This window comes from Amblyomma mixtum, chromosome 2, assembly GCF_055824585.1.
Source record: "Amblyomma mixtum isolate Tamu chromosome 2, ASM5582458v1, whole genome shotgun sequence".
Lineage (NCBI taxonomy): Eukaryota > Metazoa > Arthropoda > Arachnida > Ixodida > Ixodidae > Amblyomma > Amblyomma mixtum.
In genome coordinates, this window is record NC_143013.1 from 56,826,241 (window position 1) to 56,898,329 (window position 72,089).

The 72,089-nt window shown below is 48.1% G+C and overlaps 1 long non-coding RNA gene and 3 pseudogenes across 1 annotated transcript; 2 read left to right on the forward strand and 2 right to left on the reverse strand.

Annotated features, from left to right (window-relative positions):
- Positions 1-9,822: 9,822 nt before the first annotated feature.
- LOC149359410 (uncharacterized) lies at positions 9,823-49,206 on the reverse strand (annotated as a pseudogene).
- LOC149359411 (uncharacterized) lies at positions 36,077-39,728 on the reverse strand. The gene is made up of 3 exons (XR_016288272.1): positions 39,654-39,728; positions 36,271-36,713; positions 36,077-36,223 (listed from the first exon to the last, which is right to left on the reverse strand). It is a non-coding gene; the product is annotated as an uncharacterized LOC149359411 (long non-coding RNA).
- Positions 47,303-48,549, forward strand: LOC149359412 (uncharacterized; annotated as a pseudogene).
- Positions 49,207-50,863: 1,657 nt separating the features above from the next.
- On the forward strand, positions 50,864-51,849 carry LOC149359413 (uncharacterized; annotated as a pseudogene).
- The last annotated feature ends 20,240 nt before the right edge of the window (positions 51,850-72,089 follow it).

A 72,089-nucleotide genomic window follows, 5' to 3' on the forward strand; every position in this document is an offset into this window, starting at 1 on the left:
ATGATCCTTCTAACGCGCGTCGGCTGCGTGTCGCCCGGGGAAAGACGGGCGCAATGGACTTTCAGTCGGCGACGCGTTCATGTGATTGCGGCGCAGTCGAGGCATTGGAGTTCCTTCTCCTGCGCTGTGCCGCTTTTGCAGACCCGCGTCGCGAGATGCTCGTGGCGTACAGGGCGCTGGACATTATCCCGGGCAGTTTCAGACGCCCTTGCGGGCGTGCGGCAGTGTGCGCACCCGTCAGCCTGTGTGGCTTAGTGCTGTGAGCCTCTGTTCATTCATCAAGCAGGCAGGCTTGACATCCGGCTTGCTCATCGCTAGGTACTGAGCGCGTGACGTGAACGCTCCGTTTCTTGTACTTCGGACGATATGCAGCCGGGCATCCCACTTCGGCTTCTCGTACTGTGTGCCACACGCGCGATTATTTAGCGACTGGACGCTACGGCCGTGCAGCTTTGTAGTGCTAGAGGGATTCGCCACTAGTGGCGAATCCTTGCCCTTGCTGAAGAAATGCAAACGGAAGCAAATCAGAACTAAAATGCGCGCGCAGAGGCGCCAAGAGGGAGGACTCTGCGTAGACCTTTGCCGCTGCTTCTGCAAAGCCATCCATGCGATCCGGCAACGTTCACCACCTAGGTGCAAATTGAGTTGACGACTCCACTTTCGCAGCTTTCTCTTCTGACGTTGCTAAAGTTTAACGCTCAATCACTTCAATTTAACTTGTCGCGCGCACTAACACCGCGAACGGCTTTGGGGCGACGACGCCGTGAGAAGCCGAAGACGAGCGCCTCCGTGGCCATAGCAATACAGCGCATGCACAGAGAGCAGAGGGATTGAGATCGAGTGCTAAAAGTGTCATATCTGATATTCTTATCAGACGGAAACAAGTAAAATAAAGTGCCTAATAAGAAAGCTTTTTTTCTGAACAGGATCATTTCTCTTCTTTAATTAATCTATTGAAGCTAGCTAGTTATTTCGGAGTGTATTGCGTCCAGAGAGAAATAGAACAGTTGCACTGTACATCAAACGTGCTGAGCTTGTTTCGCAAAGAGGACACAAACTCAAGTTTCTGGGCATTCATCCGTGCTCTAATAGGCGCGCACTTCACTCCCCGCTGTCTTGTGTGCAAGCAAAATAAAATATCAAGTAACCTTTTCTTTCCTAAACATTTTGCAGGTATATGACACCTTTTCAAGTGGAGCTAGACAAAAAGCGCCCTGTGATGACCGTGAAAACGGGTAAAATTCTGTTCCTCTTTCACCTCGTACCGTAGTGTGCACAGTGCCATCATCCACCAAAGCAATTTGATATTAAAAACTATTGATCATCGATTCCGATAGTTAGAACTCCTTTCTTTATATTTCAATAGCGGCCATTCTCAGAATAGCAAAATGGATTTTTCTTATGCAGAACGTTCTAGCAAGATGAAAATAAACAGAATGCTTCTTGCTCGCGAACTCGCCACGTTTCTATATTTGGGGTGAATCTATCAAAACTATATTTTTCGACTTCGCGGATAACAGAACTCTGGAAATAATATATTGAAGCTGCGAAAAAATAGAGTCAGTTGCCATGAATAGCTCATATTTTAAGGACCCTGAATTTCTCAAGGTGTCGGCATTGTAGTTGAACAACCATCCCTTAAAGCGACTGCCAGAGTCGAGCATCGGCTGTTACTTTATTACCCTTTTTATTAGACGTCACGTATACGTAGTACATGCTATGAGAGTGTTGCTCGCTTCTGAAAATGACGCGAATAGCTCTTTCATGCTCATTGTTACCGATACTGAAAATGGTAGTACTCATACTTAGCCGAGTGACAGCAAACAAAACCATACTAGGGTTTCCCTCCGGATTATTGTCCTATTGGCTGTTCAAAAGCCTGTCTTCTACGATAGTCCTTGTTGCATAGTACTGACACTTGTCACCACTGAGACCTCTTCACCGCTCATCGCTGCTTCCATGGCCTCTCAAGAGACCGCATGCAATACAATGCGTTGTAGCTTAATGAAGCTCCTTAAAACGGGCTTGGCCGCCACCTCTCTCAGAAACGAAGTCATATGACACGCGTTCATTATTCGACGCATATACCTATAACGTATGGAAGAAATGATCCGAATGCCTAAAGTTAGAGCCCTTGCTTAATTTCTCCTGTAAGATGATAAGAACATCTTCAAAGAGACGACAAAGGTCTGTGCACTAAAGCAACGTAATATTCCACCGTGCCCGTGACCCCACGGCTGTTATATACCGTATATACTCGAATAAGGACATTGCCCGTGCATGGGCCGCTGTCGCCGATTTTGGAGCCGATAATATTGAAAAACTGCAAAGGGCAACTGTACTCCTCTCCGCATACAGACCACTGGTGGTGGTGGAAAGCATTTATTTGGTATATGCACAAAGAAGTGCTCGGGGAGAGGCTCCTAGTGGGTCTCGCCCCTTACAATACTTTTCAGAGTCCCTCATTCCGGTATCACGTTGGTCATGACCGCTACCAAGTCGGCCTAACCATGACCTCTTGTGCCTTTTATTGTAAACTCTCAAGAAATAAAATAAAATAAACAAAAATTGGAGAGGAAGCCCGCACCCAACCATAGGTTATAGTTCCGATAGTTCCTGGCAGCCGAGCAGGGCCGCCTCCCTATCCGTACGGGCAGGGGAAGGAGTGATAAGGAAAGAGAAGCTTTTTGCCCGCATTCGCAAACTATGTGGAAAATGCCGGCTATCTCCCAACAGAATGAGCGGCGGCCGTCAAAAGAAGAAAGCAAAACCACTTGAAAACCGCTGGGCACAGGAGGGTGTTCGTAAAGAGCCTGAGGAGAGTTCGTTCGCGCTTTACCCAGTCCCTTCATAGGAATCGGCTGGCGCCGCTTTTCAGCACTACAGACCTTTGCGCGATGCATTTCCAGGGGAACTTCCTGAAGACGGCTGTCTACTTATAGCTTTATTATTCCTTTGTAGAATTCATCGCTGTGCCATTCTGAGCCGGTTAAGATAAAATTCACATGACTGCCTGCATTACGACGGCCCAGTACACAACTCCGACAGAACGACTAAGAGCCTGCTCTGAGCTTCACTACATGCCGATTTTGAAGTTGTGACGTGCGGTGATCTAGATGTTCTTATTAAAAGATTGAAGTTACGAAAACTTTTAATGTAATAGATGAAATCGAGAGTTGCTTCTGTTACGAGGGTGGTAAAGTGCCAGGCCAAAGTGGGATAGACACGCAGAGCCATGAGCATTACACGTATCCGCGGTGGCGCGCCAAATATAACGACAGGCATCGTGGTATTCTTGTTCCCACTGAATATACACAAAATGAAAATGCACTGAAATATGCTGATTTCGCTTAAAAGCCGCACCCCACCAAAATAGCAAGAAAAAAGATTTAGGGGCCTTTTTGACCACTTACTTAAAGAAGAGAATGCAATAGGCTGTAGTCTAATGTTCTCTAGTACACAAAGAGAGTCAAATGATCTTTCTGCGATTTTCCTACCGAAATTCTCATTGGAACTGTTTCGATTGCCTCTATATGGTATGCATGAGTCGTCATCTTCTAAAGCGTTCGAGTACCTTTCATTCGATTATTATATGAAATTGTAATAGCCCAACACACTAATCCACCTTCATCTATTTCCTGTGGAAGGTCTACTTCCAAAACTTTGGGGGTCCTTAAAAATTTTGGTGGGTGAGCCAACTTCCAAACTTTGGAGGTCCTCACTCTTTCAAAGTTGCCGGTGCACTACGATTGGTCCACTAGCGGTCACGCGGTGTCGATGACGCCATGATCCTTTCAATCGCATACACAGAATGTGTGGAGTACTCATTTCCCTCTTGGTGCAGTAGTGCAGAGGTTAAGCTATGCACTACTGCCCCAACGGGTGGCTGTTTCGAACACAGCCACCGCAACGGCGGGGCTTATGAGAGCCAGGTTGCTGTTCTCGAGCTCCCGTAAAGAGCGTGCGGTGCGCCGCGGCGAGAAGGTAGCCAAAGCATTGAATTTGGCAACAGCGGGCAGTTTGCTCGCAGTTCGGTGAGCAGGTTGCCACGACTCACGGTGCGCAGGTAGTGGTGAAGTCACAAAGTCACGTTACCTCTCAACCAATCACAAAAGTTCTGGATTCAAAATTTTGAAATTTCGAAATTCAAATTTTGCGATCTTCTCTGATTGGTGAATTGCGCTCATGTGACCCTTATAACTTCATCAGAGAATCGGAGTATTTCATCACTGAGAAACCAGAAAATTTTTGTGAGACGATAGCCTAAATGATGCCGCATTAAAAGTGCGGTCCTTAGCCGCGTGTATACGGCATAGCCGCATAAAGTTTATGATGTTTTGACCTACAGAAGTCAAATCTGAAACATTTCGATGAGGAAGTTTTTTCTCGAACCACACTTTCTATAATTTCCGTTCGCCGGTAAGCCTCAGAGCACCGCGGCAGCGGGAGGGATTTCTTAGATTATTTTGCATCGCTTCTGTCACAGTGTCAGTCCTCCTCAACTACCTACTACAGTCCCTATCATTCACTTTGTTTCAGCTCAGCTAAGAAAAGAAAATATGAACGCAGGTTTTCCCTTCCTATGTTCTCGCTTTCTGCATCTGTAAATTAAACGAACAGCTCTGTCCTTCCGGACAAAAAGCATGGAGACCAGTTGGATACAGCAAGCTTCGACGACTTGAGCACAATACGCGTATGTAGGTATACCTGAAAAATAGTTTTCGTTCTTCCGGGGCTGTGTGCCTTGTAGTTCCCGTTACATGCGAGTGCGAAATCTGATGGAGATGGTATCGTATGGTATGGTATGGTATGGTATGGTATGGTATGGTATGGTATGGTATGGTATGGTATGGTATGGTATGGTATGGTATGGTACGGTATGGTACGGTATGGTACGGTATGATATGATATGGTATGGTATGGTATGGTATGGTATGCTATACCATGTCATGGTGTGGTGTGTATGGTATACTATGGTATGGTATGTTAAGTAACGTTCGAAAGCTGCGATTTGAAGCCCTGCTAGCCAGCTGGAACCCTGATGACCAACTTCTGCTGGTGGGCCGGATCCGCAGAACGGCAAAGGCACCAGGAGCCCCCCTACCCAACGTAGTGGCTCAGTGGTTAGAGCTCTCAGCTACTGAGCCGGAGTTCTCGGTTTCGAACCCTGCCATGGGCGCAGCGTTACGATGGAGGTGATATTCAAAGGCGCCCGTCTGCTGTGCGATTTACATGCACGTTAAAGATCCCCTGGCGACAAAAATTATTCTGAAGCTCTCCGCTACACCTTTTTTTTCTGCTTTTACTCCCAACTGCCTCCTTTCACTTTCAGTACGGTTCCGGTGACCGTCAAGATGTGAGACAATTACTGCGTCATTTCCTTTCTCCAAAAAAATAATTTTTATACTGAAGCTCTATACTTAGGGCCTCACTCTTCAGCGGCGGACCAGCTACCTCTTCAAGTCAATCAGGTTTCTTCCACTCCCACTCCCACTATAAAGCCTCTCAACATTGCAAAATAACTCTTTTAACCTCTCCTCCTGCACAATCGCTCACCCTCCGCTTTCGAACGAGGCTCCACCTACGCTGGGCTGAACAAGCAGACCCGCTCCCAAAAGCATAAGCCATTGTTGAGAAGGGGCTGCGCTATAAACAGCACAAAAGAGCCTCTAGATGTCATGAGTGCATGCGCCGTTCGTTATGTTTGGCAGGACATGCAAAAAAAAGTGAGCAAAAAAAATTGTGATGGCGTTAGGCTAATGAGAGGTTCGAACGTCGAGTAATACGCCGGGAAGAAGGCGGGCAGCATGCTCAAAGGTTTGCGTTACTTTTTGCTCACTGTGGGGCTTTTCCTACCGTGACGCTTCACGTCCTCCTTTTATTCTCCTTATGCCTTTCCTTCCTTTTTAGAATGTTTTGATTTCATTGATTTTTGTTTGCTTTTTCACTGCTTAGTGCACCGTAGAAAGAATATTTTAAGGCTGTTCTCGCCTTCTTATTGTTGCTGTTCTTGAATTCAGTAGACTCCCATTGTTCCGCTTATTCAGTTTTTTCTTATTTTTCTTCTTCTGTTCAATCTACTTATTCCTTGTCATTGTGTTGCGTTTCAATTGCTATATTCATCTGCTCTTTCATTGTTTCATTAATCGCACAAAGAATGCATTGTGGCGGTTCTCGCCTCCTTGTACTTGTTCCTCCTGGTTTTCATTTTTGTACACCATGGAGCGGTTACATTGCGGTAACACGGGATGGTCTCCCTTACATGTCTTCTCGCTATGAAACGTGCTTGATTCCGTCTACATATCATTTTCGACAGTATACAATGTTGCCACACGGAGATATCTTGTTTACATCGTCTTTTTTTCAGACGGACAGAAAATGAAGTATACTACCAAAAAAATTCATGTAAATGAGAACTGCGCTATTTTTAGTTTTACTCGAAATGGTGAGTACTACGATGTTTTCGCACTTTACAGTGATAACTTTAAGAGGGAATGTTTTCACAAAGCTTTGTGTCGTATAGCGGGCCTGCCTTAATTTCTTCCTAAGCCCTAAGGCTCCAGCAAGCTGGGGATGAAGGTTTGCTGCATGTTGTGTATAGTGGCATAGCTTGGAAGCTGGTTGCAATTAGACGCCTGTAGCCAACGTTAGTAATAGCCATATCAGTTTTTAAATTCTGAAACGGCGATTACCCTCGGCACTGCGTCTCGACAAAATTTGGCGATTTTGACTACCTAAGTGGACTCGAAGAATTGCTTTGCCTGCATGCTTTCGAGAGCGCATGTAATTCCACACGATGGAGCCAAATTTTGTCCAGCCATAGCGGCGCGGGTAACAGCGTTTTCGAAACTGAAAACTGATATGGCTATTACAAACGACTGGCTGCAAATTCTTAATCGCTACCAATTGCCTAGCTGAGATAGTTAAAAAGCTAATCACCAGAAATTTTTGAACCGACTAACTAGCTAAATTTATTCACTTCTTGTTTATTGTCCGCCAAAGCAGATATATTGCGCCGCAAAAGCCGCCTTCATACGTTAAAAAGCCTGTCTATAAAAATCCTACTTGACCTTCGTTCTAACACGCGATACATAAATATCAAGGGAAGGGAAAATGAGGCGCTCATTTGACATGCATATGAAAACAGCCAACAGCCACTGAAACGAAGATGCATAGGGGAATGTTTCCATTTGTTTTTAATTTTGTGATGTTGATCAATGGCAGAACACTGCTCCGACCAATTTCTCGCTTAAGTACAATTAAAGACCCACGACCTCCGAATTTCACGTCCGGTGCTCTACCAACCGAGCTACGGCGACGGCGGTCCAATCTTCTGATTTTTAGAGTATTTGGGTTTTGCGCATAACGGAACCTTGAGAGTGTTCACCAGCGCCGCCCTCAATCATAGCAGCGGACCTTTACAAGGCTATGTGGTGACGAAGAGGCGCGGCTACGGCCGCTTATCCGTTTTCTCAGCCAGTGTCCGCTTCGGCGGACGAGGTTGTTCCGACGCGCGTCTTTTCTTTTCTTTCACTCTTTCCTCTGATCTTTTAACTCTCCCCTATCTGCTCGTGGTAACGGTGGTGGCTCGGCTGGAGCCAGTTGGCAGGCCCGTGCACTTTCCTTTTCATTCTTCTCTCACTGTCACAACAACAACAATAACAAGGCTAGGCTACAAGTGCTTTGAGCGCCTCAGGGAACGTGCGCCCTCTTCCTGATTATGGTGCTTTTGCGCGGCGCGTATTTGTATGGCAGGCTTAAAATACTCAACCGGCACGTGGGAAAGAAGGGGCGCCCTTGAACAGCTGTAAGGAATCATTTCCATCAACTGGGGTTCTTTAGTGTTCGCAGTGGGCTTAAGTAAAAAAAAAAAAATTTAGAACACTGACAATAGCCTGCTAACAGTTGGCCCCTTTCTGCAAAGCTTTAGACAGCATAGATCATGATATTCTTTTCAGCAAACTCGTCTCGTATGCACTTCGCTGGACACCATTAACTTCAATTGAAACTTACGTCAAAAACAGATATCAGTGTCGTTCATTAAAAACTAATGCTCGGCTCTTTTATCACTGACATGAGGCGTAGACTCTTGAATCTCCGAGTGGGACTGCAACCAATGGCGGCGCGAAGCGCGAAGCGCGAAGCTTCGTTCGCCTTTGCCTTAGACTGCTCGGCCATCACCGAACTTTGTTGTTATGGTCGTTCCATTGAATAACAGTAACATCCTTAACCCTCCTCGCGTCTCACTCGACCGGGTCGAATTGAGCGATTTCGGCATACGTCCTCACGCCACCATCATTCCATTGCTCTGCGCGCACATCAAAATTCCTGGAGGCGCACAAGTCATGAAACGGCAGTCAGAAGGTTGAACTTGCGCAGCATATACGTCCGGCTCTAAGATTCGCATCCTGGGTATGCCATTCAACTCCAACACTTTCACCTCTGCCATCAATCAGTCCATACGCACATGCCACTCAATAATACACTTACTGCGCCGCGTAGCTTTAAAACATGCCGGCCTCTCCGAGACACACGCCAGCCGCCTTGCTCAAGCGCTGGCTCTGAACAAATTCCTGTACTACATACCTTACTGCCCACTTACAAGTACACAACAAGACAAACTAACCCGGGCCCTCAATACACTATATAAAGCAACACTAGGACTCCCCCCTCAGGCTTCTACAGACACCCTGTACAGAACAGGCCTTTTCCACCCTCTTCAAGCCCTCCTTAACCTGCACCGGGGGAGACAAATCATCCGCCTGTCCAGTACACCAGCTGGGTGGTGGATACTTTCCCAGACTCCCTACGCATCCATCTCTTTCCCAGACCCACCGCAGTCTCCGATCTATCCCCCTAACCTCCGCCTCGCACCCATTCCACGCAAAATTTCCGCACACACACACGCAGGCCGTCGCCAAGCATACGCATACAACCACAAGCCACCTTTGGACGCTGTGGTGGTGGCCTACACAGACGCCTGTCTCACGGAAACCGCGGGCTCCACAGCAGCCTTCTTCCTCCACCATTCCCTCTCTGCAACCAGCACTCACACAACCGGTCCATACACCTCCCCACCCTCCACGCTCGCCCTAGAAATACACGGGATCGCCGATGCCATCACCCACTTTGCCACCCCACCCCCCGCCACCCAATACGTTGTCTGCACAGACTCGCAGGCAGCTCTGCGTGCCTTCCATGAAAGAGCCCTCCATTTCCCTACCCGATCGACCTTAGATGCCGCCCTCTTAGCATTAAGCCCACGACCGGTGACCCTTCGGTGGATTTCTGGTCACATTGGCATCCCCGGCAATGAGCTGGCTCACCAGCTTGCCTGCGAAACTATACACCGGGCGCCGGGAATCCCATGGACGAGCCCACCGACGAAGCAGGCGGTCAGGACTTACAAACGCACTGTCGACGAATACTACGCGCAGCAAAAATTGGATTTAGTTGATCTACCACCACTACACTCATCCTTATCGATCCGTGAAGCTCGCATTCTTCGCCGAATACAGTTTAATCTCCTACATACACCAGCCGTACTTTATCTACACCACTACACTTCCACACCTCAGTGCCCAAATTGTACACACACATATGCAGACTTAGAACACTGCCTCACACAGTGCCACGCAGCCTTCCAGTCCCCCGCCTATCCTTTCCCCCCACCCCCACCGTGGCCCATCTGGCTCGCCTCCCTGGATCTGAGACTGCAACGTGCCGTCTGACTGACTGACTGAAATATATAAAATATGTACAGGGAGTGAGGGGATCGGTCCTGAAGGGGCCGTCCCTAACAAACGCTAGGTGGGCTGCTCATTACAGGAGCCCATTGGCTGTAGCTGCTGCTTGGGCGCGCCCGACCAGAGCCTTTTGGCTCCCCAGGTCAGAGCAGCCGAGCACTGCCACCTCCCAGTCCTCCCGGGTAGGGTTGGGGATAGGGGGAAGGTGCGGGGTTGATTGGCATGCCCACACCATGTGGTAAAGGTCCGAAGACTTTTCCCTACAGTGCGGGCACTCCCCTGTGCACGCAGGGTCGAAATGTTTGATGACTGCCGGGCACAGCAGTGTTTTAGTATAAAGGCGAAGAAGTAAGCGTTCCTCCGCCTTCGTGAGGCCCTTGCAGGGCTTAGGGAAGATTGCATGGCCGAATTGGTAATATTGGATGATTTCCTTGAAGGTAAAAGCCGGATTGGGGTCGGAGTGCGCATCGGGGGGAGGCGAGGGTGATGCCCGGAAAGTGAGCGCGTGGGCAGCGGCGTCGGCCGCTTTGTTGCCCTCGAGACCCGTGTGCGCGGGAGTCCATACTATTGTGTGGGACGCGGGAGCCCGAGATAATTGCTGTTCTGAAGTATTCGGTATGCCAAATAGGGAATAAAGCCCTTTTCGATGTTCCTGCAGGCCCCTCGTGAGTCGGTAATGATGACCCGCGAGTCCTGATCGGCGGCGGCGAGCGCGATTGCCACCTCTTTCGCTGTAGGTGTTTGCAGCGCACACGAAACACGGACGAACAGAAAAGGGAACGAAACACAGCGCTGACTCATCCCAACTGCATTCTGGAAAGCTACAGAGCCAAATTTGTCGATGCTGTTTTCAAGGTATGCAAGTAACTCCTTCTGCGGAAGAGAGTAATACAAGTCCTTAATATCTATAGAACATGCTTGCATGTTCTTGTGATTCTGGCCTTCCAGAAACCCTATGACATCTACCGAGCTCTTAATCTGGAAAGGATCATCAAAAGGGATGGTCTTCAGCTTGTATTGCAGAAATTAGGAAATCGCTTTCTGCCATGAACCTGTTTCTGACACGATTACTCTGAAAGGGCAACCGAGCTTGTGCGTCTTAGCGTAAAATATGAAATGAAGGCTATTGATTTCGGAGCTGTCAATACTTTGGACTAAACGGGTCAGGTTCAGCCTCTCACACAATTTTTTGGCTGCTTGTTTCAATTTTGGTAAGCGTACCTTAGAATCTTCACGGAACACTCCTCTGATGGCGCCAACACTCCTCTGATGGCGTTTTCTGTCCGTCCGTGTTTCGTGTGCGCTGCAAACACCTACAGCATGAAAAACCAACCAGCCCAAGAAAAGACGATTCTGACCTCTTTCGCATGAGTAATGTCTTGTGCTTTGAACGTAAGGCTGTTCACTGCGGTATTTTGGTGGACGACTGCGGCCGTGTACCAACCCCCATGGTGTGGGCCGGTGGCGTCCGCGTAAAATACTCCGCGTTGGTTTCCATAGTAGCGTGCCAAGGCTCCCGCCCGCGCGGGGCGCCGGCCACTATGGTCGTCTCGTGTCATGTTGGCTGGAAGAGGGCGTACGTGCAGGGCGTATCTCCTGATTTCGGGAATGCGCACGCGCTCTTCCGTCAGTGTTGGGTGTTGGATGTGAAGTCGGGCAAGCAGGCGGCGACCCGTTGGCGTCTTTGAGAGTCTTGTGTAGTGGTTTGTCAAGTGTGCTTCTCGGAGCTCCACTAAGGTGTTGACCATCCCCAGACCCAGGAGGCGCTGGTTGGACGTGGTGACCGGGAGGTCGAGGGCACGCTTGTAAACCTTACGGAGAACCACCTCAAGTGCTTTCTCGTCACATTTGCGAAGGTGCAGGTAAGGAGTCGAGTACAAGAATCGACTGGTTACGAATGCGTGCGCCAGCCGCAAGGCATCTTTGCACCGTAACCCCCCGCGGTTATTGGAAACCCGGCGGATCATGCGGCCCACCTGGTCCCCCACCTTGCGCAATTTGGCTAGTGTTGTGTTGACACGGCCCTCGTCGCCTTGGCCCAGGACGTACTGAAAGCCTAATAGAGAGGATGTTCTAATAAAAATGTGTGGGCGATTCCTCTGCGCGGGGGGCGCACAGGCAGTCACTCGAGGCAGGGCTTCGTAAGAAAAGGTTTTATTCTCACATTGCAGAGGGTCGGGCATCGTTGAGCAGCGGGGGTCAGGTGTCGGGAGAGCTGGGCCCAAAGAGAGCGCCAGCCTTGCGGCCGCGCCTTAAGAAGGCTTCCTCCTAGCCTCGCTCCCCCCGCCCCGCAACTCGGGAAGAAGGGGTCGAGGCTACCCGCGGTGAGCGGCGCGGGATTTGAGCTGTCCGCGAGCACACCCTACATCTCCCCCCCCCCTCGAACGTCCGTCCCGGGGTCCGCCAGTAGGCGTTCGATGACCTCCGGGTCCGGGTCGTTATACATGGTGTCGTCGAAGGGGGGAGGGGAGCTCGCCGGGGGGCCGCTCACCGCTAGCTGGATGGGCTCCTCACGAGCCGCCTGGGGGAGCGAGGCGCCTGGCTCCACTGGGGGCCCTGCCGGCAGCGCCCTGCAAAGCTCCCCGGCCGCCGGGGACAGCAGGTCTGGGCGGCTGGACTGGAGGATGCGAAGGGCCGCCTCCTCCGGGCTGACCCTCTGCAGTGGCGCACTAGAGGATGGTGCTGCAGAGCGAGCACAGGCCGGCCCGCTCCTCGTCGTTGCATACGTACGTGTGGCCGATGGCTCCTGGGCCACCTGGGTTGCGGCTGCTCGGCGGCCGAAGCGCCGGCTGGGTGCTGAGGAGGGCCCTGCGCTGGTTGGTCACTATTAGCCCTCTTGCGTTGGCCTGCGCAACTGGGAGGGGCTCTCCAGTGGTTAGGCGCGCTGTTAGACTTGCGGTGGGGGCCACCGCGGCCGTGGAATCTGCGCCACTCGCGTGGCTCCTGCCGCCAGCCGGGTGTCGCGCCGCGATGGCGGCCACCGTTCGACGGTGGTCTGCCTTGCCTCCTGGAGTCCGAGCCACGGGTGCTACCTGACCCTCAGGTCGTAGCGTCGGTTGCGAACCGTACCGCTACCTGCTCGTCCTCCCGGGGGTGAGATCGCCGCATCGCGCTGATTTTCCACCGCTTCGCAGCCATCGTCCTTTCGAAGGTGGAAAGCCTTCAAATCAGCGACATGCACCGGACCGGCGGTTTCGCCGTTTGTCAACAACCGCAGCTGGTAGGTGAGCGGCGTAGTCCGTGCCGTAACTTCGTAAGGCCCAGCCCACTTGTGCGCTAGCGACGCGGCGAAACCGCACGCTGCGTTACTAAGTGGGTGCGTTCTCTTGAGCACTAAGTCGCCCGTGTTGAAAACGACGTGACGGCGACCTTTGTTGTACTGATCCGCCTGCTCCATGCGCGCGACATCGAGGTTTTCGCGGGCAGCGCTCTGCGCTGCCTCCAGGCGCTCCCGGAGCCTTGCCGCGTACTGCGAAAGCGGAGGGGGCGCGGGCCCCGCCACGTCGAGTAGGGCTTTCTCTAGCGGAAAAGCGATCTCTCTCCCAAAATTCAGGTAAGCTGGTGTAATACCCACTGACCTGTTCACGGTTTTCCTTGTAGCGAACACCAGTTCGGACAGCCGCGCGTCCCAATCTCTGTGCTGCTCGGTCGTCGCGATCAGCATGCTCTTCAGATTTCGATTCACCCGCTCGGTTATGTTGCTCTGAGCGTGGTAGGGACTCGTTCTCCTGTGGCGGATTTGAAGCGCCCGACAAGAGTCTACAAAGACTTTGCTTGTGAAATAAGAAGCATTGTCTGTAATCAGGACGGAAGGGAAACCGAAACGAGTGAAAGTCTCCAACAGTTTTTCCCAAATTCGTTCCGACACAAGCTTCCTAAGGGGAAAACCTCAACCCACTTGGAATAGTGGTCCGTTATTTCCCAGGATGAATTGGTTTCCGCGCGCGGACCGAGGGAGGGGTCCCATGATATCGCACGCGACCACTTGCCACGGGTAGTTGCTAACTACTGCATTCATCATGCCAGCGGGCTTGCCCGCCCGAGGCTTGGCTACCTGGCATACTGGGCAGGTACGGGCGTATCCCAGCACATCCTTTCTCATGCCTGGCCAGGTCGCGACACGGCATAACTTGTCGTAAGTCTTACTGCCGCTGCCACGGCCTGCCAGCGCTGAGTCATGTAAGTACTGCAGGAACCGTTTCCGCAACCTTCTCGGGACCACGACTCGGAAAGGGGATGATATCGCCTCTTCCTCGTCAAGTTGGGGAATATAGCGGAGCAGCAAGCCATCATCGCCAAGCAGATACGCGCCGTACTTGCCCTCAGCGTTCCCGGTGCAAGCTGCGCTGCTCGCAAGCTCCTTCAGCACCCGCTGGCAAAGACCGTCTGCTTTCTGGACCTCGATCAGCTCTTCTCTACTGACCGCTACTCCCCAAGACAGATTTCTTTCTGCCTCGCTCCTAGGCAGGCGAGCGGTCGCCGCCACGAGCTGCTGTGTTTCCCTTCCCTCACAGCACCGTGCGGGACCTTTGTCCGTCTCCTCTTCCTCCAAACCGGGCGCGACACTCCCGTCCGCCCTCTCCTCCTCTCTAACAGTGGTGACGCCGCTTTCTACAAAGCTGGGCGGCGCCTCTGAAGCGCTTCCGCCAGCCTTCCACGGTGCGCGCGATAAAGCATCGGCCACTTTGTTCAAGCTGCCCCGGCGGTACTCGATGGCGTAGGCGTAACGTTGCAACGTCAGCGCCCATCTCGCGAGTCTGCCTGCGGGGTTCTTGAGCCTCTTTAACCAAGACAATGCCTGATGATCTGTCTGCACGGTGAAGACCGCTCCGTCTAGGTACATGTCGAACTTCGACAATGCGAACATGATCGCCAGGCATTCCTTTTCGGTCACGGAGTAATTCCGCTCCGCCGATGTGAGCGTGCGGCTAGCGAACGCGACAGGGCGCAGTTTGCCCTCGTGTTCCTGTAACAAAGCAGCTCCAACACCGTAGTCACTAGCGTCTGTCTGCAAGACAAACTGCTTGTTCAGGTCGGGGAGGCGCCGACTAGCGGTATTCGCTATCGCGCGAGCCAAGGCAACAAATGCGTCACTCTGTTTCTTGCCCCAGACCCACTTCGAGCCTTTACGCAACAGCAGGTTCAGCGGCCTTGCAAGCTCCGAACAGCGCGGGATGAATTGCCTGTAGAAGGCAACCATCCCCAAAAACCTCTGCAAGCTTTTCACATCCATGGGGCAGGGGTAGTTCAGAATTGCCTGCAGTTTGTCATCATTCGGTCTCAGTGTGCCCTCATCCATGACAAAGCCCAAGAGGTTCACTCTCTTCGATGCCAACTGCACTTTCTTTGGATTGATGGTTAGACCAGCACGTCTCATTCTATCGAGAACGGAATTCAGGTGAATGAGGTGCTCCTCGAACGACTGCGAGAATATCACAACGTCGTCGAGGTATGCCATGGTGTAGTTGAACCTTGCATCGCCCAGCACGATGTCCATCAGTCGCATGAACGTGCTCGGGGCGTTAGACAAACCAAACGGGAGTCGAGTAAATTCGAAGAGCCCGCGGTGGCAGGTGAATGCGGTTTTCTCAATGTCACCTTCGGCCACCTCAATCTGCAGGTACCCTCTGCTTGCATCTAGGACTATGAAGAACCTCGCGTTCCCTAACGCGTACATCAAAGCCTCGATCGACTGAAAAGGGTACGCAATCGTAGGCGTCAGTGAGTTGAGCTTACGATAATCAACACACAGCCTGACCGATCCATCTTTCTTCGGTGCTAGAACCACTGGTGACGCCCAGGGACCTTGTGAGGGTCTCACCGCACCGGTATCAATCATCTCGTTAAGGGCACAGTCAAGAAGCTGCCTCTTATGCGCACTTAACGGCCTCGGGTTACACCTGAAAGGGCGCGTATCACCCGTCTGAATCTCGTGCTGAAGCAGGTCGGTTCTGCCCGGTTTCTCCGTGAAGCAATCCGAAAACGGGAGTAAAGTTTCCGCGAGCCTTCGGCGCTGACTACTGGGTCCTGAGAAAGACGCAATAATCGCCTCTAACGGGCCACCGTCTCTCAGCATCTCGAGGGAGCTCCCCTGCCTTTCTGTCGCACAGGCGTGGACACCCGCCTTTTGTGCAGGACAGCCGGGCAAGGGTGCGCTTTCGAAGGGAATGAGGGGGGCGAGCGGGCTGTAACGATAGCCATTCTCCCCCATGTCGAGCACAATGCCTTCGCTCGAGAGAAAATCCCTTCCCAGAATTACTGGTATCGACAAGCCAGGCAGATAGACGAAGCGATGTCTCCGCTTTCCGCCGTCAAAGCGCATCGTAAGACGCACTGCTCCCTTTGCCTTTGCCGCCCCAGCGGCTAAGCTTAACGGGGTTTCGGCCGGTCTGACACGGATGTTACCTATCCGGGAGGCCTCATACACCTCGTCACCGACCAGTGACAGCGTTGAGCCCGTGTCTACGACTGCGGAGTAGCATCGACCCGCTAACTGCACTAGCATAAATGGGCTTGAGCGCGGAACAACTCCCTGAGCTCTACAGGCGAGCGGGACAAAGGCCTCCCCGGCGCCGGCGCAGGAGTTCTTTTCCTGACTAGCGCCTTGACAACCATGAAATTCTTCCGCTGACGGTGAAAGGCCGGTGCCGCCAGACATCACCGCCAGCGTCTGGCGTTTCCCTGCATACGCCTAGCTTTGCACTCGCGTGCCATGTGGCCAGGCTGGTTGCAATTCCAGCAAAGCCGGTCGTTCACCCGCCGCGTGGACGGAGGACCCCTCGTTCCACGAAGCGGTTGGGGACGACTCTCCCCTGTCTCCGCGCATTCCTGGCGCTCGCTCGGCGCGCGGCCTCTGAGGCCGGCACGACGCCGCTGCTCGAACGCGTACGGGTCCAGTGCGCAAGGGACAACAGGGGGTTCCGCCTGCCTTTCCACGGCCATTACCTTGGCGCGCCGAGCCCTCGTGACCTTTATTCCGAAAGCCGGCAAACCTATTGATGTGGAGAACCTTCGCCCCATCTCCCTCACGTCTTGTGTCGGCAAGCTGATGGAGACGATGGTGCGCGACAGACTCTCCGATTTTCTAGAAACACAGCACACTTTCGCGGACACCATGTTCGGTTTTCGCCCTCACAAGTCTGCACAGGATATACTTCTGCAGCTTCAACACGACATCTTAGATCCTGTCGAATGTCCCCACAACGACAAGGTGGTCCTGGCCTTGGATCTTAAAGGCGCATTCGACAACGTCAAACACGAAGTAATCCTGGACCACCTCAGTAACACCAACTGTGGCCACAAAACATTCAACTACATAAAACAATTTCTTACAGACCGTCAAGCCTACATACGCATACAAGATGCGGAACACGGGCCATACACCATCGGCTCGAGGGGAACACCTCAAGGCGCGGTCCTGTCTCCCCTCCTCTTCAATTTGGCAATGCTTCATCTTCCCTCCAAATTGTCCTCTTTGCCCGGGATACATCACGCTCTTTATGCGGATGACATTACAATCTGGGCCACGCAAGGTAACCTGGGCCACATGGAATCCTGCCTGCAAGCAGCGGCGACCCTAGTCGACGACTACGCGGCCTACTGCGGACTCCAGTGCGCCCCGTCTAAATCAGAATTTGTGCACATACGTCCCTCCCCTCGGGACACAACTCCGCTTTGCATCAGTCTCCCCTCGGGACCGATCCGGGAGTCCAAGGAGATCCGCGTCCTTGGTCTCTTCATACACCACCAACGCAGAGTCGACACCACCCTAGCCAAACTTCGCACGGTGGGAGACCAGGTGGGCCGCATGGTCCGCCGGGTCTCCAACAAGCGGGGCGGATTACGAAGCAAGGATGCACTGCGGCTTGCCCATGCTTTCGTAACGAGTAGAATCCTCTACTCAACCCCCTACTTGCACCTGCGCAAACATGATGATGACCAACTGGAGGTCATCCACCGGAAAGTCATCAAGCGGGCTCTCGACCTCCCGGTCACCACGTCCAACCAGCGACTTCTGGCCTTGGGCGTGGTGAACACATTTCGGGAGCTTCGAGAGGCCCACTTAGTCAACCAATACACGCGTCTTGCACAGACCACGTCCGGTCGCCGCCTCTTGGACCGGCTACACATCAAACATGACTACCATATTGAGGAAAGGGAGAGAGTGCCAGCACCCTGGAGACGCGCCCTCCGGGTCCGACCCCTTCCCCGCAACATTTCCAGAGAAGACCATAGCGGTCGTCGCCAGGCGCGCGCGGAAGCGTTGGCGCGATACTATGGTAACCAACAACATGTGTATTACGTGGACGTTGCCGGCCCACACCACGGGGTGTGGTACACGGCCGCAGTCGTACACAACACAAACACAGTCAACGGGCTCACTTTCAAAGCCTACAGCGCAAGACACGCGGAGGAGATTGCCATTGCTCTTGCTCTCACTACTCCCAAGTCGAAACACATCATCACCGACTCGCGAGGGGCCTGTCGGAACTACGAGTTGGGTTGGGCTCCCCCGCTTGCCTGGCGCATACTGGAATATAGCTGTCGATCTGAAGATCCAACTCCACGCAACCTGATTTGGGCCCCCGGTCACCAGGGACTCCAGGGAAACGAACAGGCCGATCAGGCCGCCCGCGCACTCTCTCCCCGGGCTATCTCCCTGTCCTTGGAAGGGTACTCCCAATCAGACAATCTGGCCATTACATTCAAACAAATCACCGATTACTACAAGGAGGAGCACCGGCGCTACCCGGCCCCTTGTAAGGGTCTGGATCGCGCTGACGAGCGCCTCCTCATCAAAATTCTTACTAACACTGTACTGTGCCCGGCGGTGCTTAAACATTTCAATACATCCTTTGATGGCGCGTGCCAGTTCTGTGGGGAGGTGGCTGACACCTTCCACATGGTTTGGGCGTGTCAGTCAAACCCATCTATCCCCCCCAACCCCAACCCCACCAGAGAGGACTGGGAGGCGGCCCTGCTCGGCTGCCAGGACCTAAAGACCCAAAAGGCCTTGGTTCACCGGACGCGGGCGGCGTTGCTTGCCAATGGGGCCCCGGAATAGGGGCTCCACCTAGTATTGTTAGGGGAAAGGGCCAATAGGGCCTACCCCAATCACCTCTCTGTAAATATTTATTGCATTATAAATGTTTTTCACCACCACCACCATCCCCATGCGGTAACAACCGTCCTGTTACGCATTTCTCTGTTCACGCAGCACCCTCCCCTTAAGATGGTACGACCGTCTGATTGGTTTCCGTGGCTGCCACCTTTCGGTAGAGCATTGCGCCGCTCTCCCCATACCGTCCTCTTCCATGTTCTCCTTATTCGTAAAAATGCAGTCGGCAAAAATGCTTTTGGCGAACTGCTCACCTTTCATGCAAAACTTGGTGAATCGAAACTGACCGTTTTTATGCGATGGACGGTGTAGCCCAGAATCTCGATTGATGCGAAAAACGTGTCGACGCACTGCAGTTTACTCGCGAAATCTGCCGCTAATGGCGCTGACAACAAAAACGTTGTCAACGCCAGTGCCTATGAACACAATGAACGCCGACGGCCTATGGCTTCAGCGCCGCGTTTCTGGCACAATGTCGTCAATGCCTGCAGCCGACATCTCTGTGTCATCACCCCGTGTATCTATAAGCGTGATTCAGGCGTCCACTGACCCAAGTAGCCAGTTATGCACACTTCCTTTCCTTTAAATGCCACAACGTTGTAAATGCCAACGCAAGCAGTTGTTGTTTGCGACTAAGAGAAGGATGAAAAGTAAAATGCATGGGCCTGCCGACTGCCTCGAGCCGAGTCACTACCGCTGCCACGTGCTGATAGAGGAGTTAAAAGATAAGAAGAAAGAGTGAAAGAAGAGACGCGCTTCGCAACAACCGCGTCCGCCGAAGCGAAGACGCTGGCTTACACAACAGATACCCGAAGCATCTGTAACTACCGCCACGTAGCTTAAAGCACGATTGAGGTGTCCGCTGTTCCAAGAGGGCAGTTATGCGCTTTTCCTTTCCTTTCCAAGTTCCCGCTCCATTGGTTTCGCAGCTTAAAGCGCGACTAAGGTGTCCACTGCTGGTTACAACAGACAACGGCGACCGGCGACGGCCGGCGACACCACGAAACGCAGAAACGGGAGCCAAAGAGCTGCGCTCTAAAAAAGACACACCGTTTATGCCAGCAGTTCTCTCACTACAGTTGAGAGCAATTACAATATTACGGAACAAGAATGTCTTGCCGTTATTTGGTCTGTCCAAAAATTTCGATCCTATCTGTATCGCCGCCACAAGTAAACATTTTGAAACTCTTTTATCAGACTGCCTTAACATGTTTCATTACGATTTGTTTGATTAATTTCGGCTACAATATTGGTTTTTGTGTTTTTCGGGGGCAACTTTTGGCTACTTTTTGAAAATTTAAGCGCCCTGAAGATGTTGCGCCATAGAGGAGAGCTCCACAGTTCTCACCTCTTACCTCCCTCCACTCTTCATCCCCACCACGGTCTCTCTCATTAGCGGTGGACGATGGCACTGGCCCGCTCGGATGTGGCCTAAAAATGGCGTACAGAAAGGAAGTAGCGACCTTGATACGGCAAAGTCATAGCCCATATGCTTTTGGCAAGTCGTAGACCAAATCATGGATGTGTGCATCACTGGCGCTGTGAAATGAACTTGCAGTTTGCGTTTGTAGATTGCACTTGAAATCAAGTTGAAATTCACTTGAAACGCCGATTCAAATATTGAAGTTCTATTGGGTGCCACCCAAAGATCAGTTTCGGATCCTCTGCTTTTTCTAACCTTTATCATTTGACGATGTTTCCAGTAGGACGAGGTAGCACGCTGAAGAGTTGCATTTACCGTGATGTCACTTGTGCGTAGTTGGGACCAACGTGGTTATGACCACCGCGACCAATATCGCCAATTGAAAAAGCTCCACGTTCAAGTGTGTTCCACAAAGCGGAATATTGCTTGCAGTTTTGTGTAATTGTATTCGCCACGTGACGATGCGCACTTTTTTAACTTTTACTGTTAGTCTCCGTATTTATTCAGGCCGGTGGTGGTGGTGTAAAACATTTATTTATACTATATACACGAGAGATATTGCTTGGACCGTGCCTGAAGGGCCCGGCCCTCACAATCACTAGGAGGGATCCCTAGTCCGGGATAGAGATGTGAAGGCCTGAAAAAAAAACACTGCAATTTTGGAAAAAAAAAAAACGGTTTTTTTCGTTTTTTTCAGACGAGGGAAAATGGAAAAAAACATTGAAAATTTCACAATGCAATTTCAAGGTTTTACGATTGCTTGCTTTTAGTTTAGGTTTTTGTTTTTGCTTTGAAAACAATTACAGCGTGCATCTTTGAACGATTGGAGGGCAGTCGTCATCGCCGGTGCCAGGTAGTGCTTTTTAAAACGTTCGTGCTACGAGTACGCGGGTTGAAGGCCAGGTCACATATAAGATCCAGGCTTCACTTGAAAACACACTAATACTTGAACTCACGGCTGAAGTAGAACAAAACGGCTGCAAATTCTACAGCACTACACACACGGCATAAATAACATAGGCTGCTGTGCATGTAAGCGGTTTTAGCCAAATACAAGCCTAGCTTCTTGATTTCCAACATAGCAGAGTACAGAACATCCGCAGGAATTTGGTACAGGACAGGGGTCTTCAGCGAAGCACGTGACCCCATCTACCTGGTGGTAAGTCCTTTACCTCAACCAGTCGCTAACTCGTATTACTTGCCGACTCCTGCAGATACCACCATCATCCGCCAGCTGCGAACAAACTGGTCACGTTTCGGGAATGTCCATACAAGGATTCGCAACAGGCTTTCAGGGGAACGCGTTCGAAAGCTTGTGTATGTGCAGTCGAACCTAGCTGTGGACACAGCTTCAATCCATGCTGCTGCGCGTAGTGCCGCATCCAGCGACAGTGATTCTGAGTCCCATGTGGAGTGACTTATAGATCAGTTTTCATGTTCCCTTTCTCGGTGCAATAGAACAGGAAGTTCGTTCCACAAATATGATATTTATACCTCCATATTCGCATGAAGTGCAAATCATTATTTATCTTCTCGGTGCTATAGAACCAGAAGTTAGTTTCACAATATGACATCTATAACTGCATATTCGACTGAACTTTGGAGCATTATTATTGATTGTTGTGCTGTTGCAAATAAATCTGTTTTTGTCATGTTTTGCAAAATTTCCAATTTTTCATGAAAAAAACCGTGAAAAGAACGGTTTTTTTCACGCCATTCAAATTTTCCTGAAATTTTACATCTCTAGTCCGGGACCCCTGTGGCCTCCGCGGCGGCCCGGGCTCTTGTCACCAGGGCTCATTGATCCTGGAGAGCTGAGCAGCCGAGCAGGGCAGCCTCCCAGTTCTCTCGAGTGGGGGGGGGGGGGAGCAGGATTGCCAGGGCATGCCCACACCATGTGATACGTGTCCGCAAACACTTCCCCACAGTGTGGACACTCGCCCGAAAAGGCCGAATTGAAATGTTTGAGCACTGTCGGGCACAGTACCGTGTTGGTGTAGAGGCGAAGTAGCCAACGCTCCTCTGCCTTCTTGAGGCCTTTACAGGGGGGTGGGTATCGGCCGTGAGCGTTTTGATACAGGAGGGAGATCTTCCGAAAAGTAATAGCCGGATTAAAATCAGTAGCCGGATCAGGCGGCCAGAGAGGCGATGCCCGGTGGTTAAGCGCGCGGGCGGTAGTGACCGCTGCCTTATTTCCCTCTATCCCCGCATGTGCTGGGGCCCAGATGATGGTGCGCCGGGTTGGGAAATCGCGGTACTCACATCTGTGTAAAATTTGGAAGGCACGATCTGGAATTTGGCCCTGTTCAAAATTGCGGAAAGCTCCCCTTTAGTCGGTGATAATGACTCGGGACGCTGGATCCGCAGCTGCAAGTGCGATAGCAACTTCCTCCCGAGCGGAGGCCATTTCCAAGCAGTATTCAGGCCGCGCTTGTCGTCTCGCCGTATGCTGGTCTCGTTCAAAACGAGAAGCCCCACCTTTACTAAAGAGCTTTCATAGTTAATATTTCACTTTACCGCTTAGTGCATATATATTATTACACAGCATATAGCACCACCGAGTGCACAATAAAGTCATCATATTAAGGCAGTTTTTTCTTTCCTTCATTTAACAGTTGTGCTAAGGAATCAAAGATTGACTGGTTGGCACTTTCCGAAGTAATTCAAACACGTACTGAAATCCATCGCCTGCACCTATGTGGAAACTGGCAATTACTTCATAAAATTACCTTGTTGAAAAATATGCTACATTTTACTGCAGTGTGCGCAAGCCGAAAGGAAAGGACCTTTGCACATCTTCCGGAGTAAAAATCGCCACATCAGGCTACGAGGCCGCCTCTTGTAACGTCGTAATTACAAGCTCGACCATCTAAAATGTGTGTCCCATCCCTCACAGTCTGTGCTTGGATATCAACGCATAAATTCACTCCGGCCGCCCGGCTGCTCAAGTTGGAACCTTCAAAGTGCTATACAAGACACGGCCGCCGGCTGCTACTCGCGCGCATTGTGCAGCTTTGTTCACTAGTATATTCGCTTATGTTTGCATGCTAAGTATGAAAGCACATTTCAGGCCCTAGATAGCCTTCACCTGGCTCGGCTCGTCCTTTTGATAGCGGGCACGCTGACCTCTTTATGCATCTATACTCTGCTGCGGTTCTGGTCATCGCTGCATTTTCGCTTTAGGTGAACTTAATTTATTCCGAAACTAAAAATGTACCCGCAGCTCCACCCCGAGAGGTGACTTTCTTCAATCTGCTCGAATCGTTCCCTGCCAGACGCCTCTAGATATCTGTGACCACGTTGATGTCTTCTATAAGTCTTAGTTTGGGCATTTTTCGCGTAATGCCGCGTTGTCCAAACAGCAAGAACCCCATGTAATCTTCAGACAAACTGTATCACGAAACCTTGTAACGGGAAACTTTTCTACATGACGACATCAGCCTTGACCATTGTAACTGGGACGTGGTGCCGGCAGCTATTTTAAGCGCTTCAAATGCTGCTGTTTAGTTCACCACTGGATTTTCTTTATTTTTTCACCTGTCTGGACAAGAACCTAGCAGCTTTGTAGACAACCTACTTCTTTGCTACCGTGCTAAAATGTCACTGTGCGCCCACATCCGGAACCGAAAAGCTGGCGGAGGATTGACGACAAATTGTCAATTCCTTCTCGTCTGACGAAACAGAGTCGGCAGAAATAATATTTGACAATAACCAGCCTCCCTTCACTCAACCTAGTGGCTGATATATTTAGCTCTGCACCCCAAGAAAGCCTCCATATTTGTCATCACAACTTACGAAATGTCGCACACCACAAGTGGTTTTACTTCAAAATTCTGCGGCTATTTCTGTTCGAACCTTTGAAACCATCCTGTGGTTGCCTCCGTGGCTGCGAGCCGCTCCAATCAGCCACCTCAAGCGCTCATATGACCCCCATTGATGCTCCACTACGTATGAGCCGCCAGGATGTCTCCTTTATGCTCTGTGGTGTCATTATAACTACGACCACTCGGATGCGCCAGACGCAGTGTTACCGCGGGGCGCGCGCTTTGCACTTTGCTACTAAGAGTGCTGGCTGTCAGTAAACACTGTTTAATATCGCCCCAATAAACATTCGGTAACACAACCAGGAATTGATATCGCCGTACCACCTTGCAAAATCCTGTTGTACGAGCAAAAAAACTTTACCACCTTATACATTTGCTCTGTGAAGCGCGTGCCACTCGGAGCACAAGTGTATAGCTGCGGTAAGCAATCGTGAACAGCATGCTCTTGCTCAAATGAATTATTGTTTTTACAGGCACTAACGAATGTGAAGTCTATGTGTGGGATAGACACGTCCGAAGCACAAGTCCGGCGGTATGTGACAAAGAATACGACGCAATTTGCCAAGGTTTACGAAAGTACCAACCTTACGATTACAACTGCCAGGTGTACCGAGAACACAAGCCAATGAAACTTTCGCCCGGCCTCAGAAATCCGAAATAAATTTTGCTAAAAGCTGCATCAAAACTTCTTTCCAAACATTCTTCGTCCAAATAAAGTTTGGTGAATTCAGAGCTACAAACCCTACCTTACACTGAGCAGCTATGGCCGTTAGGCACTCACTGGTATACTTTCATTCTTTCATACTAATGGTACTCCCACAGGAACTCATCAGTATCACACAAAGATGCGAATATGTGCGTTTTTTAGGATTCCAGAGCGCTACATGAAATAAGGCGTTACAAAACACGCGGCACGAGACAGGATGACGATACACACTGCACATTTTGAATGCTAAGTGCCAGGCAAGACTCTACGCCTTTTGCCTATGGAAAAAACAATGGCGCCTGTCCTGTATCATCTGGTGTGTTTTGTATTGCCTTATTTCTTGAAGTGTAACATGCATACCCTAATAGCCAGCAACAAACGTTACTCCAGAGCGCTACTCGGCAGCTTTGTTCACATTATTCGGGGAAACAGTATGCACAAATGACACAACTGCGAGGCATGGTGAAGCGGATGGCTTAACTTGTGGAACTGATACTGCTGTATTCTCTTTATTATTGCTTAATGAAGCTCTGTGTATACGGTTAGCTCTTGCCTTTTCTTTTACTTCGTGTAGACAAAATCTTCAAACATTCCGCTCGTCTAACAACGGGAGCAAACCTCTCAACTTTACCAGTCGTGATGCAAGGAAACACCATCTGGCTCCTTCTGTCTATTCTGTTCCTGTTGCCAGTCCATCATTCCGTAAGACCTGGAATCCTACTTTTACAGACTCGCGCGAAATGTTACAAGAAGTAGTTCCGAAGAACAAACAAATTCAGGGGGCACTTTGGCTGTCTAAAGTGCGTACAGGCGAAAGCGTTTTCGCACCACTTTGACTGCTACTGTGGCACTGGTGGCGTCACATGTAATTGAGTACTAAATACTATGTGATGGCAAATCACTAATTATGTTTAATTACTGATTAATGCCTGAATACTAATTAACTGCTAATTAATGACGCTTAAACTTTGCCTTTAGGAGTGGAACGCGACAGCGTGTTGTAGCGCTGCCAGGGAGTCCACGGAACGCCACCACCCGTTCGGCGCGATGCCTTGCCGTTTGAACGCAACGCTTTTTGAGGAAAGGAAATGGCGCAGTAATTCTCTGTCATCTCGGTGGACACCTGAACCGCACCGTAGAGGAAGGGAGGAAGTGGGAGTGAAAGAAGAAAGACAAAGATGGCCTGTAATTAAGAAAATGAAAATTGTATTTGAGGAAAGGAAATTACGCAGTAACTGTCTTACATATCTCGGTGGACACCCGTGAAAATTCAGGGGGAGAGGGTGCACTTTTCTGACCTAAAGTGCGGTCACTGATGTGTGGTTAAGATGTTAAGCTTCGCCTCTAAGAGTGCAACGCGACAGCGTCTTGCAACGCTGCCAGGGAGTCCATAGAACGCCATCGCCCATTTGGTTCTACAGCCTCGCTCGTCGGTAAATTGGTTTTTGAGGAAAGGAAATGTATCTGTCTCTTATATCTCGGTGGACACCTAAACCTCGCTGGAAGGGAAGGGAGGAGGATGGCAGTGAGCGAAGACACCGTATTCACTAGACGCGCCTTTGTTCATTCCAAACCAACCAGCTGGCATGGCTGAGTGGATAGCATGCTCGTCTCGCACTCCGAAGACCGGGGTTCGATTCCTGAGCTCGACCAATTTCCTACTCTGTTTTATTTATTTATATGGCCTGACTAGAAAAGTTAATTAGGCTAATTGGGCAATTAAGCAGTTAACTAAGCTCAGTCCCACTTACTTGGAGCATCACTATATGATCCCTACAATTGGTTGCCTGGTTACTAGCCAAAGTACAATTGCCCCGTTTGAAATTGGCGGACTGTGACGTCAAGATTGTTTCGACCAACTGAAAAGCGTGACATTTCTGTCGACAACTGCTGCTTACAACGATGAGGCATTAAAGGCTTTCGCCTTAATATCGTGCAAGACGATTTGAAGTGGAGTGGCTACATAATTATTTACATGAAGAGCACCCAAATTCAAGTTCGTCTAGATTCCGCAAATCGTTCTTATGACGACAGCGAAAACTATGATAGAATACATTTCTCGCGACCCAGTTAACTCTGCTTAGGGACCCAGCCGATGTATGCGCTGTGAGACCAACCTGAGAGGAATCGAAATAATTTAAAACCAAAATGTATGGTATTTCTTTTTCTGTGCCGCGAAATTATTGAGTCTATAGAGGCGTGCAAATAGCACTTTCTCACACTTGATCGAAAATTAGTAGCGTAGGTAATTTGCCTAATTTTACATGAATGACATAGCTAACAAGCGAATCGAATAGGAACAGACTAGCGAATGAAACGAATAAAGTACCTTTCTGATATTGGTAGGGATATTACATTGGGCTTACGGCGTGCGAGCCGAAGCACCGAAACGCTCACAAACGGGTGTAAAAACTAATAAAGTTGCACTAGGGAAGTTCACTAATAGCTGCAGCTGCCAAAAGACACAAGCTGGCATCTGCTCTGGAGACGCAACAGAATTCAGTTATATTAACTCAGTCCTTCACGTGGTCGTATTGAAATATTAACTTTCATTGCTGCTGACGAGAGGAGATGCATTACTACCATACCTAAGTGAATGAGAATGGCGCGAGCTATGAGCCATGACTTGTGTGATCGGACGTTCCGGAAGGAATAACCAAACGGTGCTAAATCGAGCTGCTCACCTATTCTTCAGAACCATGACTGAGAATTATGAACGCTTTCATACGGGAGGTCACGTCACGGTGCAGAACCTTCCTGACCACATAGACAGATTGCGGCCGCCCACTCAGCAGCTTCAGAGTAGGCGCTATCTCCAAGAAGTATTCGAAGAATATACGATTATTCTTTATACCAACTTTTCAATATCTCTTCCAACCCTTAAAAGCATGTTCAAATAGCTGTGAACAATTTCAAACATATACTATTTCACTCGTTAAACGAATCGAATATCGGGATATTCGATTCTCTACTAAAAAATCTTGAATACTCGCAAACCCTGAGTACTTGTTTGGGCAGAAAAGGGAAGGGAAAAGAGAGGCTTATTATGATAAACATGAAGGATGCCGACAGTCACCGAAACTGAGGAGCATAGGGGATGTTCCGCCGCTCTGGACAAGGGTGGCGCTGGTGAACACTCTCAAGTTTCACTCACACTACACATAAATACCCCGAGAACAGAACATTGGAAACTATCGTTGTAGCTCATTTGAATCGTTAGAAAGTGCCAGTTTGGACTTATTGGTAAAGCATATCAGAAAAAATTGGTGGGGATTTAACGTAGTTTAACGTAGTAGAACACGTACGGAAGCAGGTGTGCATTCTTCAACTGGAGGGGGCAATTAAGTTCCGCCTTAAGAGCACGACGCGTATGAGCAGAGGGTAAATGCACATGTATGCAGAATTTTTCATACTCTATTTAACATTCATGGATGGCGTTGAGTCTTCATACCCCTAAGAGCGCAGTAGCGCAGCCGTTAAGATATTTAGCACTGCACTAGCAGGTGGCTGTTTCTACCACCACCACCCGTAGGCTTTGTGCGACCCATGTTGCTCTTCCCGAGGAACCTCTCGCGCAGATGGCGCGACGCTCTTTCGACGTTACCCGAGCTCATGAGCTCATGAGCTACAATCGATCAATTCGCTCTCGCCCTACCATAAGCTTGCCGTCCCGGTTAGCTCAATTGGTAGAGCGACTGCTCCGGTGAAGCGGTGGTCCCGGGTTCGATCCCCGGACCAGGACAAATTTTTCTTTAACTGCGAAGTTTCTGAGAAAGCTGTATAGCTTTCCTTTTTAGCCGTAAGGCTACGCTCGGGCGGACGTCAATGAGTAATTACTCCCTTATTGTTACTTGATATGAAGCAGCGTGTTTCGCCCGCAGTTATGTTTCCCTGTAAACTCTTGCCATTTTTTTTATTTTTCTTAGGCCGGTGTGGAAGTAAACCGCCCTCTTGAATGCATCTTCGGACCGCGGGAAAAAAACAAGGGACGAAAAAGAAACCAACGAGACAGAGCGCAGATACTAGTCACCAACACCAGTCACCAACTAGCTCCTTTTTCGCAGTTATATTCGCTCCCTTGATCACGTTACAAGAGGAGTTGCAATATTTCGATTACTTTTATTGCTATAAATGCCTCCATCGTGGGCTATTAGAGCTCTTGTTAGCTCGTGAAAGTGCATCGTATTTGTAGGCGTTATTTTCTGCAGTAAGGACGAAAAGACAGGGTGGAGGCAATGAGAAAACGCGCGCCAAGGACCGAAGAGCGTAAACCGTTGAGCTAATATGAGACGACGGTAGTAGGTTGTCTACGCTGCCTAAGCAATCCGCAGTCGAAGCCTTAATTCTAAGCCTCCGTCTTGCGATTGTAGACTCAGAGATGAAAGCCGTGCAAACTCTGTCTCCTTCAGCCAGCAAGTATTGGCAGCAACTATCCTGCGTGAGGGACGAGCCAGTGGTCAAATCGGCAGCGCCACGCACACCCCTATATGTTCATCTACGCGAACGGGTCCGACCTCTCATTCTGTTTACGAATCAGTAACAGAGCCTTAGCGTAGCGGAGACGTACAGCTGTACAAGTATGCCGGATTATGGGCTGCCTTACGCTCTCGCGCTGTTGCAACCACGCGGCCTAGTAAAGCGCGCACCCGACTCTGCGCACCGGCAGCAAGCCTCCCGTAATGCAAATTTCTTCTTCTCGAGTACGCCTGCAATAAGCTGAAAATTTGCCATCATCGAGTGGTGCAAGCAGCAACTTCGGGAACTTTAATCTATGGCTTTGGGGGTAGAAAGAGTTATGCCGTGAGATCATACGAGCGCGAAATTGAACGCGACGTAATTCGTTTCACTCCCGTTCATAATAGTGTTTGACACATTGACACACCCCGAGGAGCAACTTTACATGGAGTTGTTCGAACGCAGATGAAGGGTATTTCAGTGGATGATGGCTGAAATAAACACTTGAGCGCTTTATGTAGCTCAACATGTACTTGGGTTAATAACCCTTAGGGGCTGTCGCTGAACTTCGCGTTAGAAGAAGAAACCGGGCTGCTCGTTCTGTTTTTAAAATGAAATCGGACACTCTTATATCTTCAAGAACGTTTCATTTTTTCTTTACACAGGAGGGGATTCTCTTCGATCTAGTCTACACCAGATTTTGTTTACTTCCTCTACAGATGTACTCATCTCGAAATACCTTGTGAGAAGAGTTGTGCTGGCTGTTTTCGCTAACGAATGCGCACTGCAGAGCAGGCATTTTTTGCAGCAATCAGAGCATCTACCCGTCGATTGTTCCTTCATACTTACTGATCGCCAAGGGCTTTATCGCGACAGATATTAGCTTGTAGGACGTCATATGTTTAAGGAAAACAAAATGAATCACTATATCTTCCCGCATTTACAGACATTGCAAGGTGTATCACCGCATTAAGTTATCAAAAATGAAACATGTCACAACAAAATATAATAGATCTACCGCTACTTGCGCCCTGGAAATTATGTGTGACGCACAGCGGGGGAAGCGAGAACGCAGATCGCCTACGTGAGCGCCGCCTAATAGCCTGCCAGACCAATATGTGCAAAAGTAGCGAAACAACAGCAGCTCCTCAGGGAGGTCGACCTGTGGTGGAACCGCGACGGGGACTATGTGAAGTGGACTATGGACAATCACTTCACCAGCAGCCTATGCGAGTACCTCGCCGAAACTGGTCTACACTCCTTCTTTTAACTTTCTGTAACCTACATTCCACTCCCCCATTTCTCAACTTATGCCTCAAGGCAGACTTCACGAATAAAAAAAAAGAGCAGCTTTGGAATTACGAAGAAAAAATATGGCTTTCACTTGAAAGCTCAAAAATTTACTTACTGTACACCTAGTTCTCGGTGGAAACCGATTTCACAAGCGTATACATTGCTATAGTTTTGGCCTTCTCATTACCTGTCACGCAACATTACTTAAATGCGAAGTTGTTCTTTTTTGGCTGACGTCTTCTAGCGCATTCCTGCCCAGGTCTAGCTGATATCGGTGGACTAATGCTTCATGGTATCGGAGACAGTTGTTAAGTTCATCATCTCTGGCAATCATTGGGAAAAATGAGAAATTCACAAGTGAGAAGAATAATTCTCCAATGACTCCTGAGCCGAGCTCTGAGGATTGCGCTCGAAGAGTAGGCAAAAAGAAGAAAAGGAAGAAGGACTTGGAAGAAGAAAGCGCAGTCCTCGAAGAGCAAAAGAAAGCTGAACCAGTGGCTTCATCGCGAGAGAACAACTCGGATGACGCAAGTGACAGTGAACCGGGCTTCACCCGAAGAAGAATGTGGAAGGATGGAAAAAGAAAGAGAACCGAAACGAGCACCAGCGCTAAAGGTGAAATCGAACCGGACAAGCCCTGGAGAAAATTCAGGAAGAGAATGGACAGGAAGAGAACCAAGCTGAAGACAGCTCAGCTGGATGCAAGCGAGCTGCACGAGCATCGCGGCAAGGTGAAAAAGAAGTTCACACGAACGAGCCCAGTGTTCAGCAAGGACACTGTCTGGAGGCGCAAACGCAAGCAGAAGAGCGCACGCCAAGAAGGAAAACACGAGAAGTGGAGCCGTCATACGCGAACTGGCGTTAAATTCGTTCGTAGCCGACGCGCTAGCCACAGGAAAAGAAGAAGGGCTCGAAGTGTGAGCAGTAACACAAAAAGGAGTACGAATAGCAAGCTGGGCCAGAACAGCGTTCGAAAGAGAAACCGCTGTAGAGGCAGGAAAAAGAGCCGAACCCGCTACAGGAAGGAAAGCCGCAGTCGCTTGCGGAAGAGAGTCCCCCCTCCCTTCCAGTCCTCTTGCCAAACGTTCATCTGTTCCTCTCTGCCTTGCGTTTCTTGAGAAGGCAATTGGAACAGCTTCAGTCTTCAGTGCAATGCCTAGCATTCTCAGCAAAGGGGCAGTAGTTGTATTTTAAGGGCACGAAAAACCTGCAAAAAAAAAAAACGCCAGGAACAGGCGTCCAGCTCAGCCGTGATTGCCTAGAAGGAAGATTTCACCATTCTCGAAATTTGCCATCTCTCAGAAACGCATGGGATTGCGTACTTCGAGCAACACTGCTATTGTGGCATTCTTGGACGTAGTGGTACCTTCTCATTCTGTATCGCCGTTCAGAAAGCGACATTGCTGAAGTAATCTAAGAAAGAGCGAGCAGTATACTACAAGTGTGCACAGATTACTTTGCCCTCTCGGACACGTGTGTGAGAAATTCCAGTCTTGCGGGAGCAGCAAAGGGGTTGTTGACGTCAGAGACAGCCGCCAGTTGCGGCAGTGTAATGAAAATATAGTAAAGAAAAGTCTTCTTGGCTTTAATCCACAAATTTTGTATTATTCACAAGTTTTAGCACTTCAGTGTCCGTTTTCATCAAAAATTTTATGTGGAAAATATCGCTTCAGTATACCATTAATTCTTAATCTCTACTGAGCCTGCCACGGAGCTTCGATGCTTTTGGCCTTTTTGTCCCGTCACTTGTTTTGATTTTTATTTCCTCTAGTAAAAACTTGGTACTTCAAGGTACGAAAACAGTAAACAATATCATCAAGAAACGCTATTTATGAACAATGTGTGGTTCTCGTAAGCTGTGAACTTCGCGCTGAATTCCGGCAAAAGAATAGGTAACTTTCCTTCCATTGCATTCACCTAAGGTAACAGCCACTCTGTACTGAGAAAGAGTTTAACTCACGGTAATATCTGCCTTATTTCTCCGCGAATATTCTCGGCGAACTTAAACCTCCTAGATTGACTATGGGTGCCTTCAACAACTACGCATAGCGAATGAGCCGCCATGGTTTCGAATGTCAATGAAAAGCAGGAAGAAGTTTTTTTTTTTACTTTTGACGACGTCAAGGCTTCTTGGAACGGCATGGTGCAAAAAATGACGTCAATACAGTAAGCGAGTTTTCTAGTAAAAAGAAACGACGATATCGTTATTGTCTGAAGAATTGAACTTTGTTCTGCAGATACAGCCATAGAATAACACCTGCTATGGCCAGGCGAAGAGGCACAATGGTAATGCGTCACGCGAAAGCTGCACCGTTGTCTCGTTCTCAAACACAGCAAACACTACCCAAAACCATAAACAAAAAAATTCTGAATGCGATGATACTTTTCTCACAACGACTTCAAAAGTGCTATTACTCGCTAAAAGCAACAAATTTAAATATATTATCATCAGCGAGGCATGTAGTCCTAAATAAGTCTCAGGCTGCTTCATATGCCACGTCGGCGCGAGATAGATCATGGGTCATGTATGTACTATCGGGGACAAAAGTGGTATACTCCACGCGGCGGTAGCCGGCGCAATGGAAAACTGCGGCATTTAGGCGAGCTAAAGCACGAAACATTGAAACGAGGCAAGTGACATGCCTGCTGATAATCAAGGTCGCGCACTGGCTGTGTCGACTCAGGTGCCGCCTGTAGATGGCGTTGCAACGCAGTTTTCAGTTGCTCCGGCTCCCGCCGCGTGGAGTATACCACTTTTGTCCCCGATTGTATTTATGTTGCCTCTGTCTTCCCATGGTTTCGCATGAAAAACGTTTGTTAAGTTCTGCTAAATGTACCCTTTTCTCTTACTCCCAAATGTGGGCATGACACTACGCCACGTCTGTTATGTATTGAGCTGCTTACCTATCCTCATGTAATATGTGTTGATATCTAGAGGCAAACAATCCCGTTCAACAGGCCACTTTATGCTACCAACACTTTCCAGTAGCTAAATTTGCGACACGAACTGGTGGACGAGACAATCCAACCTAGTATTACCGCGGAATAGGCAATGGCACACCAACAGCAGCTGCTGTGTTGCGTCCTTTGTTTATGTATTTGCCTCAGGGTATTTGTCCTGCTTCGCCATCACTATTACACTTGTTAACATTCCCATCCGGCGGCTGCAAGTTTTTGAACCGAAGAATACACCACACACTGTGAACCAACAACTAAACCATGTTCAACTAGTCATATTGCTGCCTAACATTATATTGTTTACGTGACTTAGCCTTATAATGGTTGATATTTTGGGGAGCTCCCGGCTAATTTAGACCACCTTGGGTTCTTTACCACGGATGGGGATCGCACAGCACGCGGGCGTTTGTGCATTTCAGCTTCACTGAAAATGCAGCCGGCGTCCCGTTGAAACGTTAGGATCCGCCGTTGACACTCAGTGCCTACACCAGCCAAAAAATATCTGTCCTCCGTTTGTTCCAAAAGCCGCCTTTATTTCAGCAGGAAAGTGCAGCGCCGTTTGCAGCACTCTTATGCCATATATGCAAAAGAGGCAACTAGCTCGTGCTCTGCTGGTGCAAAATTTAAACTGATCTCGTGGGTTATTTCGACAACCACTTTTTCTGTCTCTATTCCGACTTGTGTGTGTTCTGGAGTTGAACCAATAGACTGACTTCCGTTAAAATTCACTGTTCTCTCTTTTTCTGTCAGCTCGGGTGCTCAAGAACGGCTTTCAAACCAGGAGCTATAAGTAATGAGACAAGTCGCGGCGTGGCGCGTGCATGCGCTAGATCGGGAAACCGCTTTTGGGAGAACGAGGGGGAACCGTCAGCTTCACAATGCAAAGAGCTCAGTTGGCTTCGAGCAGGTCAAGCGAGTGCACGTGTTCGAACGTGTACCCATGTTTCGTCGAAGCGTAGAGGAAACCATGGAACGAACGTTGGAGTACAGCTACGCGGTGAAGCTTTGCAATAAACTGAGCAAATTACCTACCGAGACTTTTGACAGCATGTGGTAATGATGCAATGTTCAGATCGCAAGGATTCCAATGGCACAAAGCCGTCAAGACGTTCAGCACCCCACAGTCAACCTTACCGTCCGTAACTGTCATCGACGGGTGCCTGGACCGTTGCCCGTCGTGAACGTCTTGACGGCCGTTTGTAAATGCTTAGTGCGATTGGAACACACAACCTGGACATCGCATCGTCCCCACATGCTGTCTTGATCTCGTCGAATGGCTCGGAAAGTGACTTAATAAGTTTATTGCAAAGCTTCACAGCGTAGCGTTGTTCCAACGTTCGCTCCATGGTTTTCTCGACGCAGCGACGAAACATGGGTACACGCTCGAAGACGTCCACTCGCTTCGCCTGCTCGCAGCCAACTAAGCTCGTCCCTTTCCCAAGCGCTTTCCCAATATAGTGCATGCGCGCGTCACGCCGCGACTTGTCTCATTACTTTCAGGACAGACCCTGTATATGTCTCGGACTTAAATAAAAATAGTTGGGCCTGCTGGTACGTTAACACCTTGAACTTACTCGCAACACCCGAGGCAAAGACGAAAGAAAATGACACAATGAGCACGCAATACTAAAAATAGTATCAGCAGTTCGCGCTCTTCATGCCATCTTTTTTGTTCTTTGTCTTGTGTACCGCGATGAACCCTAAGACATTCGGTGATTTACTTCTCCCGCCAACAATTACGTGACAATGATATCACGTTTCGTTTTTCATTATGACGTCATAATTCAGTTGTGCACACTCTTCGAAGGGGCAATTGGCTCAGCACCCTAATCCGCCATATTTTGAACGTGTGAGCTTCTATGCAAGTTCCGCAACACGCTAGTTCCCTACATTATCTTAAAGACAGTATGGCGGTATTGTTGCTCGCGGCCTGCGAGCGCAGCCGTTTGTTCAAAAGAATTTCACTGCATTTTTGCTGTGTCGCTGTGATCGCAGTGTGTTAAATGCGCAGAGATTATAATGAAACTGGTGCATTCGTGTACTAGTGTAAAACGCAATGTATAACGTTAAGTTACCTATACGTGAAGTGACCTATACGCGATACTTTATTCATTAAAGTATCTCCCTCTCTATTTTGATATGCTCCATTATAACCTCTCTACGCCTGTTTTTCGCGAAGCTGGAGGAATGGTAGCTCCTCGAAATGCATAAGCATCGCGGTTTGCTTAAAAGTAAGAAAGCCTGTGGGTGGTGCCATTTCGGAAGTATGATTGAAAGGGGGGTGCCCTCAGGTACAATCTCTTTGGAACCGTCCTGCGGCGCACACCGTGGTGGCCAGCATTTCTCGCCATAGGCCGTCATCTTCCTGCCGGAGGCCGGATGGCTGCATCAGACACCTTGGTGAGCTCGCCTCCTTCCCTGCTCGTCCCTTATAAAAATTTCTATAGACAGTCCATAGACTGTCTATAGACTTTAGTCTATGAAGTCTATAGACTGTCTATAGACAAATCCTTTAGACTGGTCTATAGACAGTCTATAGATTTATGGCCATACACTTTTAGTAGACTTTTGTCTATAGACAGTCTATAGACAAATGTCTACTGAAAGTCTATAGGTCTATAGGAAGTCTATAGACACAGGTCTATAGACAGTCTATAGACGATCTATAGACTTATGGTCATACATTTCCTATAGAGCTGTCTATAGACCGTCTATAGACACTTGTCTATAGACGGACTATAGACGACCTATAGACTTATGGCCATCGACTTCCTGTAGATTACTGTCTATAGACAGTCTACAGACAAAAGTCTACTGGTCCAGTAGACATATGTCTATAGACTGTCTATAGACATTCCATAGGTGTGTGGCCAGGCAGTGCTATAGACCTTTGTCTATAGACAGTCTATAGACCTCTGTCTACTAAACTATTAGTAGACCATTATCTATAGACTGCCTATAGACTGTCCACAATCATTGAAAAAGGTCACCAGACAGAGTTCACACATGAAACAATCAATATACTTACAAATTTAGTTTATTTCCAAGCTATCCAGGCTGGGAATATGCAATACATGCACCATAAGAATGCACCACAGTAACATAAAAGTTGAAAGTAACAGTCCGGCTAGTTTCCTCAGAAGCATTCTTGTGGCCTGTTGTCTGCAGTAAATCATCCGGACATGTTCACCTGTACAGCACGAAGGAAAAAAAATAATATAAGAGGAACTGAAAAAAAAATTCCCATTCCATCTCTACACATGTGCTTTACAATGCAAGTCATATCCTGGCTATGCCATTCTAGATAGGCAATCTTGATCTTTTGGTGTGGTTTTATGGGGTTCAAAGACCCAAGGCGACACACGCTACGAGACGCTAAAGTGAAAGGCTGGGGAATAATTTCGGTCACCTGTGCAGAGTACACAGGCCTTTAGCATTTTGCCTCTATTAAAATGCGACCGCCTAGGCCGGAATCGAACCTGCATCTTACAGGTCGCCATACGAACATGATAGCCACTGAGCTATCATGCCGGCTCAATCATTTCAGTAAATACACTACAGAAGTGTCGTCATAAAACATTGTAACAAAGACCCCTAATCCCTGGAGCACTCTACTCTGAATCCAGTACTAATATTGATTTCTGTATGGCAATACTGTTACAGCCAATACTGATCTCTTTATGGCAATCCTTTTACACTATTTGTAACAGAAGACTTCGAACAATTGTGCCACATATCTGCATTGACTCGCAAGGAGCTGTTAAGAATGCCACCTCCATAAAATACAGATTCAGTGCACCTTACAGAGGGATGCAAAAAGGTTGGTTGGTTGGTTTATTGGGGTTTAACGTCCCAAAGCGACTGAGGCTATGAGAGACGCCGTAGTGAAGGGCTCCGGAAATTTCGACCTCCTGGGGTTCTTTAACGTGCACTGACATCGCACAGCACACGGGCCTCTAGAATTTCGCCTTCAAGAAATTCAGCCGCCGCGGCCGGGATCGAACCCGCGTCTAAGGAGAATATTGCAGCATTTATTCTTATAACCGCTATAGAAGAAGCGCTTCAGAATACCTTGCGTGAATTAAGCCTGGTACACTCGGCCAACTTTTTAACTGGCTCGGGTGTTGCATCGCTAAATGCACCTTGTAAAAAAGGTGCCTTTCGGCTACACTGCTGGCATATTCATGCTGTAATTTAACGAGTGAAATGTCATTTCGTGGTTCCTTTTTGTACATATAATGTTTGAGTGCAGTACTTGCGTATTTAGATCAACGTTATCAGAAACATTCGTCTGCCACTACGAACAGCTGAAACAAGCGGCATACGCAGCAATGGATCTTGTCCATATGGCCTCATCCTCTGGGTAAAGTACCACTCCTTTCATGGCGGACAAGTCGTTTACCCAGATTAGTGCAAATACGCCACCATAACCATTGCTGCGCCTTCCGCTTGTTTCGGCTCATCGTAGCGGCAGACGATGAATATTTCTGATAACTTTGATCTAAACATGCAAGTACTCCACTCAAACATTATATTAACAAAAAGAAACTATGAAATGCCATCTCACGCATCAAATTACAACATGAATATGCCAGCAGTGTAGCCAAAAGGCACCTTTTTACAGGTGCATTTAGCGATGCAACACCTAAGCCAGTTCAAGATTTGGCCGAGTGTACGTAAGCCGACACTCAAACGGGCACAAGCTATACAAAACCAGCAGGCAGAAGCAACCAGTTCACCACAGATTTGCGCCTATAACTTGAAGCACAAAGACGGAACAGCATACTCGTACATCTGCGCGCGCTCTTAGAAACAAGCGGGTTGCAGCGCTTCCATGCCGCGCTCATTATTCAGAAAACTAATACAGTACACAGAGGCTGCAGCTGCGCCGTTTCAAAAGCAGTCGCGAGGTTGAGACAGCAAATTACTGACTGTCACGATAAAATACCGCCTGAAATTCACTTAGTTTTTCCTTAAAGTGCAGCTCCAACAGCGCAGTAAAGAGGTGTGTTTCTTGCATGGAGGCAGCTAACCCAACGCTGCTAGAAAAATCAGCGAAAGCATTGAACGTGCTCAAAGTAGCAAGTACTTCAATGAAACAATTAACGCCTTCAACAGGCGCAGCTATAATAACACGAGAGCTTAATTTAATTTTAGGCGCAAATAAGCGGCGAGTCACATCGGCGCTTTCGTAACGTAGCAGTCTGAAATCAGAAACACATACTTTGCCTCTCGCGCAAATGGTATTCTAGAAATCTGTGCACGCGTGAGCGGGAGTCATGAACGAACCACTCGGAACGAAATGTAAGCCACCTCTTGTCGAGCCGACCTTTACCCAGCTTTCAAAATGAAGTGCCCGCAAGCCAGCGGCGGCGGCCAACGGCTCCGATGACAGACACGGACGAATCCATACGTGTGCAACGAAGGGGAGATGGGATGAAGCTCGTGGGTTCTTCGCGGTGTTTGAGCACGACGGCCATTCGCGCCGGCAACGAATTTTATTCACCCATCACACTATAAGCATTCCTCCAGCGCCGCTTGAATACAACTTTGACAAACGTCTCGCGCTCCAGTCTATAGCGTTACAAGACACCTTTGCTGAAACGTCGGCGTCCACGACGCGCACCGAGCGAGCGTCCATACGTAGCAAGCAATGCACACCTCAAAAAGAACAGCACTCCATGGTCCAGAGAGGCGATAACACAAAGATAAGAAAACAAATGTAATCCACCACTGAGCGAGACTGTATGTAAGTACGTTTTCGGAGGTGCAAAGTAAATTGAGCTCACACGGCGCTAACTAACACAAAGTTCCATTTCGGCCGTCATTCACAGGCTAAACGACATTTCTGGCCGCGCATCTACCTTGAAACACGAAAAATCTAGTAGACAGCTCGCGAGGAGCGGCTTATCATCAAGGGCATCGCACAGACTGCCTTTCCGCGCGTTAGTAAAGACAGCGGGACAGAGATAAGCGGCATTAGTCGAGAACCCGATGGCTTCCGCCTTAGAAACGAAGATAGGACAAGATAGGACGTTTGTAACTGCGCACATAATCTGTTCTGCACACACAGCTCTGCTTAGAGTGGTTTAGGAGACCAAATGAATAAAATATAAACGTGTAGACTTACCGTAAGCGGACGATGAAGCTGGATTTTGAAGAAAACGTAATCCGCGAAAACCACTCCAACGCCATTGATGCAGCCACGCACAGGGTTGTTAGCAGCCGGAATGATTTTCCGCCGTCTAGCGGTAAAATGGGTAAAACGTGAAACAGAAACCCATTTCACGGTCGTATCTTTATCGCTCGCACTCTTGCCGTGTGCAGCTTGATCTGATATCCAAGACCACAGAAGGCAATTGGTTTTACAAGCTTAAATTCTTCGCTTACCCTCTAAAAATCTTATTGTTTTCGTGAAAACAGAACCGAAATCTAACTTCTTGTCGGTATACGCGCCGCATCTCTCACCGAATAGTATGCCGTACAATTCTCAAATAATAATTATAAGGATGCATAGCACAACCTCTTTTTTGCATGTGTTCGTGTTTAGAAAACTGATATGCGCCACATCAGCGTGTCATCGGCTCCGAAGCAACAGGTGCAAGGGTAGGAACGAAAAAATACTGGCTTTGTGACTGTTGCGTCGCAGCACTTATTCACGTGAATAAAAACTGCAAAGGTAGAAATGGCAGATGTTAATCGCACAGAGGACCAGGCTCTTTGAGATTAATCTAAAGTGTTTCTAAGGCATGGGCGCTTCCTTGAATTCTCACAGCCGTATTTCCCCCTTTATCTTCAGGACGTTTTAAAGAGAAATGTAGAACCTTTGATGAAATGTTTCTAATTTCAGCGCGTTGGACAGTAACGATCGAAAGATGGAATGGAATTGTGTAGAGCGATTCCTTTAAGGGACAGCGTATTCGTTCGATGTAGTACGGTTTGCGGGCGCCCTTAGTTCAAGAACGGCTGCCTTTCCTCGGCTTACTTGTTAGCATTAATATCTAATTGTATTGACAATATACGTCACGGTATAACGAAAAGGAGCTTGTCAATGCTCCTGAAAACAATATACAGGAGGGTGTTGTAATGGCCTTACGCAATACTTTTTAATTTCCGCAATAGCGAAGTAGGTGGGGGACTCCCGACATAGTTGCGGTCACTAGATGCAGGTCCCCTCAACATGCAGTGCAAAAATGAATTGACATTGTTCTGGACTTAGTCGAAAGTCATTGTATCGAATATTGTTGGATAAAATTACGATTGTTATAGACTGGTCTATAGGCAGTAGACTATCTATAGTGTACAGTCTATAGACGAAAGAAATTGAGGTAGTTGTAGACTGTAGTCTATAGAGAGTCTATAGACCGTCTATAGACAAGAGTAAATCGAAGCAGCTATAGACCTTGGTCTATAGAGAGTCTATAGACCGCCTATAGACGAAAGGATATTGTGGCAGCTATAGACCTTAGTCTATAGACCGTCTATAGACGAAAGAAAATTGAAGCAGTTATAGACTTTAGTCTATAGAGAGTCTATAGACAAAAGAAAATTGAGGCAGCTATAGACCTTAGTCTATAGCGAGTCTATAGACCGTCTATAGACGAAAGTAAACTGAAGCAGTTATAGACTTTAGTCTATAGACAGTCTATAGACAAAAGGAAATTGAGGCAGCTATAGACCTTAGTCTATAGCGAGTCTATAGGCCGTCTATAGACAAAAGGAAATTGAAGCAATTATAGACTTTAGTCTATAGACAGTCTATAGACAAAAGGAAATTGAGGCGGCTATAGACCTTAGTCTATAGCGAGTCTATAGACCGTCTATAGACGAAAGGAAATTGAAGCAATTATAGACCTTAGGCTATAGCGAGTCTATAGACCGTCTATAGACGAAAGGAAATGGAGGTAGTTATAGACTTCAGTCTATAGCGAGTCTATAGACCATCTATAGACAAAAGGAAATTGAGCCAGCTGTAGACTTTAGTCTATAAAGTGTCTATAGACCGTCTATAGACAAAAGGAAATTGAGCCAGCTATAGACTTTAGTCTATAAAGTGTCTATAGACAGTCTATAGACAAAAGGAAATTGAGGCAGCTATAGACCTTAGTCTATAGAGAGTCTATAGACAGTCTATAGACAAAAGGAAAATGAGGCAGCTATAGACCTTAGTCTATAGAGGGTCTATAGACAGTCTATAGACGAAAGGAAATTGAGGCGGCTATAGACCTTTGTCTATAGAGAGTCTATAGACCGTCTATAGACAAAAGGAAATTGAAGCAGCTATAGACTTTAGTCCATAGATTTTCTATAGACTGTCTATAGACAATAGGAAAAGTCTATAGGATGGCTATAGAGTCTATAAAAAGTCTATAGAAAGTCTATAGACCATTTTTATAAGGGTACACAGAGGCTGCAGCTGCGCCGTTTCAAAAGCAGTCGCGAGGTTGAGACAGCAAATTACTGACTGTCACGATAAAATACCGCCTGAAATTCACTTAGTTTTTCCTTCAAGTGCAGCTCCAACAGCGCAGTAAAGAGGTGTGTTTCTTGCATGGAGGCAGCTAACCCAACGCTGCTAGAAAAATCAGCGAAAGCATTGAACGTGCTCAAAGTAGGAAGTACTTCAATGAAACAATTAACGCCTTCAACAGGCGCAGCTATAATAACACGAGAGCTTAATTTAATTTTAGGCGCAAATAAGCGGCGAGTCACATCGGCGCTTTCGTAACGTAGCAGTCTGAAATCAGAAACACATACTTTGCCTCTCGCGCAAATGGTATTCTAGAAATCTGTGCACGCGTGAGCGGGATTGATGAACGAACCACTCGGAACGAAATGTAAGCCACCTCTTGTCGAGCCGACCTTTACCCAGCTTTCAAAATGAAGTGCCCGCAAGCCAGCGGCGGCGGCCAACGGCTCCGATGACAGACACGGACGAATCCATACGTGTGCAACGAAGGGGAGATGGGATGGAGCTCGTGGGTTCTTCGCGGTGTTTGAGCACGACGGCCATTCGCGCCGGCAACGAATTTTATTCACCCATCACACTATAAGCATTTTTCCAGCGCCGCTTGAATACAACTTTGACAAACGTCTCGCGCTCCAGTCTATAGCGTTACAAGACACCTTTGCTGAAACGTCGGCGTCCACGACGCACACCGAGCGAGCGTCCATACGTAGCAAGCAATGCACACCTCAAAAAGAACAGCACTCCATGGTCCAGAGAGGCGATAACACAAATATAAGAAAATAAATGTAATCCACCACTGAACGAGACTGTATGTAAGTACGTTTTCGGAGGTGCTAAGTAAATTGAGCTCACACGGCGCTAACTAACACACAGTTCCATTTCGGCCGTCATTCACAGGCTAAACGACATTTCTGGCCGCGCATCTACCTTGAAACACGAAAAATCTAGTAGACAGCTCGCGAGGAGCGGCTTATCATCAAGGGCATCGCACAGACTGCCTTTCCGCGCGTTAGTAAAGACACCGGGACAGAGATAAGCGGCATTAGTCGAGAACCCGATGGCTTCCGCCTTAGAAACGAAGATAGGACAAGATAGGACGTTTGTAACTGCGCACATAATCTGTTCTGCACACACAGCTCTGCTTAGAGTGGTTTAGGAGACCAAATGAATAAAATATAAACGTGTAGACTTACCGTAAGCGGACGATGAAGCTGGATTTTGAAGAAAACGTAACCCGCGAAAAACACTCCAACGCCATTGATGCAGCCACGCACAGGGTTGTTTGCAGCCCGAATGATTTTCCGCCGTCTCGCGGTAAAATGGGTAAAACGTGAAACAGAAACCCATTTCACGGTCGTATCTTTATCGCTCGCACTCTTGCCGTGTGCAGCTTGATCTGATATCCAAGACCACAGAAGGCAATTGGTTTACAAGCTTAAATTCTTCACTTACCCTCTAAAAATCTTATTGTTTTCGTGAAAACAGAACCGAAATCTAACTTCTTGTCGGTATACGCGCCGCATCTCCCACCGAATAGTATGTTGTACAATTCTCAAATAATAATTATAAGGTTGCATAGCACAACGTCTTTTTTGCGTGTGTTCGTGTTTAGAAAACTGATATGCGCCACATCAGCGTGTCATCGGCTCCGAAGCAACAGGTGCAAGGGTAGGAACGAAAAAATACTGGCTTTGTGACTGTTGCGTCGCAGCACTTATTCACGTGAATACAAACTGCAAAGGTAGAAATGGCAGATGTTAATCGCACAGAGGACCAGGCTCTTTGAGATTAATCTAAAGTGTTTCTAATTCATGAGCGCTTCCTTGAATTCTCACACCCGTATTTCCCCCTTTATTTTCAGGACGTTTTAAAGAGAAATGTAGAACCTTTGATGAAATGTTTCTGATTTCAGCGCGTTGGACAGTAACGATCGAAAGATGGAATGGAATTGTGTAGAGCGATTCCTTTAAGGGACAGCGTATTCGTTCGATGTAGTACAGTTTGCGGGCGCCCTTAGTTCAAGAACGGCTCCCTTTTCTCGGCTTACTTGTTAGCATTAATATCTAATTGTATTGACAATATACGTCACGGTATAACGAAAAGGAGCTTGTCAATGCTCCTGAAAACAATATACAGGAGGGTGTTGTAATGGCCTTACGCAATACTTTTTAATTTCCGTAATAGCGAAGGAGGTGGGGGACTCCCGACATAGTTGCGGTCACTAGATGCAGGTCCCCTCAACATGCAGTGCAAAAATGAATTGACATTGTTCTGGACTTAGTCGAAAGTCAGTGTATCGAACATTGTTAGATAAAATTACGATTGTTATAGACTGGTCTATAGGCAGTAGACTATAGTGTACAGTCTACAGACGAAAGGAAATTGAGGTAGTCGTAGACTGTAGTCTATAGAGAGTCTATAGACCGTCTACAGACGAAAGGATATTGTGGCAGCTATAGACCTTAGTCTATAGACCGTCTATAGACGAAAGAAAATTGAAGCAGTTATAGACTTTAGTCTATAGAGAGTCTATAGACAAAAGAAAATTGAGGCAGCTATAGACCTTAGTCTATAGCGAGTCTATAGACCATCTATAGACGAAAGGAAACTAAAGCAGTTATAGACTTTAGTCTATAGACAGTCTATAGACAAAAGGAAATTGAGGCAGCTATAGACCTTAGTCTATAGCGAGTCTATAGACCGTCTACAGACGAAAGGAAATTGAAGCAATTATAGACTTTAGTCTATAGACAGTCTATAGACAAAAGGAAGTTGGGGCGGCTATAGACCTTAGTCTATAGCGAGTCTATAGACCGTCTATAGACGAAAGGAAATTGAAGCAATTATAGAGTTTAGTCTATAGACAGTCTATAGACAAAAGGAAATTGAGGCGGCTATAGACCTTAGGCTATAGCGAGTCTATAGACCGTCTATAGACGAAAGGAAATGGAGGTAGTTATAGACTTCAGTCTATAGCGAGTCTATAGACCGTCTATAGACAAAAGGAAATTGAGCCAGCTATAGACTTTAGTCTATAAAGTGTCTATAGACAGTCTATAGACAAAAGGAAATTTGAGCCAGCTATAGACTTTAGTCTATAAAGTGTCTATAGACAGTCTATAGACAAAAGGAAATTGAGGCAGCTATAGACCTTAATCTATAGAGAGTCTATAGACAGTCTACAGACGAAAGGAAAATGAGGCAGCTATAGACCTTAGTCTATAGAGGGTCTATAGACAGTCTATAGACGAAAGGAAATTGAGGCGGCTATAGACCTTTGTCTATAGAGAGTCTATAGACCGTCTATAGACAAAAGGAAATTGAAGCAGCTATAGACTTTAGTCCATAGATTTTCTATAGACTGTCTATAGACAAAAGTAAAAGTCTATAGGATGGCTATAGAGTCTATAAAAAGTCTATAGACAGTCTATAGACCATTTTTATAAGGGCGTACTGTGCGCAGAAGTCTTCGGACATCTTCCACATGGTGTGCGCATGCCAGTCAACCCCGAGCCTCGCCCCAAAACCCAACCTCACACGGGAGAACTGGGGTGGTGGTGATGAAAACAGTTATTTAGAAGGGACAGGAGGTATGTTTGGATCAGTACCTTAAGGGACCGATTCTTACAAACACTAGGTGGAGGTCCCTAGTTTGGGACCCCAGTGGCGGTGGCCGCCGCACGGGTGCGCCCGTCTAACGCTTGTTGGGCCTTTAAATAGCGGCAGGAGAGCAGGGTCGCCTTCCAGTCCTCGCGGGTTGGGTTCGGTATGGGGAGAATAGCCGGGTGTGAGGGGCAGATCCACACCATGTGAAAGGTGTCAGAACACACTGCACTACAGTGTGGGCAGCTGCCGTTAAAAGAGGGGTCAAAATGTTTTAGTGCTGCCGGACACAGCAATGTATTGGTGAGGAGGAGCAGAGGAGCCGCTCATCCGCCATCTTCAGGCCTTTACATTGGCTAGGGTAGAGGCGATGGCTATCTTAATAGGAGGCTGTAATATCTTTGAACGTATAGACCGGATTACAGTCAGGTTCCTGATCAGGTGGGGAGCAGAAAACAGCACGGTGAGAGAGCGTGCGGGCGGCTACGTCTGCTGCCTCGTTTCCTGCCAGCCCCTGATGAGCAGGGGACGATATATGGTAACGGCGAGCGGCGTCCATATCCCGTATGCAATTTTTGTAGATGGTTTGGTTTATTGGGGTTTAACGTCCCGAAGCAACTCAGGCTATGAGGAACGCCATAGTGAAGGGCTCCGGAAATTTTGACCAACTGGGGTTCTTTAGCGTGCACTGACATCGCACAGCACACGGGCCTCTAGAATTTCGCCGAGCGCCGTAACCACTGAGCCACCGCGGCGGTCAATTTTGGTACATTCGATAGGCTAGGAAGATTGGATAGGCTAGGAAGAGAGTGCAGCCTTGTTCGACGTTCCGACAGGCCCCTCGCGAGTCGGTGATTATGTCGTTAGGCCGTGAGAGACATCGCGACCTCTTCTGCTTGTGTTGCGCTGCGGGCTCTGAAGGTGAGGCCGTTAACTGTGTGGCTGTTGTGAACTACCGCGGCCGTGGACCATCCCCCGTGGTGAGGGCCGGAGGCGTCCACGTAGCATACACCTGTATTGTTGCCATAATGTCGGGCTAGGGCTTGCGCTCGTGCGAGGCGCCAACCATTGTGGTCTTCGTGTGACATGTTGGCTGGAAGAGGCCGCACTTGGAGGGCATATCTCCACAGTTCTGGGATCTGAAACCTGTCTTCCATGGCAGTGGTGTGTTGGATATGGAATCGAGCAAGAAAGCGGCGACCCGACTCCGTTAGCGACAAGCGCGTGTGATAGTTTGTAAGGTGCGCCTCCTGGAGCTCCCGAAAAGTATTCACCACTCCAAGAGCCATAAGCTGGCCGTTTGAAGTAGTGATAGAGAGGTCAAGGGCGCGCTTCATAGTTTTGCGAAGGATGACCTCCAGCGCATCCTCCTCTTGTTTCCGTAGGCGGAGATAAGGAGTGAGTCGAATAGAGAATTCGACTGGTTACAAAGGCGTTTGCCAGCCGCAAGGCATCCTTACTTCGTAACCCCCCGCGTGTGTTGGAAACACGGCGGACCATGCTGCCTTCAATGTGCTCCTGCCAAATCATAGTTTCCACATGCCAGGACAAATCCACAGGGCAACAAGTCTCTACACATTTCTCTGTCGGGCGGTCCGATCAGAGAAGTGGCAGAGCTCCGGATCCTGGGTCTGTTCATCAATAGCAGGCTTAGGCCTGAATCTAATATAGCGAAATTCAAGCGCATAGGTGAACAGGTAGGGCACATGATCCACCGCGTTTCTAACAAGCGGGGTGGACTTCTGGGCACGGACGCGCTACGGCTCGCCCTTGCCTTCGTGACCAGCCGGATCCTCTACGCCGTGCCGTACGTACGCAACACTAAACAAGACGACGAGCGCATTGACTCCATCATCAGGATGACAAGAAAGCGAGAACTGGACCTGCCGGTGGCTACCTCCAACGCCAAACTGAAGGCGTTGGGAGTTGTAAACTCCTGTTAGGAGTTGCGGGAGGCTCACCTCGTGAACAAAAACACGCGGCTCTCGCAGATGGTTCTCGTCGCCGCCCGCTAAACCGTTTACACATCCAACACACATGCATACAAGAGGGAACGGAGAACATCCCGGTGGTGTGGCGCCACATGCTCTGGGTCGCTCCGCTCCCGCGTAATATGGACATGACTTTACATGAAGGCAAACGACAAGCGCGGGATCGCGTACTTGAGAGGCAATATGGATCTAAATAGGGTGTCTGCTACGCGGACATCACAGGGCCGTCGCCCGCAGGATTGTATACGGCTGCCGTAGTCCACCGCGGATTGAATGTCGATGGGCTATCTTTTCGGGGCCCAAATTCAACGCGAGCGGAGTAAGTTGCAATAGTTCTCGCTGCCGCCGATCCAAAATCGAGAACGGTTATCACAGACTCTCGTCGGGCCTGTCAACACTATCTTGCAGGGGAAATATCACCTCTTGCTTCTCAAATTCTAAGACGGGCTCCCGCCGATTCTACTCGCACAAAGGTAATCTGGGCTCCTGGCTACCAGGGTCTACAAGGCAATGAGGCCGCTGATGCGGCTGCCCGAGCACTCACACACCGGGATCCTAATCCCAGCTATCCTGGCTCAGAAGCTCATAAACCGCTTCTGCGGTTCTGCGAAACCTTAATGCATTACTGCGACAGCCACCGCCTCTACCCGGCACCTGCCAAGCGGCTGAGTAAGGCGGAGAAGCGAACCCTGCGGCGCCTGCAGACAGGAACTATTATCTGTCCTGCCATAGCAAAACACTTTGATCCGAACGCAGATGGGCGCTGCCCGTACTGTGGAGAGATCTGCGATATATTTCACATGGCGTGGGCATGTAATCGGAATCCTCAACTTCCCCTTTCCTCCACCCCCACCCGAGAGGCATGGGAGACCACCCTCCTCAACTGCTCCACACTGGAGTCCCAAAGGGCTCTAGTAAAGCGGGCGCGAGACGGAGCCTCGTCGTGTGGTGTCCCGGAGTAAGGATACCGACCATGTAGCGGGGGGCCTCGTCGTGCGGTGTCCTGGACTAAGGATACTGACAATGTAGCGGGGTCTTCTGATCCCCAAACATTCTCTGACTATTAAAAAAGTTTTTCACCACCACCTGGTCCCCCACCTTACGGAGTAGGGCCAATGTAGTGTCTGGTCGTCTGTGTTTGTGGATGTAGTGTCCGAGTACCCGTATCGCATCACTTTCGTGCAAGGCACTACTCTCAAGAAAAAGAGAAATTTTGGTTGTGCATTTTTGTGAGGAGCGGAGGTGCACAAATTCGGATTTTTGAGGGAAACATAGAATACCGCAGCGGTGGGTGTAGCGGCCTTCTATTACCGCCGCTCTTTGAGAGCTGGTTTCAATGTCCCCTGTGCTGCCCTGCGTGGCCCACTGAGTGATGTCATCGGCGTACAGGGCGTGCTGCACGCCGGCGACACCACTCAGCTGGGCCGGCAGGTGCATCATAGCCAGATTGAAGAGCAGGGGGCAAGTACCGCGCCTTGGGGGTTTCACCGCGCGCCGAGTAGGTAGGGACCATGCTCTCTATCTTGGATGCAGATGTAAGATTGGCGATCCATTAGAAATTGGCATATATATCGAAATGTGCTGAGGCCACAATCGGTCTGGCTCAGGTTAGTGAGTATGATCTCGTGTGTGACATTGTCAAATGCCCCTTTAATATCCAAGGTGAGTACAACCCGGTCGTTATGAGGGCATTCAAGAGGGTCAAGGACTTCCCGAATGAGGTACAGAGGACCTCCTGTGCGGATCTGTGCGGGCGGGATCCGAACATGGTGCTCGCAAAGACGTTTTTGTGTTCAAGATATGCAGATAACCCATCCCGCACCATCGTCTCTATTAGTTTGCCCACACAAGAGGTGACAGAGATGCGGCGGAGGTTTTCTGTGTCAACTGGTTTGCCTGCTTTAGGAGGGCGTGTTCAGATAAGAACGGTAATCGAGGTCCCATGACCATTTTTTGTTTTCAATGAAAATTTTATATATGGTGGGCAAATGTGTCCACACAAAGGAATGAACCTTAGTTTTGCAAGAAGCTTCGTAGTTTTCTCGGAAAAAAATCGCATGTCACAAGAGGGGGAGAATGTCGCTTTTGGCACTTCGCAATGTTGCAAGTTTGAAGCCTCATTCCATGCACAAAAACTCTTTTTGGCGCATCAGCATTTTTTGAGACCTTCTTCACAACTTGTACAATTCATGAATGGGACATAGATTGCCACATGTTTCTTCGCTCACTTAATCAGTTTTGTGTTTTGCTGTTTTGATAGCATTTGTGGTGCTCTCGCGCATGTGCGCCCTGTTCTGATGTTGGCGAAGTAAAGAATTTTCAGTTGTGTTTCCAGCGTTGTCCTGTGTACTTCTCCTCCTTGTGAATGCGTCCTTTTCGCTGGTTTTCTACATACCATGCACCAACTGGCCCAACAAGCTACGCTTCTTCAATAGAATTGCTTATTACTGCCTCTTAGAAATAGTAGCTGTCAGAAATTTGATTTAGCACTCATTGAACGTGGTTACATTTTATTTACCCCAATATCCGAACCATTCTCAATGCTTATAGAGCTTCTATTCGCTTGTTAGCGGCGCTCTTAATGCGTGAAAATGGGAATAAATTCGCTATTTTGCCTGATGCATAAGAATTGGCTGGTGGCGGTCGAACGTTGTTTGTATTCTCTAATTTATTCGTCGTACGGTCTATTGGTATATATAATCGATTCTTTAAAGATATTAGATCATTTCTCGGTTCTTAGAAAAAATTTTACATATAAAAGTTAATATTAATGCGTTTCTCAATTCGGCGTTTTCGAACCTGCGTCTATTTACCTCTGAGTTCAATGGTTCTACAAGGCACTGTCAGGGGACAACACGTCGTCTCCTGAGGGGAACGATTTATCTGCAAGGTTTTTAATCATGGGGAGTTTTAATCGGGAGGCAATTTAAAAATTTGATGCCGCTTCATGTGCACATTGCAATTCAGAAAATCGTAACAAGAAATGAACGGCGGCAGTTGATTTCGGTTTTGCGCACAGTATATTGTCCAGCACGAAGGACTAGCCAGATTTTCCATTCAGAAGCAGCGGTGGAGGCCACGTAGGATGCACTGCCTTAAGTTGACTGAGCGTACTTCCACAGGTGGAGCGTCTAAACTCCAGGCACTTTCTTTGCCAGTTTCCATTGTTCCTTCTTCACTTCGCGAAAGTCTGCAAGCTCCCTCTGTGGCCGCTCCAGAATGGTGATGTTCTTTAGTGTTTCTTGAATTGCGTCTACGAAGCCTCTGGCAGTGTGTATGGCCTCACTTGCAGGCTTCCGCAAGTTGTGTTGTGATGCTCGATGGTGTGGTGCTGCGTCATGTTTCCTCAGGAATTGTGCCACTATCCACATGATGGCATCTTCACTTTGGAAAATTTTGAAATGAGCAGCGAGGATGAGGTGTTGATTGCTACATGGGAATACGGTGAGCTAGTTAAAAAAACTCTGACCGCTTCATCGTTTATTAGAGAATTTCTAAGAGTGGCCATGATATGCATTCCCTACAACTATATTATATCTGTGCAAGCAAGAGCAATACACGAAAAAACACACAGCTGCAAGAGAGGTGCAATTGTTTTACATTTTGATTTTGCCAAAAAATGAACAGTTGTGCTTCCACACTGAGTACAAGCGTACCATTGGCAGAAAAAGCAGGTAACCGTGTTTACCTGCGTTGTCATATCAAGAAAATCGACTGGTAACTACGCCGTTAATTTCGACGATATGTCTCATGATTCCGCTCATGCATGCTTGGCTCTGTCGAAAATCAAAGCACATCTCGAAGGAAATGCGCCAATCTACACCAAGATAATATATTTGAGCGACGGGGCTCCCGCTCACTTCAGGAATAAATACCAGTTCCATGAGCTGCAGCGCAGTGAATATCAACGGACGATATTGATGTTTTCGGCCTCTGGACACTGCAAAAATGCTTGCGACGGCGTTGGTGGGCTAGTGAAACATTGAGCATCAAACCACAACTTGCAGAAGCCTGCCAATGAGGCCATACACAGAGCCGGAGGCTTCGTAGACGCAATTCAAGAAACACTAAAGAACATCACCATTCTGGAGCTGCCACAGAGGGAGCTTGCAGACTTTCGCGAAGTGAAGAAGGAACAATGGAAACTGGCAAAGAAAGTGCCTGGAGTTCAGACGCTCCACATCTGGAAGTACGCTCAGTCAACTTAAGGCAGTGCATCCTACGTGGCCTCCACCGCTGCTTCTTAATGAAAGAGGCTGTGATATGGTTAGTGTTTCGTGCTGGACAATATACTGCGCGCAAAACCGAAATCAACTGCCGTTGTTTATTTCTTGTTACGATTTTCTGAATTGCAATGTGCACATGAAGCGGCATCCCATTTTTAAATTGCCTCTAGATTAAAACTCCTCATTATTAAAAACCTTGCAGATAAATCGTTCCCCTCAGGAGACGACGTTTTGTCTCCCGACAGTGCCTTGTAGAACCATTGAACACAGAGGTAAATAGACGCAGGTTCGAAAACGCCGAATTGAGAAACGCATTAATATTAACTTTTATATATAAAATTCTTTCTAAGAACCGAGAAATGATCTAATATATTTAAAGAATTGACTATATATACCAATAGACCGTACGACGAATAAATTAGAGAATACAAACAACGTTTGACCGCCACCAGCCAATTCTTATGCATCAGGCAAAATAGCGAATTTATTCCCATTTTCACGCATTAAGAGCGCCGCTAACAAGCGAATAGAAGCTCTATAAGCATTGATAATGGTTCGGATATTGGGGTAAATAAAATGTAACCACGTTCAATGAGTGCTAAATCAAATTTCTGACAGCTACTATTTCTAAGAGGCAGTAATAAGCAATTCTATATAACAAAAACATGAACTCAGTTTTGTGTTTATTTTTGTTTTTTAAAACAATATAATGCAAGACTTTTCTAGTGCCTTAAAGTTATCATGTATAGAGGATTATTCAGGCAAATTTTAACAAAATTCGATGATGATGTTTTTTTTTTTAAACCCAAGTCAAAGTGGTCACTTTTTTGGCGTTTTTGAACTTCGGCTAGTTTTGAGACCGTACTGAAAACTGTCTGTCAAGTCTGGAGCAACAGAACTTGCCTGAGGTGAGTAAAAACAGCTGAAAAATACTGAGAAAAATATTCAGTGGGAAGATCTTTAGGCATCTTGCCCTAAGGCTGCCCTGAAAAGTGCCTTTTTTCACCGCATAGCTCCAGAAGCGAAGTTTGCAATTTTTTACTCGCAAGGTTGAAAGAGCAAGAAAACATTTTTTATTTTCTCTGATTGTACAAGTTTTGAAGAAGGTCTGATAAAATGCTGATGCGCCAAAAAGAGTTTTTGTGCATGGAATGAGGCTTCAAACTTGCAACATTGCGAAGTGCCAAAAACGACATTCTCCACCTCTTGTGACATGCGATTTTTTTCCGAGAAAACTACGAAGCTTCTTGCAAAACTAAGGTCCATTCCTTCGTGTGGACACATTTGCCCATCATATATAAAATTTTCATTGAAAACAAAAAATGGTCATGGGACCTCGATTACCGTTCTTATCTGAACACGCCCAGGAGTAAAAGTGACCAGAGCCATTTTCCAGGCGATTGGCAGGGAGTTGTCCCCGCCCAAAATTCCATTGATGTAGTAGAGGAGGGACTGGTATGCCAAGTCGGGCAGGTTCGTCAATATCTTGACGGTGACCATATCTCTTCCTGGCACAGTGCCCCGTTTCATTTTGGTGAGAGCCGCCCGCAGATCATAGAGCTGGAAAGGCTGATCCAGCTCCGTGTCCTCTTTGCCTGCATAACAGTCCGCAGATCCATGGTCGTGTTGAGCTGTACACAGATACTATTCCCGAAGTTTCTGTGCCAGTTGAGTAGTGTGTCCAGGGAACGCGTGCATGGCGCTCTGCAAATAATTTTGTGTTTTCGGTTCGTGATTGGGTTGGGTTGATTAGGGCTCGAAACAGACGCCATGTGTTTCGGCTGGACATTTGTCGCGCGGCCGTGTTCCATCTATCCACCCAGTGGGAGTAAGCGACTTGGGCCGCGAAATCTGCCGATTTCTGGGTAAGCTTGGCAATTCGAGCTTTAAGCTTTGTATTGTAAGACGGGGGTTTATTAAAGGCACTGGGACCTCAGGAGCAGGGCGGCAACAGTCTGCGGTCAGCCAAAACGAGCCCAAAGCACGCGCAGCGATGGCACTGCCGCCGCTACACAGAATGTTCGTCTCTGTCTTCACAATTTCCCCCAGGGAGAAAAGGAGCCAACCTGGCGACTCAGGGCGCAGGCAGGACGGCGGGGTCGTAGAATGGCTTGAGGCGCTGGACGTGGATAGTCTCGCGTCCACGGCGACGGTGATCAGAAATGGGTTGAGAGGTTCTACAGTATAGTTAACTCGAGATGTGCGCTTGAGTACACGGTATGGGCCATGGTACTTGGCAAGAAATTTTGAGAACAAGCCCGTGCTATTCGTCGGAATCTAGAGCCACACAAGGGAGCCGTTGGCGAAGTGTGGCGTTGTTTGACTGAGGTCGTGGCGGGATTTCTCTCTGCACTCGGTGTCAGTCGTGAAAGCACGGGTGATGCGGCGACAGTCTTCGGCGTGCCGGGCGGCTTCAGAAAGAGGTGTATACTCGGAAGCATCGGGTTGGTACGGATGAATGATGTCGATGGTAGCAGAAGGGTGAAGGCCGTAAAGGAGAAAGAAAGGAGAAAAGCCGGTAGTTGACTACGTTGCGGTATTGGTTTGGTTTGGTTTATGGGGTTTAACGTCCCAAAGCGACTCAGGCTATGAGAGACGCCGTAGTGAAGGGCTCCGGAAATTTCGACCACCTGGGGTTCTTTAACGTGCACTGTACGCGTAGGTTACATACGGAAGGACAAGATCCCAGTTTGACTGGTCTGAAGTGACATACATAGACAACATGTCACCGAGGGTACGATTAAAGCACTCGCTGAGACCGTTGGTTTACGGATGATATGCGGAGGTGGTTCGATTAATCATATTGCGCTCGGTGAGCAGTGCTTTCATAACATCCGACAAGAAGACGCGGCCTCTGTCGCTGAGCAGTTCTCGGGGGGGCCGTGACGAAGGATGAATCGGTTTAAAACAAACGAGGCCACCTCTGAGGCTGTGGCAGCTGGAAGGGCTACGGTTTCGGCATACCTTCTCAAATGGTCAACCGCGACGATAGCCCAGCGGTTGCCGGCCGAAGTGTACGGGAGGGGACCGTATAAGTCAATGCCGACGCAAACAAATGGGCGTGGCGGGCAAGGTAGCGGCTGAAATTCTCCTGCAGAACGATGAGCAGGTGGCTTGCGATGTTGACAGGTAAGGCATTAGGAGGTAAGGCGTTAGGAGGAGAGGTAAGGCATGACCGCACGTATTTGCGGATGAATGTGTACATGCCACGCCAATAATATCGTAGTCGGATGCGATCGTAGGTCTTGAACACTCCAACATGACACTCCGGGTCAGCACAAAAATGGGCGCAGACTTTCGCTCGGAAGTCTGCGCCCGGGAATAACTGGCAACCACTTGCGGCCGTCTGAGGTGTAATTGCGGCGATAAAGATGGTTATCACGAATTGAGAAATGGGAAGCATGGCGGCGAAGAGCGCGCGAAGGCTAGCAGCCGTAGTGTTGGTGAGGAAGTCAGTAAGAGACGAGATCCATGGGTCGGCATGCTGCGAGGAAGGCATGGCGGTGATGTGAAGCATCGGTGAGGAGCCGTCGAAGGTGGAAAGGCTGGAAATATTGGCTGGGAGTGGGCAGCGGGATAGAGCATCGGCGTCATGAGGTTGCGGCTAGAACGATACACGACGCGGATATCGTATTCCTGGAGGCGAGGGGCCCACCTCGCGAGGCGACCGGATGGGTCTTTCAGAGAGGAAAGCCAGCATAGCGCATGGTGGTCGGTCACGACTTCAAACGGGTGGCCGTAAAGGTAAGGGCGGAACTTGGTAAGGGCCCAAACTATCGCCGGACACTCTTTTTCAGTGACCGAGTAGTTAGATTCAGCCTTTGTTATCGTGCGGCTGGCACAGGAAACGACGTATTCGATGAAGCCAGATTTGCGTTCTGCGAGTACGGCTCCGATGCCTACCCCACTGGCGTCAGTATAGACCTCGGTAGGTGCGGTTGAGTCGAAATGGCGCAGTATAGGTGGTGCGGTGAGGATACGGCGCAAAGAATCGAAGGCGTCGTCACAAACTTGGGACTACTGAGAAAGATCGGGACTGCCGGACAGAAGTTGTGTCAAATGTGCAGCGATTGAGGCAAAGTTGCGTATAAACCTACGGAAGTATGAGCTCAGACCCAGGAAGCTGCGCTGATCTTTGATAGAAGTAGGTCGAGGAAACGCAGCCACAGCACGAAATTTATCCGGGTCCGGACGGACACCGTCCTTGGAAACAACGTGGCCTAAAGTGGTAATTTGGCGGGCTGCAAAATGACACTTCTTTAAGTTGAGCTGAAGGCCGGCATCCGAGAAGCAGGTCAAAACGTGCTTCAGTCGGGAGAGGTGAGTGTCAAAGTCAGGCGAAAACACGACGTCGTCGAGGTAACAGAGGCAGATCTTCCACTTCAGCCCACGCAGAATGGTATCCATCATCCGCTCAAAGGTGGAAGGAGCATTACAAAGGCCGAAAGGCATCACAGTAAATTCATATTGGCCATCAGGGGTTACAAAGGCTGTTTTGGGGCGATCGGCCTCTTCAATGGGTACCTGCCAGTACCCGGAACGTAAATCTAAAGAAGAAAATATTTCGGCACCTTGGAAGCAGTCTAGCGCATCACCTATGCGTGGCAGTGGATATACGTCCTTGCGCGTGATCTTGTTGATCTTGCGCGTGCAACTCCTGATAAGAGTTTACAACTCCCAACGCCTCCGGCTTGGCGTTGGAGGTAGCCATCGGGAGGTCCGGTGCTCGCTTTCTTGCCTTCCGGGTGATGGCGTCAATGCGCTCGTCGTCTTCTTTGTTGTTGCGTAGTTACGGCACGGCGTAGAGGATCCGGCTGGTCACGAAGGCAAGGGCGAGCCGTAGCGCGTCCGTGCACAGAAGACTACCCCGCTTGTTAGAAACGCGGTGGATCATGTGCCCTACCTGTTCACCTATGCGCTTGAATTTCGCTATATTAGATTCAGGCCTAAGCCTGCTATTGATGAACAGACCCAGGATCCGGAGCTCTGCCACTTCTTTGATCGGACCGCCCGACAGAGAAATGTGTAGAGACTTGTTGCCCTGTGGATTTGTCCTGGCATGTGGAAACTATGATTTGGCGGGAGCACATTGAAGGCAGCATGGGCCGCCGTGTTTCCAACACACGCGGGGGGTTACGAAGCAAGGATGCCTTGCGGCTGGCAAACGCCTTTGTAACCAGTCGAATTCTCTATTCGACTCACTCCTTATCTCCGCCTACGGAAACAAGAGGAGGATGCGCTTGAGGTCATCCTTCGCAAAATTATGAAGCGCGCCCTTGACCTCCCTATCACTACTTCAAACGGCCAGCTTATGGCTCTTGGAGTGGTGAATACTTTTCGGGAGCTCCGGGAGGCGCACCTCACAAACTAGCCCACGCCCTTGTCGCTAACGGAGTCGGATCACCGCCTTCATGTTCGATTCCATATCCAACACGCCACTGCCATGGAAGACAGATTTCAGATCCCAGAACTGTGGAGATATGCCCTCCAAGTGCGGCCTCTTCCAGCCAACATGTCACACGAAGACCACAACGGTCGGCGCCTGGCACGAGCGCAAGCCCTAGCCAGACATTATGACAACAAAAACAGATGTATGCTACGTGGACGCCTCCGGCCCTCACCACGGGGGATGGTACACGGCCGCGGTAGTTCAACACAGCAACAAAGTGAACGGCCTCACCTTTAGAAAGCCCGCAGTGCAACACAAGCAGAGGAGGACGCGATTGCCCTCTGGGCCTAACGACGTAATCACCGACTCGCGAGGGGCCTGTCGGAACGTCGAACGAGGCTGCACTCTCTTCCTAGCCTATCGAATCTACCAAAATTGCATACGGGATATGGACTCCGCACGCCGTTGCCTTATATCGTCCCCTGCTAAACAGGTGTTGGCAGCAAACGAGACAGCAGACGCAGCCGCCCGCACGCTCTCTGACCGGGCTGTTTTCTGGTCCCCACCCGATGAGGAACCGGATTTTAATCCGGTATATACGTTCAAATATATTACAACCTCCTATTAAGATAGCCATGAGGAACCGGATTTTAATCCGGTCTATACGTTCAAAGATATTACAACCTTCTATTAAGATAGCCATCGCCTCTACCCTAGCCTATGCAAAGGCCTGAAGAAGGCGGATGAGCGGCTACTTCTGCGCCTTCTCACCAATACATTGCTGCGCCCGGCACCTCTAAAACCTGTTGTCCTCTCCTTTAGCGGCAGCTGCCCGCACTGTAGTGCGGTGTCCTCGGACACCTATCACATGGTGTGGGCCTGCCCCTCTATCCCGGCCATTCCCCCTGTCTCCAACCCAACCCGGGAGGACTGGAGGCGACCCTGCGCGCCCTGGCGGCGGCCACCGCCACTGGGGTCCCATACTAGGGACCTCCACCTAGTGCTTGTAAGGATCGGACCCTTACGGGCTGATCCTAACATACCTCCAGTCCCTTCTAAATAAATGTTTTCACCACCACCACCCCAGTTCTCCCTGGTGAGGTTCGGTTTTGGGGCGGGGTTCGGGGTTGACTGGCATGCGCACACAATGAGGAAGATGTCCGAAGACTTCTGCGCACAGTACTGGCATTGTCCTGTACATGCAGGATCAAAGTGCTTTAAATCTGCCTGGCACCTCAGTGTTTTGGTGTAAAGTCGACACCTAGATCAGTCGACACCTTGATCATGCTTTGAGCTACACGGCACCGGAGACAGATACAGAGAGAAACAGCTTTAGTGATTGTTTGTTATTTTCGCACCACGGGGTCCTACTTGAGTTCCTGTTCGTCTAATGCAGAGCGCGTGCGCCAAGTCCGGGGCGCCACTAGTCCGCCGGCGTTCACTGGGTTCCTTGGCATTGGCGTTCGCAGCGTTTTAGACTCCATTGACATTTAGGAAGGAAAAGACGCATAACTGGCTCCCTGCGTCAGAGAACACCTTATTCGCGCTTTGGATCGATATGTAGCGGTCGTGACCACCTGCAAAAAACCGTACGTTCGCACTATATTTGGAACTTAGCAATGCTAAACTGCTAGCCAGTTTTTTGTGCCTTTAAACGCGCTCACCCAAGCATGAAGTGCTGCTTTATTATTTAGATGCATCTTGCGCTGATGGTTTGATACTTTGTCGTTTTTTGCGCTACGTTACACGCTCGATACCTTTAATCCAATTGTCGGCTAAGAAATTTTAAAACCCGGTTCACCTGCGATTATCAATGTAACTCATTCTTTTATATCCCTTGTGGAACTTTGTACACTGTTATGTACGCAGAGAACTCGCAGCTTTTTCTGAGTGTGCTGCATCTAGTAAAACTTTCTTCGTTTCAGGTGGTTTTAGCATCATTCTTGTCGCAGATAGGTTGGTTTTTAAGCGATATATCAAAAAGGGTAAATAATATTTCACAAAACAGTGAACTAGCTAGCACGAGATCCTGCATTTTTGTGAACAGAGTTTTTGCCACCTATTATAAAACCAATTTTTATTTTAAATTTTCAAAGCAGTGGGCACCGTTGAAAGCGGAATATTATTTATCGATCCGTGTAGTGGTTACCAGACGAATTATGGCATTTCGATGTTAATATTTGCAACCACAGCAAAATTCTGCTAAAATTTGGATATCTCTGTGAAAAAGAACTCCTAGGTGATATACGCTGGAACACTAACACATTATCTTTGTTGAGGTGTGAATACATTATTTAGGCAATAATATATTTCTTTTTGGCATAAACCGAAATAGCGCCTCAGTGGGATATACTTAATTACAAAGAACTATTATTTTGTTTACTATCTATGGCCGTGGCCATAATGTCCATCTTCTACCACAACTCACCAGCATAGACCGCATTCTTCCATCTTTACCAGCGTTTAAAACAAAAATATGTAGAGATTAAAAAATAACCTGTGGTGTTCGGACAAAACTACAAGTACACTGTGAAATTAATGCAACCAGTATTTTAATGAGAAAGCAAAGAATGAGAAAACAATGTTGACACTGCAGGACTGATTGTTTATACACAACGAAGAGTCGCTGGTTCAAACGTGTTCGAGGGGCACGAAGGTTACATGTGGTTTGTACGACTGTAAAGTGGTTCGGGTAGGTGTATTGAAGTTAGACAGCAATGGCTTGCAAAAGTAGTTGCTGACTCTCAAACGCAAAAGCTTCCGGATTTCTCGAAAGCAGCAGAGAGCAGTGTTCTGCAATTTTTCTTAGACATGTCGTTGATGCTTGCAGTTTTCACAGTGTTTTTTTGCCGACTTCTTTTACTCCTTGGCGAGAATAATTCATGAAGAACTTCGTTTTGGTATCATGTTTTCAGAATGTCAACGGGCGTAGAGCCTGTAAAGCCTATATTTTAGAGCCTGTAAAGCCGTGAAAACAGATTATTCGGCGTTCACGTTCCTTGGAATAACCTTAGCTTAAAATATCAACGCTTTAATTTACGGAGGTTGTTCCTTGCCCTAATAGATACGCTAGAAGGAGGGTGAAGAAATATCGAGGCAAATAAAACAACCAAATTTTGATATGAATACGTGTGCACTAAAAGAAGGTGGACATAATTAAGTGCATTCATTCTCATTACATGACTTATTAATTCGGTTAACAATCTCTCTTCTGCAAAACGAGGTAATCGGCCCACGTAAGCCACTGATGACCAAACAGAATTCGGCGATGAATTTCGGCAATCTTTAAACTCGCTTCAGCATATGGCTCGTAGTCAGGAATACAATAGACTTGTGGCAGCGGAGAGCTCACTGTTGAAAGCAATACTAAACGATGTTTTCCAAGTGCAGTTTTGATGCAAACGCGAGTTGTAGTGCTATGACTGTTCAACAAGACAAACGATTGCGTTCAAAAACAGCCAAAAAGCAGTTCTTGAGCACCCGAGCTCACAGGAAAATAGACAACAGTGAATTTTAACCGAAGTCAATATATTGGTTGAACTCCAAAACAAACACAAGTCGGAATAAAGACAGAAAAAGTGGTTGTCTAATTAACCTATGAGATAAGTTTAAATTTTGCACCAGCAGAGAACGAACCAGTTGCCTGTTTTGCATAAATGGCATAAGAGTGTTGCAAACGGCGCTGCACTTTCTTGCTGAAATAATGGCGGCTTTTTGGAACAAGCGGAGGGCAGATACTTTTTGGCTGGTATAGGCACTGAGTGTCGACGGCGGATCCTAACGTTTCAACGGGACGCCACGATAGCAGTTCTTACTTCGATACTTTCCTAAGTAGCAGAAGCTATGCGCGGGTGGTGCTCGTTTCGTCGGGAACCGCGCACTCGTTCCGAAGGCAGCAGAGTCGAGACCGCTCGACCAGAACTGTGGATGGTATGGCAAAAAAACGAGCGGGCAAACGTAGCCGACGAGAACATTGCACGAGGACAAAAAGCAATCGAACACTTGAAATCAACGCTCATATAAGGGGAGCAGCCGCAGGCAATAAAGTCACGAGATGACAAGATACTTCAGACCAGTAGCCGGCAACTAGCCGCAAGCAAGCCGCAGAATAGTCGAGGTGAATGGCGTAAGAGCCTCTGGTCGCTTCTGTTAGGGAACGCTAACATATATATTGTTTTATTAAAAAACGTTGTACTTTCTAGCTAAACGCACAGATTTAGAAGATTTTTGAAATGAGTAATTAAAGTTGCACTTGAAATCAGTATAGGTGAGAATTATGAACCAATAATTTGTCTACACTTCATTTCAGTGGCGCTTCAGTTCCATAGTCTTAAGTATATCGCTGGCACTTGGTTCTAGACCACATTAGTGCTCCGTGACTTAAGTAAATCACTATAATAACATTATCATTGTTTCCTGAGTATATAATAATATTTACTTTCTTGTTTATGTATAGTGAACCAATAAACCTACACTCAAAACCAGGGGAGTGCCGTGATGCGATTCATATATCTCCAAATACATGTCAAAAAGTTGTGAGGTTCCCGAAAGTGCGTATTCAATGAAGTCAACAAAAGAAGGAGAGGAGAGGCGCATTCCCTGAGAGCGAGGGTGAGAGCTCTGGCGGCAGCCTTATTCAGAGCGGTTATGCGAGAACTGAACGGTATGAGGCCGAGCGGGAGTAAGCGGTGTGCGATTCATTGAGTAGTATGTGCAGTCACCTAGCGAGCATGGCGGTCGTAACTCGGTGAAAAGCTGCGTTTTAACTCCGGATAGTACTGCAGGGACGTGGAGCCATGTGGAACTAAGCCACGTGTACGACAAATGCCATGGAAGTGAAAATGAAGGGCGTACAAAAAATGCTTGGTATCTTAAGCTTAATGGTAGCCGTTGAAGCTGGCTCAGATACCTAAGCGTACACTACCATTGTTATCGGCGGCTTATTTGGTAACGTGTTAAAATTCTCTCGGTATGGGTCTCTAAAAGGGGAGGGTGAATTCGTTGACGCCGCATCGGCCAAACTGCCATAAGGAGTTGGACTTCATCCTGGCGCATCAGGAGCGAAAGAGGACATTTAACTTCTTCCTAATCATATCGTCTATCTATGCCCAAAGAGAAGTCTTGTTAAGGAAATATTGTATAGCAGACTGATGACACTCCTGACACTTCTGACTCCTGATGACTCCTGACACTTTGTTCACTTTGCTTTGTGTTGTCAAAAATTTATCGTCTTTCCACTCTGCCATGCATACGAGCTGAAGTTAGATAAGTATGTTCTAGTATGCTTAACCGAAGTCGCAGTTCTTACGTTTGTAATGCGTGCTAACAAAGTGCTAGTTGTAGATGTGAGCACCCCACTTGCGAATCTGGTGTATGCCAACGTGTCTCATCTGTATCTGTGTATACCAACGTGTGCCCATGGACACTGCTGTATCCATGGGCACGGGGTCGAATCCCAGCCGTGGCGCCTGCATTTTCAGTGAAGCTGAAATGCACAAATGCCCTCGTGCTGTCCCATCCCCGGCCCTGGTAAAGATCCGACGGTGTTCTAAATTAGCCGGGACTGCTCCAAAATGCGACATATAAGGTTAATTTATATACACAAAATAAAGCTAGGCAGTAATATGACAAGTCGAAGATGGTTTAGTGCTTGGTTCGCAGTGTGTGGTGTATTCTTCAGTTCAAAAACTTCCTCGCCGCAGACGAGGGCGGCTTCTGCGGATGGAAATTTTAACAAGTGTACATGCGATGACTAAGCAGGACAAATGCCCTCAGGCAAAGGCAAAAACAAAGGACTTAACACAGAGCTGCTTTTGGTGTGCCGTTCACTATTCCGCGATAATACTACATTGGGTTGTCTCGCCCACCAGTTCGTGTCGCGAATTTAGCTACTGGAAAGTGTTGGTTAGCATAAAGTGGCCTGTTGAACGGGATTGTTTGCCTGTAGATATCAACACGTATCACATCAGGATAGGTAAACAGCACTAAACATAACTGACGTGGCGTAGTCTCGTGCCCACATTTGGGAGTAAGAAAAAAATGTACATTTAGCAGAACTCAACAAACGTTTTTCATGTGAATCCATGGGAAGACAGAGGCAACATAAATGCACGTACATGACCCTTGATGTTTCTCGCGCTGACGTAGAAGATGAAACAGCCTGAGACTTATGTAGGAGTACATACCTCGCCGATGATAATATATCTAAAGTTGTTGCTTTTAGCATATAATAGCACTTTTGAAATCGTTGTGAGGGAAGTATCATCGCATTCAGAATTTTTTGTTTGTTGTTTTGGGTAGTTTTTGCTATGTTCGAGAACGAGACAACGGTGCAGTTTGCGCGTGACGGATAACCATTGTGCCTTTTCGCCTGGCCATAGCAGGTGTCATTCGATGGCTTTATCTGCGGAACAAAGTTCAAATCTTCAGACAATAACTATACTGTCCTTTCTTTTTACTAGGAAACAAGCTTACTGTATTGACGTCATTCTTTGTACCATGCCGTTCCAAGATGCCTTGACGTGGTCAAAAGTAAAAAAAAAAACTTCTTTCTGCTTTTCATTGACATCCGAAACAATGCCGTCTCAGTCGCTATGCGTAGAGTTGTTGAAGGCGCCCATAGTCACTCTAGGGTGTTTCGTTCGTAGAGAATATTCGCGAAGAATCAAAGCAGATATTACCATGAGATGAACACTTTTTCAGTAAGAATGTTACCTTAGGTGCATGTGATGGAAAGAAAGTTCTCTAAACGTTTACCGGAATTTAGTGCCAAATTCAGAGTATAAGAGTAACGCACATTGCTCTATAATCGCTTGTCTTGATCATATTATTCACTCCTTTCGTACCTTGAAGTGCCAAGTTTTTATTGGGAATGAAAAAAAATTAAAACAAATTACGGGAGCCAGTAATTCGTTTCATCGACAAAAGGGCCAAGGACATCAAAAATCCGCTGCACTGTCAGTGGACATTAAGAAAAACGGTTTACTGAAGCAACATTTTTCACCACCGTTATTTGATGCAAAGCGAAGCTGAAGTGCTAAAACTCATGAATAAGACAAAATGTAGTGGATTAAAGCCAAGAAGACTTTTCTTTACTATATTTTGGTAACACTGGCACAACTGCCGGCTGCCTCTGACGTCAAGAACCCCTTTGCTGCTCCCTCGAGACTGCAATTTTTGACACACGTGTCCAAGAGGGCAAAGTAATCTGCGCACACTTGTAGTATACTGCTCGCTCTTTCTTAGATGACCTCTGCAATGAAGCTTTCGGAACGGCGAAACAGAATGACAAGACACCACTACGTCGAAGACCGCCACAGCAGCAGTGTTGCTCGAAGTACGCAGTCCCGTACGTGTCTGAGAGATGGCAAATTTCGAGGATGGGGAAACCTTGCTTCAAAGCCATCACAGCTGACTCTCCGCGGTAAATTTTTTTATAGCTTTTTTCTTGCGTTCAAGATTAAACTACTACCTTTTGCTGAGAAAGCTAGGCATTGCGTTCGAAGGTTGCGTTCGCTGCTCTGAAGCAGTTCCATTTGCCTTCTCAAGAAACGCAAGGCAGAGAGGACCAGATGCGCGTTTGTCAAGAGGAAGGGAAGGGATGGGGGACTGCTTTCGCACACAGGCAGCGCAAACTTATTGCAGTGCTGGGCTACGTGCAACTCTTAATAGGCGATCAATGTCGATTCATTTATGGCACTGTTCGCTGTCGTATTGTTGTGCCCCCGTAAAACTATACCACGCAAAGATCTATCCATCTCTCCTGTATTAGGCATGCCATGGAGTAAGACTTTTGGGCTGAAAGAATAACAACAAAGTAAGGATATGATGTTCTCTATTTATATATTGAAAGGTTTGATATTGGCGTGGCAAGCGCACTTCTCAGCTTACTGCAGCATTTAATACAACGGAACGTTTAGCTCTGTCAGCTATGATTCCTTTGGATACGCGCACAGCTTAGTTTACCGTACTCCAGTACAGTGTTGTGAACGATTACTGGGACTCTCGCTGTGGCGTTTCCGTTCGGGTCTCAAACAGGCTTAAAACTGGAGTTTCTTGATCCTTCATTTGGGCTGAGACAGCAAATGGTAGAATACTATTAAGACCACATCGCATAGCCCAAAGCGAAGAGTGATGTAATGAAGGCTTGAAGAAACCATTACAACTAACTTTCTCAGTACTCCACGCGAGCCCGTCTACATAAGGGCTAATGTTGCATTGCTATACAGAAATGACGAAAGCTGTTTTACCTTTGCATTAGACATATAGCCCTGCTTATGCCATGGAATCTACAGCGTAATCTTTGAGACGGTAATTACGCAGTGACAAAATTTGGGAGATGTTTAAACAGGATGTGCGAGTGATAGCTTTTGGGACTGGGTCTGTTAGGTCCCTTTACAGGAAGTTTCAGGAGACGACACTCGACAAGGGTGTATAACCTCTATGAATTGCAATGTGAGGCACATGGATTATGTTTAGACGAAATTGCTAGTGTATACTGTGAACTACGAAAGCACGATGCAGAAAGATACACGATGCCAGAGTTCGATCTCGTAAGAATCATGCTTTCCGCTGTGAATAAACGAGGCTACCAGCACTACTTGACGAACACCGCCACGCCAGTGCTCAAGTTGACACTGAAAATGATGTCCAATGACAGCTCTGTAACTAGTGCGTGTGATGTGATCTCTAGATTGTGAACTATTATACGGCGCTGTTCAGTGACGCTGCTGCTACTCATAATTCGGAAAATAGCTATTTTCATACCTTTTATGACGCCTTTATCAGATGAGGACAGTGCTATTATCATTGGCCCCGTCACTTTGGAAGAAATAGAAGAATCAATTCATATATTACCTATCTCCAAAACCCGTAGTCCCGATGGCATCGCATGCTAGATTTAAAACGCTTTTAAATATATGCTGAGCCCAGTCCTCTTCTAGAGTTTTGCTTTACGTTTAGATATTGAAGTCCCTTGTCAGTCGTTTACTAGGAATCGCGCAGTCCTATTTTCAAAGAGCACCGAGAAAGGAAAGTTGTGCCCATTGGACGGCTGCATGCCTGCCACGTTGACAAATCTGGTCTATAAAATTTTCGCAAACGTTCGATCAAAATGTCTTTACCACGCCATGTCACTTTACACTGGCCCTCATCAGCCATGTGCTTTGAGAGGCTGATCCGTGCGAAGTAACATGCATATTGCACGCACAATTTTTGAATCTTGCTCCGGCTATTATGAGAAACTTGCTGTGCTGGAGACTTACGTTGTGAATTGATTTGTTCGTGTCCGGCTTTCGTTTCTGTTTTCTCTTCTCCAGTGTGTCAATGTTGGATCAACTGTACCAAAAGGACTACAAGAACTGTTCCACTCACTTGATTTTAACGGTCACCTTTTAGAGCCTGTGCCAATTCGGTCATTCGAGAAACTAGGCTATCCTGTGTCACCGCTATTCTTTGCCTTCTACCTAGATTCTCTTTGAGTGTGCTGCGAAAACACAAAATTCGGGTTTTGTTGCCTTTGGAAATGAAGTCAAAACTGTTTGCGTACGCGATGATTTCGGGTTTTTGTGCACTGATAAAGCCAGTATTGACAAAACTATAACCACTATTGAGCAGTTTAGCATTGTCTCTGGCGCTCAAATGATTAGCTCTACAAGTTCGGGCCTGTGGTTCAGTTCAGGGAGGTTCAGTGCCGACTCATCATGTTTGACTCCAGACCGTCGTCACCACTTTGGAGCCTGCATAATCTCCGTGTGCTTCTTTCAATACCTTACATCAGGAAGGGGATCGATTTATAACCGATAGAAATAAAACAAGTCACTCTTGTTGAATATTCCCATGAGCACCATGCAAACCGGCTGCACATCTACACCAACGACTCAGGGAACCCTAACAGTTCTTCGCACTGTTCACACTACGCATACGCCCCCTCAAGCGTCCCAGAACACAAGCCTGTATCCCAGGTTAGACGAAATTCAGGCAAAATTTTGACTCACTTGATAATACACCCATTTCCGAGCAAGGCTACCCGGCATGCTCAAAACAGCTGCTGACACACCTTTCCTTGCATGAAACACACATCCAGCTCTCAAAGGCGGTCACTGACTTGGATAACCACCTTCTACACCTCTGGGAAGCCCGTCGCAGCCTCGTCCGCCGTTGGCGACGCCAGAAAAACAATAGTGTAAAGACGAAGACGAACATTCTGTGTTGCGGCGGCAGTGCCATCGCTGCGCGTGCTTTGGGCTCGTTTTGGCTGACCGCAGACTGTTGCCGCCCTGCTCCTGAAGTCCCAGTGCCTTTAATATACCCCCGTCTTACATTTGCTGTAGTCACCGGGTAACGATATCGGCTCTGGAGCTTCGTAACCGCACTCTTGCGACACCTGCGATGCCTGTGGACACCCAGCATCAAGCCGTGCAAGCAGGCCCACCGACTCTCATCTGTGCCGGCTCCCTTCGCCAGCGGGACCCGGCTATCTTCAGCGGAACAGATGAGCATGATGTGGAAGATTGGATCGCATCTTACGAACGGGTGAGCCTGTATAATAAATGGGACGACGAGACTAAGCTCAACAATGTCATTTGGTGTAGCCAATTTGTGATATCGCAACCATGAAGGGGACGTTGGAACATGGTCGGCCTTCAAGACGAAGTTCTCCGAAGTCTTTGGCCGCCCCGCTGTCAGACAACTCCGCGCCGAACAGCGCTTGCGTGAACCGTCGCAGCAGGCTGGCGAAAGCTTCACTAGCTATATAAAAGATGCAATCGCCTTTTGCAACCGAGTGAACGTCAGCATGCCGGAAGCTGACAAGATAAAGATCTTGAAAGGCATTGATGATGACGCCTTTCAACTGCTGCTGGCGCGCGACTTGCGCACCGTTTCAGAAGTTATCACGCTATGCCAGAGCTTCGAGGAGCTGCGTAAGCAGAGGGTCCTGACTCGTCAGCACTCAGCTCACGTAGGGTCACTTGCTGCACTGACACCCTCTCTGCTGCAGCAAGTCAAAGACTTTGTGCGTGAGGAGGTGGCCCGTCAGCTTTGTCTTATATTTGGCCCCGGCTCTCCAACATGCTATTCGAGAGCAGGTTGCTGAGGCGCTTCCTTCCGCCCATTCAACATCACATGTCGCTGCTCCGCTGACGTACGCTGACGCCGCCGCCAGACCTATCGCCACCCCTCTGAGTTATGCCAACGTCGTCCCAAGTCCTGTCGCCCGTCCCCTGACTTACGCCGAAGTCGTCGCTCAAGCTCAGCCGCTTACGTACCCTACAGTGTCAGTGCCCGTACCAGCACCGGCACCTTATCTGCGACCCTCTTCACGAGACCGAGTTCCCTGGCGCACAACGAATAACCGGCCTATTTGCTACACCAGCGGATTGCCTGGGCACGTAGCCCGCCATTGTCGTCGCCGTCTCCCAGTTTCACCACAGCCTGTCGGGTACTGGCCTCCAGCGCGTCAGTACTCCGCGTCTGCTGAGCCCCGTCCGTTGACTCGTCCTTCCTCCCGACCGTTCAGCGTTTACCGACCGCCATCCCCTTCACCGCGACGCCGCTCCATTTCTCCGATGCGTCGCCGCCCAAATAATTCTCAAGAGGAAAACTAGATGCCCCAGTTCCTGAGGCAAGAACTGCGTCCCCGTCGAACTACCAAAGACCTCAGCTGTCACCTGCGAACTTATTGACGTTTCGGTGGAGGGAATTTCTGTCACGGCCCTTGTCGACATTGGCGCCGCAATTTCAGTAATAGAAGCACAACTTTGTCGCCGCTTGAAGAAAGTTAAGACGCCAGTTGCCGGTCTCTCGCTGCGCACGGCCAGCGCTCAGCACATCAAGCCACCAGCAGCTTGCACTGCTCGAGTTTTAATTCAGAACGTCCTATATACGATCGAATTCGTCGTCCTGCCCTTTTGCTCTCACGATTTTATTTTAGGATGGGATTTCCTGTCTCGTCATGCTGCTGTCATAGATTGCGCTCACGCTGAAATCGGGTTCTCTGCCTTGCCCCAATCGCTGCCGGACGCTGCTCTCGCGTCGCCATATATTAAAGCCTTTGTCGCCGAAGACATCGACCTGCCTCCGTGCTCTTCCGTCCTTGTGCGCCTGTCTTGTGACCCTCTCCGTGATGACACTGTACTTTTCACGCCCGCCCATACTATTCTCCGCCGCAAGTGTCTTCTCCTGCCTTACGCCGTATTGACTATCTCTGCTGGCCTATCCGTACTGTGGGTCTGTAACCCGTTCTCCTGCCCTAGTGCTTTGCGCCGTGGCGAATGTGTCGGCAGTGTCCAACCCATCGCGTCTATTCTAACCCCTGAGTAGACTGACGATGCATCGCACATCATTCTCACTGCTCTCAGCCCACCATTTTTCATGCCCACTCCTTCCTCTACAAAACTGTTTCTGCGCTCCATCGACGCAGATCTTCCTCCGCCGCAGCGCACGCAGCTTTTCCACTTGCTCCACCAGTTCAGCGACTCCTTCGACTGCCATCACAGCTCATTGGGCCAAACCTCGACTGTCACACATCGCATCGACACAGGTGCCCACGCTCCTCTACGGCAGCGCTCCTATCGTGTGTCGACAACCGAGCGCCAAGTCATTGAAGATCAAGTCGACCAAATGCTCAAGAGCGGCGTCATCCAGCCCTCAAGTAGTCTTTGGGCTTCGCCAGTTGTTCTTGTCAAAAAGAAAGACGGCTCCACCCGTTTCTGTGTAGACTACCGCCGCCTTAACAAGCTCATGTGCAAAGACGTATATCCACTGCCACGCATAGATGATGCGCTAGACTCCTTCCAAGGTGCCGAAATATTTTCTTCTTTAGATTTACGTTCCGGGTAATGGCCGGTACCCACGGCACTTCAAGGTACGAAAGGAGTAAATAACATGATCAAGACATGCGATTATAGAGTAATTTGCGTTACTCTTATACTCTGAATTAGTAGCTGAATTCCGGTAAAAATATAGAGACCTTTCTTTCCATCGCATGCACCTAAGGTAACAGTCACTCCTTACTGAAAAAGAGTTCATCTCACGGTAATATCTGCCTTGATTCTCCGCGAATATTCTCTGTGAACGAAACACCCTAGAGTGGCTATGGGCGCCTTCAACAACTGTAGGCATAGCGACTGAGACGGCATTGTTTCGGATGTCAACGAAAAGCAAGAAGTAGTTTTTAAATTTTACTTTTGACCACGTCAAGGCTTCTTGAAACGGTATTGTAAAAAAAAACCTCAATACAATGAGCCTGTTTTCTAGTAAAAAGAAAGGACAGTATCCTTATTGTCTGAAGAGCTGAATGTTGTTCCGCAGATACAGCCATCGAAAAACACCTGCTATGGCCAGGCGAAAAGGCACAATGGTTATCCGTCACACGCAAGCTGCGCCGTTGTCTCGTTCGCAAACATAGCAAAATCTACCCAAAACAACAAACAAAAAATTCTGAATGCGATGATACTTTGCTCATAACAATTTTAAATGTGCTGTTACATGCTAAAAGCAGCAAATTTAAATATAATATCATCGGCGAGGTATGTACTCCTAAATAAGTCTCAGGCTGTTCATCTGCTACGTCAGCGCGAGAAATATCAAGGGTCATGTACGTGCATTTATGTTGCCTCTGTCTTCCCATGGATTCACATGAAAAACGTTTGTTGAGTTCTGCTAAATGTACATGTTTTTCTTACTTCCAAATGTGGGCACGAGACTACGCCACGTCAGTTACGTTTTGTGCTGTTTACATATCATGATTTGATACGTGTTGATATCTACAGGCAAACAATCCCGTTCAACACGCCACTTTATGCTAACGAACACTTTCCAGTAGCTAAATTCGCGACACGAACTGGTGGGCGAGACAACCCAATGTAGTATAATCGCGGAACAGCGAACGGCACACCAAAAGCGGCGCTGTGTTGCGTCCTTTGTTTTTGTCTTTGCCTGAGGGCATTTGTCCTGCTTAGTCATCACATGTACTATCGCGCTCAATATGAGTTGCAACGCACGGTTATCGACCGGGGCTCGTTCCATGGTGTGCCTCCTCCAAACAGTCGCTCGGAATTCTGGGAGAAACTGCTGTTCCATTAAACAACAGCACCCCCGCTCAGGAAAAAGTTTCTCCGAGAATTCCGAGCGACTGTTTGGAGGAGGCACACCACGGAACGAACCCCGGTCGATGACCGCGCGTTGCAACTCATATTGAGCGCGATAGAACACTTGTTAAAATTTCCATCCGCAGAAGCCTCCCTCGTCTGCGGCGAGGAAGTTTTTGAACTGAAGAATACACCACACACTGCGAACCAACTACTAAACCATGTTAGACTTGTCATATTGCTCCCTAACATTATCTTGTTTATGTAGCTTATCCCCATAATGGACACCATTTTCGAGCAGTCCCGGCTAACTTAGACCACATTGGGTTCTTTACCAGAGACTGGGATCGCACAGCACGAGGGCGTTTATGCATTTCAGCTTCACTGAAAATACAGCCTGCGTCCCGTTGGCGTGGCGTCCCGTTGAAACGTTAGGATCCGCCACTCAGTGCCTACACCATCCAGAAAGTATCTGTCCTCCGCTTGTTCCAAACAGCCGCCTTTATTTCAGCAGGAAAGTGCAGCGCCGTTTCCAGCACTCTTATGACATTTATGCAAGAGGCAACTATCTCGTTCTCTGCTGGTGCAAAATTGAAACTTCTCTCGTGGGTTAACTCGACAACCACTTTTTGTGTCTCTATTCCGACTTGTGTGTATTCTGGAGTTCAACCAATAAACTGACTTCGCTAAACTGACAATAAAGTGACTTTTCCTGTGAGCTCGGGTGCTGAAGAGCGGCTTTCAAACTAAGGGCTATAATTATACCTATATATATATATATCTCGGACCTAAATACG